General features: G+C 45.5%; 1 protein-coding gene across 1 annotated transcript; it reads left to right on the plus strand.

The window, feature by feature from the left end:
• The first annotated feature begins 9,230 nt into the window (after nt 1-9,230).
• Nucleotides 9,231-47,586, plus strand: Snx19 (sorting nexin 19). Its single transcript, XM_051156109.1, has 11 exons — nt 9,231-11,433; nt 13,942-14,080; nt 14,999-15,099; nt 15,191-15,310; nt 17,543-17,673; nt 19,154-19,250; nt 19,672-19,852; nt 22,010-22,139; nt 45,359-45,543; nt 46,367-46,454; nt 47,394-47,586. The coding sequence occupies exons 1-11, from the start codon at nt 9,736-9,738 to the stop codon at nt 47,524-47,526; spliced, it is 3,003 nt and encodes a 1,000-aa protein (XP_051012066.1). The 5' UTR covers nt 9,231-9,735; the 3' UTR covers nt 47,527-47,586.
• The last annotated feature ends 24,503 nt before the right edge of the window (nt 47,587-72,089 follow it).

Below are 72,089 nucleotides of genomic sequence, written 5' to 3' on the forward strand. Positions count from 1 at the left end.
TGGAACAAGAAGTTGCCACTTGGTGTAGCCAGGTGGGACTTGCAGTGGAGGGAAGAGGACACCAATCCCCCCACAAAACATTCAACCTAAAATTTGTCTTACCTACAAGATGTGTAGGGATAAATATGGAGCAGAGAAGGAGGGAATGGCAATCCAATAACTGGCCCAGCTTCAGACCCATGCCATGTGAGAAAGCCAACTCCTGACATTGTTAATGATACTCTGCTAGGCTCCCAGACAGGCCTAGCATAACTGTCTTCTGAAAGGCTTCATCCAGCAGCTGATGAAACAGATGCAGAGTCCCATAGCCAAGCAATAGGCTGAGCTTGGGGAGTTTTGTGAAAGAGGGGGAGGAAAGATTTAGGGAGCCAGGGAGGTCGAGGACACCACAAGAAGACCTACAGAATAAACTAACGTGGCCCATGGAAGCTCGCACAGACTTAACCGCCAACCAAAGAGCATGCACAGGCTGGACCTAGGTGCCCTACACATCTGTAGCAGACATGAAGCTTGATCATCATCATGTGGGTTCCCTAACAATGGGAGTAGGGCCTATCTCTGACTGTGTTGCCTGCCCCTGGATCCCTTTCCCTAGCTGGGCTGCCTTGTCTGGCCTCAGTGGGAGAGGATACATTTAGGCCTGCTGTGACTTGAGATACCAGTGTGGGTTGGTGCCACTTGGGGTCCCTCATTCTCTGAGAAGAAGGAGAAGGGGAGTGGGGGGAGGCTTGAGGGTAGGACTGGGAAGAGAGGAGGAAGGGGCCGAGATTAGGCTGTAAAGTGATTAAATAAAATGTAAAATATATCCAAACTTAGAGAGAGAGAGAGAGAGAGAGAGAGAGAGAGAGAGAGAGAGAGAGAGAGAGAGAGAGAGAGGAAGGTTGCTTTTAGCATCTCTTACTCAGATGCTGTTGGGGAAGAGTCTCCTAGGCAGGATCTCTGCTTTTGCTTGAAATCATGAACATAGACACTGACTATTTCTTAAATGCTTTTATTGTATCAGCTGAGATGATATGATTCTCTACCTTACTGTAGCTCAGCAGTTCTCAACCTTCCTAATGCTGCAACCTTTTAATACAGTTCCTCATGTTGTAGTGACCCCCCCCCAACCATAAAACTATTTCCATTGCTACTTCCTAATTGCAACTTTGCTACCCTCATGTATCGTAACGTAAATACATGACATACAAGGTATCTGATATAAGACCCCAAAGGGGTCGAGACCCACAGGTTGAGAACCACTGCTTGTAGCAGTTGATGGGTGTGTGATCTTTACACTAGAACACCAGCTGGAAATTCACCCAGGTCAGTGCAGAAACGATGCAGTGTCTGTAGATTTTCTTTGCTGTCCAGTTTTGATATCAAGTTTCAAACATGTTCCCAAGTTAAAAAAAAAAAAAATATGTGCCTTTTGTCCTCTGACCGTTATATTCAGTCCTACAAATTCAGAGTGACCCATTTTATGTGAAATTAGCCAAAAAGGGTGACTGGTAAGTTGACTTGGTATTTCGTTGGCAGTAATCTTTCAAGATGTTATTTAATCTCATGGTAGATGTACATCTATCTAATCACTCCAATGCTTATCGGGATTATTTTGAAGTTTTATTTTTCTAATATTTTCTGCCTTAAAACTGCTAGCATGAAGTTGTATCATTAATATCTCATATGTCTGCAATTATATATCCTTTCTGGACTTAATGTTGTTTTTTATTTTTCTTTGTCATCCAAAATCCATTCCCCTTAATTTTACAACCACCACCCTTTGGATTTGCTGATCTACCTTAGATTGTTAATGTTTCTTAAAGCTATAGCTCTATAGTTTTGTCACAATTTTAGAAAATTTCTCTGCCAAATGCTTCTTAAATCTTCCCTTCTCTTCCATTTTCTCTAGTAACAGGCACCGGAATCCTGGGTGTATTAGAATTTTTACTCCGTCCTCCATCTCTCTTAATGTCTCTTTTAATCATCCATCCATCCTCCAGCTGTGCGTGCTGCAGTCTAAGCAATGTATTTCAACAAATGAGCTAGGCCGAGAATTCTCTCTGCAGCTATACACAATTAACTACTTTCAACCAATTTATTTAACATGCTTATTAAGGACTTTATTTTATCTCCGTAGTCACACAATGGTGGGAGTCCCATTCAGGTGTTTTTTGAATCTATGCAGCCATCCTGACACTGTGCTGTTGTTAGGACCTATTTGTTGTTATTGTTAGGGCCCATTTGTACGTTCTATCTTTGGAGTTCTTCCATAGACCTTATGTTCCTATCTAAGGATTTCTGTGTCTGCAGCTCTTCTGATCTTAGCTCATGGAAACTTTTCTTTCCAAATACCTAATGGTCTTGAATAGAGAGTTATTCCATCTCAAGGCTATTCTTATTTTTATAGTCTCCAAATGAGAATATTTTCTTCCAGAAAAGGTGTGTGCCTCTCACTCACAATATTCCACCAGCCCAAGTTTCTACAAGCTTCCCTCAAGGATTGTGGCTCAAACTAGAAGTCAGAGACTCGGTAACACTTTCTTACAGCTACAACAAAGACCAATTGAAATGGGGTCCTGCTACGGCCCGCTGTCCCTGTGGCCGCCCTTCCCTTCTGTTCAGTGGTCACTACTCCCAGTTCTACCCTGATCTCAACAATTTTCCCTCTGCTTCGTTTCAAGATTGGATTAGGTATTGCCCCTCAGACTCCTGGCTGACTGCGCAGCCTCTTATGAACCCACTAATCCACCATGGTGTTTTCCCTTTAGTACCGAGCTTGTTCTGTAAGGAGAGCCTCTACCAGAGCACCTAGCAGTCTGTGTAGGCAGCCATGGAAGTTAGTTCAAGAACTACATCTATATTAAATTAAAAGAAACATTAAGTAGCTGTCAGAGCTATCAGCCTCCGTTCAGTAGCCTGATAATAGAAGCACAATCGCTCCCATAACCTACAGGTAGGTAGGAAGGAGCTGTTATGGGCCAAATCACATCCTCTCAAAACTCACATGGTAAAGCCCCAATGGAGGAGACATAGACATGTTTTTTTGTTTAGATCACAAGTGGGGGATGAGAAAAAGACTTGTTAGAGAGCAGGTGATGTTCATCCTCTTAGAAGTCGAACCACCATGTTGGGGAAATTGGTTATTAAGCAGCTAAAAAATATCCTTGAACAAATGCTGAGATGAGGTATAAATGTGAGCCAAAAACAAGAGGCGGAGCCTTTGGAGACTTGGCATAGTTTTAGCTGTTCATCGGTCCATTTTCAGATGCTCCTAGAGAGAACCACTCTAGGGAAGGCTTCAGGGCCCTGTGCTCCTGCTGAGATCCCAGGTTCTGGTTACTCCAGGTTCCAGCAGAAAAAATGCTGCTGATTACACCAGGAGAATCGTTCCTTGGAACTGACATCCTTACGGTTTCATTATTGTATTCTTTAATCTTCTTTTCCTATTGTTTAGGTTATTTAGGTTATAAGTGAGATACTCCCAGTTAATAAGTTCATAATAAAATATATTTGTTAAGAAAATTGAGCCTACAAGTGGCACCCAACATGGGTGCCTTGGCCTTTGGCTTTTTGGGCTTTGACCTAGCAAGCCTTTGGTCTTGGGTTTTTTGGCATTTTTCTCCTGGGCGGTCAGCTGAGCTAGTGAGCCTATTGGGCCTTTTCCATCAGGAGAGCTGAGAAGGAAGGATAGCTGGGTGCTTTCTCTGTGTCTCTGAGCTAGCAGGTTTTTACTACCAAATTTGGCTCCTGTATCTGGATTGGCAAAGTAAATGATCTGAGATTTTTAAACAAAACCTCAATGCTCAGTATACCTCCAAATGAGGCTGTGTTTGGAGACTGGCAATTACAGTCAAACAGAGTCATAATAGTGGGACTCTACATGCTAATGTCTTTCTGGGCAAAGGGACAGATGGCAGGAATGTCCAAGCACAAAAGAGAGTCCCTGTGAATACACAGTGGTGACTGCCTTCGAGGAGAGACCCATTGTCCCCTGCCCCCCGAGAAGAACCAATCATGTCAGCACCATGACTTTGAACTCCCAATGTCTAGCATTTTCACAAACAAAGTCTGCTGTTTAAAAGACTTTGTCTGTAACAGTTTCTAATGAGTCCTAGGAAACTGATTAAGAGTGAAGAGAACTAAGGGTCCTTCTTATTCTTACAATGACTTGTTCCTCTTACCTTCCTGGGGAACCTTATCCATCTTTCAAAACCAGCTCACAACTCATATCGTCCATGTAAATTCCCTAATCTACCTCATTCCCATATTTTGACATATTTACCTTATAGGGATTTTACATTGTGTCAGTGTCTGTCTCTTACATTAAACATGAATTTCTGAAGAGAAGTTACCCAAAGTCCATCTTTTTAATTCCCAGTCATTACGCCCATCCTCACAAGATGTGTGGATTTCTCAGGCTACCACAACTCGTTGCTGCCCTCTGGTGGGTATTTACACTCTAACACATCCTTGAAGGCAGAACCAGGTGGGCACCCAGGCTCTCAAGGCCTGGCCTCTTTTAGGCATCCAGGCTCTCAGGGCCCCTTTCATGCAATTGACTTTGCTGCTTCCTTCTCCGCTAACACTAAGTCTCCTCTGCTTTCTACACCCTCTACAGCTTTCTGGTCATTAGCATTTATCAGTAACTTTTGTATCAACATTCACAGTCTGCTCTATCTTAAAATCATTCACTTCTCAGCCCAATTAGATCACAGTCCTTATAAAGCCAGACTTACCTAAGCACTATGCTGCACATCTGTAATTCCTGTGTTGGAAAGGTAGAGGCACCAGAATCATCAGTTTGTAGGATATAAAGTGGGTCTGAGACCCTACCTTTTCAAAGAGATTAAAAATCCCTAATCACGTATTCATATCTTCAGAAACCTATCGTTTGACTGCCCTCAATCTGGACCATCAAAACCACTGTCAGCTCTGTTGTGAGCTAAGTAATATCTTCCCTGATGACTTACAAGTCCCGAGACTGTGTTGCTTTACTTGAGACTTTGTAGATGTGGTTAAGGGTCTTGGCATGGGAAGATAGGCGAGGACCTGATGCGATTACAAAGGCCCTTAGAAGGAGGCAGGAGGAACAGAAGTAGGAAAGAAATGTGACCGCAGAAACAGAGGAGCAGGGACAGCAGGAATGTGAGGCCAGGAGCCAGAGAGCGCAGGTGTCCCCACCTCCCCCCACCCTCCCAGAAGCTAGAAAGGACTGGAAAGCACACCCATGGGGCCTCCAGGATGAGAACAGTTCTGCCAAGCCATTTGAGACTGATAACTTTCCAAACTGGAAGAGAATGAACTGTGTGTGATGCTGGAACTGACCAGGCTTATGGCAACCTGACAGATGAGTAATGGGAAACCCCCAGTCAACTGATGTCCAGTCTATCCCAAGTCTTTTCCTGGTTCTCTCTCTCTCTCACACACACACACACACACACACTTCTCCTGCTACACTCAAGCCTGTTCTCGCCTCTCATTGTCCTTCTTCTGGCTTTACTTTATTCCCCCAAGCACCCTGACACTGTGGCTTTTAATTTTAGCACCTCACTTCTCAGCATGTTAAGGTTCTAATCATTTGCCATTTCTCTGTATCTAGCCCCCCCCCCAATCTCACAGTGGCAACATACTTTTCTCCTACACTGAGGGAATGAACCATCTGAGTCCAAACACCTGAGATCATGCCTGGTGGTCTCAGCTAGCCCCTCCAGCCTTCTGTTTCCATTGTGTGGATTTCATTGCTTCCTGGTTTCCAGCAATAATTCTGCATCCTCATCCCTTCTTGACTCACCTGTACCATCATCAGAATTCTCCCCCAGGAAGCCCCCTTACCTTCTGATTTTATTTTTGTTCTGTTTGTTTGTTTGTTTGTTTGTTTGTTTAAAGTACCAGAGATTGAAGACAAAGCCTTGAAGAAGCTCAACACCATTCAACCACTGAGCTATAGCTCAGGTTTGGGTCAAAAATTTAAGTTTGAGTAAAGTCATTCAGGCTGCCATTGAGCTCACTCTGTAGTCCAGGCTGGTCTTCCAACCCTCCTGCCCCAGGCTCCCACCTTCGGAGAAGTGTGAGGAATGGTATGGACCTGGTCCAGCCTGGCCTCTTGTCGCCGTGCCTTTTGTTCTCACAGCACCTAAAAGACCTTCCATTCCTATCCCCTATTTTTTTCTAGTTTATACTTTCTTTTTTTTATTTAATTTTTATTTATGTGCATTGGTGTGAGGGTGTCAGATCTTGGAGTTCAGACAGTTGTGAGCTGCCATGTGGGTGCTGGGAATTGAACCCTGGTCCTTTGGAAGAGCAGACAGTGCTCTTAACCACTGAGCCAATTCTCCAGCCCGTATATTTTCTTAAAATACACTTACTCCTTTTCTGTTCACAAATTTAGGAGTAAGCATCTATGAACCAGCTTATTCCCTCAGTCACTACCCACCCTTCGTGTTTGCATTGCATTGTACTGTCTTCTACTGCAACTCTCATGTCACATCGCATTAAACATGACATCCTGTTCAAACGCGTTTCTCTTTTTGTGTGTCTCTCCTTTGATTGGGCTGAAAATACCTTCTGGTGCAGTGATGGAGTTTGTCTTCTTATCCCTAACACTCTAGCACTATGCCTTTAACGTTCTAAGAAATGATGAGCAGAAAGGAAAGAAGAGCCTCTTGAGAGGTGAGGGACCAGTCAGCACCCCCACCCCCTCACACCCTCTACCACACCACACCTGCCCCAGCACATGCACACACTATTCTGTATCAGGCATGACTCTCCACTCCTCCCAATGTTTAATCTGTTTGGAGACTAAGATCTGTCCCAAATCCCCAGGCAGAAGCTCACAGCCATCCAAATGACAAGAGCATTGGCATGTCCATCAAACCTGCTTCAGTATCAGGAAGACACTTTTGGCTGCCTCGGTGCTCCAGACCATCTGGTCAGGTGGCATCATGCCCACTTACAAGGTCAGCTCCTTACTGCCCTGCGCCTTGCGTACTGCGAGGCACAGGAACTTTTCTCTGGGCTGTCAAGAGAAGTCTTAAGCGGCATCATTAGTCCCTCCATCATTTAATTTTCTGCTGTAATTCTCACATAGGTGGCAGGAATAGTTATTTCTCCAGGGGCATTACTGTAGGCTTACTTTTAGAATCTATATTTATTTGGGGTTTCTTAAATCTCTTTCTCCCTTTTCCACCCCAATCCCTTCCAACACCCCAACACCAGGTAGGAGAGAAAGAAGGTTAGTGGGGAGAAGGGGTGTAGTTTTCTTCAGCTACTTCCTGCTGTTTGGGATCATTGGGTTCCGTGGGGGTAAATCCAATCCTCAGTCCAGGATAGCTCCAACTTCTTGTCAAACTGTATCGATAGCAACCAGAAGCATCAGGGGAGAGGGCACCGGCAGCCTTCTCCTTCCTCGGAGGCCCCAGTCTCTCTTTGGGTCTGGCATTTATTCCCACTGGCAAAGACCATTCCCCCACACAAGGCAGTTCCCAGATGACAAAGATTATGAGCCCTCTCAGGAGGCAGTTATCAACTGTGGACAAACTGGAGCAGCCCCCATGCCCCATACCTGGGATCAAAACAAAAACATGTTCACATGCCATAAACCAAAACCTCCCCAACACATCACTGCCAGGTCATTGTTCCCAAGAACAGCAAGAGGGTTTGGGACGGATACCCATGCCATACCCATGCAGTCCTCACGTTCCCTTCCACTGGGGGAGGGTGGCAGTGAAGTGCCGTTCACCGCGCAAGCATGGACTAGTGTTCATTAATTCCAGGCTCACCTGCTTCGTGGACACTTTGATCCTAAATTATATTGTCAGCCTTAATGGTGATTAGTCCTCCACCACCTCCACTTGTAAATGACAGTTTCTTTTGTATTCAAATGAAGCTATTGCCTCAACACCAGAGGCAGAGATGAGAAAGGCAGCTATAATCTCTCTGGTGGTGCAGGTCTTTTTTGTTTGGAATTTGCCTTAAAAGACTCCTTCAAGCCTCTTGGGAGTAAATGGCTACAGAATGATAAAGAACTAGGCAAATGGCATTCATCTGTGCACAAATGGAAAGGAGAGCCACACTGCAGACACAGTTCCTAAGGGCCAAGGTGCAGTCCTAACCAGGCGTCACACAAAATAGATATACGCCCTTCCACACCCAGCCGCTTTCGCTTTCAGACACTGACTCTCTTAGTAGGGTCACTCTCTGTGTGGACAACTGGCAGGTGTATTCAAAGCCGAACACAGGCACAGGCAGGTTCCAACCCGAATGTGTTAGAGGATAATCTGAAGACTGCGACTCTACCTCTGCCTTGCTTGCCTATGCATTTGGGAAGAAGAGGAAACAGATAGGAAGAAAACTCCCCCTTCAAGATTCAGCACAAAGACTTATTTTCTTAACTCCCTAACTACCGTGATTCACTGAAATCATTCATTGCTGAACTCACTTATATTTTTGCATTTCGGCAAATTAGCTTCAAGGGCCTATGAGGACCCACTCCCCAATCCAGTGACTTAAGAAATGTTTACTAACCCCTATCCAGATCTAGCCAATGGTCAGAACATTCTCCACAGTTGAGTGGAGAGTGGGATATGACTTTCTCACTTACTCTGGTGCCTCACATTTGACCATGTCCCCTGGAGGTGGAGACCTGGTGGCACTCAGAGGAAGGACAGCAGGTTACCAAGAAGAGACTTGATACCCTATGAGCATATACAGGGGGAGGTAATCCCCCTCAGGAACAGTCATAGGGGAGGGGAATAATGGGAAAATGGGAGGGAGGGCAGAATGGAGGGATGGGATAACCATTGAGATGTAACAAGAATAAATTAATAATTAAAAAAACAGAAAAAAAAGAAAAAGAAAAAAGAAATGTTTACTAGAAACCTACCCCACTTCACAACTGACTTAATACTTACCTTTTACAAGCCCAGAGGACAAATGAGGTGAACTATAAATTGAGGATGGGGGATTGGGGGGGGGGCGGGGCGGAGGAAGCAGGGAGAATGTTAAAAATCCATCAAGCTCCTAAAATATGCCTCCCGGGGAATTAAAACAAACTGCATCACTGAAAGTTTACCTAAGCGGCTAGAGGTGTTTACGAACAACAGCTTATAGACCTACAGACCTCCCGTGCTTTTTGGCTCTGAGTGAGCACAGGCTCCAGTGCGCGCTCCGGCCGTCACTACTGATACTCACCACCAGGGGGCGCCAGTGGCACTGACCCACAGGGTTGCTCTCCCAGCGTACCCCGCTCCCGCAGGCTGCGACCCGGAAGCTGTCGCCGGCTGGCAGCCGGCTGGCGGCTCTGACCGCTTTGGGGCTGCGGGGCGCAGTCTCCTGGGCTGCCGGAGCTTGCTGTGGCTGCTAGCCGTGGAGGACGGAAGGAACCTCCAATGACACGGCCGCAGTCTGGGCACGCGGGCCCCGGCGACGTGTGACTCGATCTGTCTGCCGGCAGCCGCTTCGGCGCGCTCGTAAGTGTCCCGTGGGCTGCGCGGGGCTGCGAAGAGACTCCCCGCCTGGGCCATGATGAAGGCCGTCAAGTTTTCCTCCTCTCGTTCGGAAGAGGCAAGCTGGTGGGCTCTGTTGACGGAAGCGAGCGGGAGAAGCCGGGTTTTCTCTGTCGCTTTGCAGTGCCTGTAATATCGAGGGTCCAGAGCTCACTCAATAGCACCCGGCTCGGACAGTTCATGCTCTCTTTCCTGACACCAAAGTAAAATAGGAGGCTGTCATCCCTGGAAACCACCTATCCTTTCAGCCATGAAGACAGAAACACTGCCCCCTACCCGGGAGAATACCCCTGAGTTCAGCGGTGTCTACAGTAACCTATGGACTAGCCGGAAGCTGATGGTTATGGGTGTCCTGCTGGGCTGGTTACTGGTCGTCCACCTTCTGGTCAACATGTGGCTTCTGATCCTTCTGTGTGCATCGTTGATGGTGCTGGGAGGATGGCTGGGCTCCAGTGCCACTGTAGGGCTTTCAGGTCAATTGCACCTGGAACGATTCATCAAGGTCACCACCTGTCCTCCGTGTCCCGAGGCAGAAAGGCAGCTGGAACAGGAGATTAACCGCACCATCCAGATGATTATCCGAGATTTTGTGTTATCCTGGTATCGTTCAGTGAGCCAGGAGCCAGCAGCATTCGAGGCGGAGATGGAGGCAGCCATGAAAGGCTTGATCCAGGAGCTTCGACGGCGGATGAGCCTCGTGGACAACCATGCTCTTACCCAGAGGGTTCTGACTCTCTGTGGATGTCACCTGCAGAGCTATATTCGGGCAAAGGAGGCTTCTGCGAGGGGCCAGAGCTGTCCAGTTCAGCCCTCCCAGCTCTGGGATGCTTACTGCCAGGTTACCACTCCCCACCCTGCCACGAACAGTCCCACCACTGAGGTCACTTATGCACGTGGCATTGTGAATTTGTTACTGCAAGAGTTAGTGCCCAAGCCCCACATGGAGACCAGGACTGGACGCCATGTAGTAGTTGAGCTCATCACGTGCAATGTCATCTTACCACTCATCAGCAAGCTCTCGGATCCTGACTGGATCCACCTTATCCTTGTGAGTATCTTTTCCAAGTACAGACACGATGCAGCGCAAGGGACTAAACCCCCCTTCTCAGCCAGTGCCCTAGAGCAGCCTTCAGTGCCCACATCTCTGCCATTGACTGTCGAAGTCGAGAGTCCACCAATAGGAAAAGCGCCTTCTCCAGTAGCAGCCCCAGCACACGGAACCGGGACCGGCAGTGAGCTAGCCCCCTCCCCAGAGGTTGAAGAAGGCCACGAAGCTGTAGAGGGAGATTTGGCTGGGGTGCTTGAAGAAAGAAAAGTAGAACATAATTCATCCCGTTTTCTACAGCCAGATATCCGTGGCCCCTTGTTCTTATGTGAAGACTCGGAACTCGAATCACCACTGTCGGAATTGGGCAAAGAAACCATCATGCTAATGACCCCGGGCAACTTCCTGTCTGACAGGATTCAAGATGCTCTGTGTGCCCTAGAGGATCCCCAGGCTCTGGAGCCTAAGGATGGTGAGGGATCTGAAAGCATGGAAAGTGCGGAAGCTGAGGAGGCTCCAGGGACAGAAACAGAGATAGGCTTGCCGGTCTCCGTGCTTAACTGCCCAGAGATCCAGATTGACACTGCCGACACGGAGGCAGAACAAGGAGATGTCACCTCTCTCACGGCTTTGCTGGAGGAACCAGAAAAGACCTGCCCCCTACGACCTTCACGCTTAGAAAAGGACCTCACCAGTGGCGTGAGCTCCCTTGATTCTACTCTGCCACCAGTGCCACTTCCCTCCTCTCCAACTGGTCCTCTCAGCTCGGCCACCTTTAGCTTCGAGCCCCTGAGCAGTCCAGATGGCCCCGTTGTCATCCAGAACCTGCGAATCACCGGCACTATCACTGCCCGAGAGCACAGCGGTACCGGATTCCACCCATACACGCTGTACACTGTGAAGGTAACAGGATTCCTGCTGCAGCCCTGCACTCTGCGCGTGGGTTTGGGAGGCAGAGTGAGGAAACAGACTGTTGCGTGGGCAGATAAGAGTATCCTGTGTTTAAACAAATGTGGGAGTGGCAACGCAGCTAATTTGGGCCCCAGGATGGGCTCTTAGCCCATAACCACACAAACAGTCCTAGAAGCTCAGGGTTAGAAAATTGAGGGTCAACTTTTTCTTTGGTTCTCAAACCTAGCCCCACCTCAGAATCACAAGAGCTGGTTTTTAAAGACACTGCTTCTGATAGGCAGATTCTGGGTAAGAATTTCTAAGAATGCATCCCAAGATTCTACATAAAAAAAAATTTTTTTTAAAGATTCTTATTTTACGTTTGTACTTTGCCTGTATGTGTGTAAGTGCGTTGTGTGCCTGATGCTTGTGGAGGCCGAAAGAGGGTTCCAGACCTCCTGAAATTGGAGTTAAAAACAGATGTGAGCTGCCATGTAGGTGCTGGGAACCAAACCCTGGTTCTCTGCAAGAGTCTCAAGTGCTCTTAACTGCTGGGGCATCTCTCCCCCACCACCACCACTACCACGTTTGTTTTTTAAATGGAACTTTCTAGTTAGCTCCTCAGTCTACCCCCTGGCCTCAGGGGAAATCTGCTGCTCTCACCAACTTCATATCATCTCTGCACAGTCAGTCCCAAGTCTGTGCATAAACACCTCAGGGAATCAGGAGCTTGTCATCTTCTGATGTAAACACAACTAGTCTACCTTCCTATGACAAAAAAAAAAAAAAATATATATATATATATATATATATATATATATATGTGTGTGTGTGTGTGTATATATATATATATATATATATATATATATATATATATATATGAAAGATATTGTTTTTAAAGAAAGAAATTAGGAGGAAGAAGTTTAGAATAGTTCCTTGGCAGGACCCTCTGTACTGAACTTTACCTGCCTTCTGGATTCTCCGTGTTTATCAGTCCAAGAAACATCGCCAGTACAAGGCTGAACACGCTCCTCCTCCTCCTCCTGGCGAAATCCAAGCCAATCAAGGGGCCCAATGCAGCTGCAAGGTGACCTGGCATTTTTAAAAGTCACATGACATTTTGAAGTTGAGAGCCTGAGAGCTCTGCCATGATGGTTCCTGCCTCTTTCCTTCTTTGCTCACATTAGTTCACAGTGAATTCTCTCCTCCTCGCTAGCGCTGGAAAGGTTCACACACCAGCTCAATTACTTGCATAATTAGAAGCACCTGTGCACTCAAACACGCCTACACTCAGGCACATGACCTTTGTAAAGCAGGCGTCTTTTGAACACACAGACATTTGAATCATGAATAACAGTAGCGTAAGTTGACAGCTTGCCCTCTCAATGCTTGAATTCTAAGTGTCCCTCTGGCAGTCCCTGAGCTACGTTCTGGCTATTCCATTGTCTTCTTGAGGCATATTAGTGGACTGATAGCATAGAACAGTCTTCTTACCAGAAAAAATCAAGTTGTGCCTAAAGGGGCAGGGCAGGAAGAACATGCTACAGAAAGCACCATAGCTCTCAGATGCTCCAAGCTGGAACTCTCTGCCCTCAGGTCCACCTGTCTCTCCTCAGTACTTGTCTGAGAGACTGTTTTGCTCACTCAACTCAGCTCACAGTGAATATCTCTTCTTCTCTAGCTCTAGAAATGTTCACACACTAAGTTCTTTCAACAAGAAGATTTGTTCAGTCATTCACCATTTCAACCAAAGATTAACTGATTTCTGCTCAGAGCAAGCCCATGCACAGTTGGTCACAGCATCTCTGCATCTTCTTTGTCAGAATGTCTTCCCCTGTGTGGTCACAGCTTCCAGGCTGATCTGGGTGCTTCCTTTGCTAGGAGTGTGCAGTGTGGCTCATCTCTCCCACACAGTGGCCCCTGAGCCACATGAAGGCAGCAGATTGACCTCATAGAACAGATGTCTAATGGTACCACCTAATATATACTTAACACAAAGAATTTCAGATCACTTCCTAGAATAACAATTAAAAAGGTAATTCTGCCCAAAGCAACGGAAAAAGAAAGAAAAATTTCAGGCAAAGACATGATTTATGCTTATCTGCTGCTCAGGATTTTTCTTCACAAAACTAGTATAATCATTAGTGGCTGGATGTAATGGCAAAGTGAATTAGCTCTGGTCACTTTTATAGGTGTCCTGTCTAATGTTTTATAATGTCTTTAGGGTTATAAAAGTTACGTAGCTACTTTGGGAGTGGGAACTTGCTGGTAGAAGTAATGATAAAAGAATTTCTGACTGAACAACGGGTATCAGGAAATGCAGCCACCTTGGAGTTTGGGGTGTCAGTTACAACTCAGGGTGACCATTGGATACAGAAAGTTCTGCAGCATAACTGGAGCTCCCCCCGCTGCCCCCCCCCCATTAGCCGTACTGTACCGTGGCCATTGAAGAAGTCACTGAAGCCAGGGTAGATACCCTAAACCTCACTGATTCCATCAATAACTCTGTTCCTTCCACAGTATGAGACAGCCCTTAATGGCGAGAACAGCAGCGGCCTACAGCAGCTGGCCTACCACACCGTGAACCGCCGCTACCGGGAGTTCTTGAACCTGCAGACCCGCCTGGAGGAGAAACCAGATCTACGAAAGTTTATCAAAAGTCAGAAGCTCCCCAAGCTCCCAATGCCAGCTCATATTATCCTATGTAGCCACACTGATCTGTATGCCCTGTAGCCTGTGGGTTTGTTGGGGGAGAAGGCAGCACTGACAGTGTCCCACCCACAAGTTTGCTTGACATGCTGTGGTGTCTACAGCGGGACGACTGTGATGGAAACCCCTCTGAGGTTATCCTTGGTGACATCATCTGGTCTAGTGTCCCCACATAGTTTACACTTCAGAAGAAGCAGTCATGTCTCTACCTGTCCCCAGAGGATCACGTGAGGTGCTAAATTAGTTTCCAGGTCTGTGGATTATCCATTTTAAATAACCCAAAAACTGTCGTCTTGAACAACCAAGGCTTTTGAGTGCTGTTTGACACATCCAAGGCACAGGAAGAGTTTAACATGTAGTACAATTTAAACACAGATAAGCTAGGAGCAGGCCATGTTGTTTTGGTTGGTGTTTTTAGATGCTAATGATCATCTAAATAAATGACAAGGTGGATATAAATGGTGCCTTTTCTTACTTAGTTACATAGCTAATATCAGGACAAGCCTCGTTCTATTCTACACACTTCACAGGGCGAGGGCTATGTTAGCTCATGTCACGGCCCAGGAGTGTAATAGTATCATCCTTTACATAAAAGCAAGGGTTACAGATCATGCAGGTCGCCTACGGTCATTGTTGTAGCAGGGTTGGAGCCCAACTTTAGCCATGGGCTGTGACGTAACTGCTACATTATACCTTCTCTTTTCCTCAGTGAGAGGAGATCATTGCATCACAGCCCTGGGGACAGTTGGAAGTCCTGAAATTAACAAGGCCTAAAAACAAAACCTAGTGAAATATATTCAGTTTGTTTTAAATGAAACACCTCCATGTGAGTGTTAAATGGGTGGTTTTGTTTTGCTTTGTTTTGAAGATGTAAAGGGTCCAAAAAAGCTCTTTCCGGATCTTCCATTTGGGAACATGGATAGCGACAGAGTAGAAGCCAGGAAGAGCCTCCTGGAGTCGTTCCTGAAGGTCAGCACCTCCCTTCCGGCTTTGCTCACATTCTCACCCCACACTGACATCCGCGGCCTGGGATTTCTTATGAAATGTTTTCCTTTTGCAGCAACTCTGTGCCATTCCTGAGATTGCCAACAGCGAGGAGGTGCAGGAGTTTCTTGCTCTGAACACGGATGCTCGGATTGCCTTTGTCAAGAAACCGTTCATGGTCTCTAGAATAGACAAGGTAACAACAGAGCCACTGTGCTCAGCTTTGCTTCCTGTCCGCAAGTGTGAGGTGTTCATTATGTTGGAGACTGTACTGGGAAAATAAGAAGGGCGTAGTTAGAGGAACCAGAGGGAGTCAATAGAACACGGACCAAAATTTTCAAGACCTGTTGCTAAATATTGGCTGGACCATCAACTTGCTGACTCTCAGTGAGCAGCTGTCAGAAGACAGTGCCCTCGTGTTCTGTTTATTCATACCTCCAGGAGTGACTGTTGTGATGCAAGCACGTCAGGATAGAAGTGACCCTCCGTAGGTGGCAGAGGGCCCTCTTCTGGAGAGATAAGTTATTCACATTCCTGGGAACTCAGCAAAGAGCTCTAAGACAGGACATTAACCTGGACTTAATTGGTGTCATGATCCTCTGTTGGAGAACAGAACATAAAGGGAACGGTTGGTTCTTCAAGACGGTGCCTTGGCACCTGTATAGGGCGTAGGAGAAGAGTGCTTATGGAACACCGTACATTGGTATTCAGTTGGTATCATCAGCAATTTTACAAGGTCATCAAGCATGACTCATTGTTAGAAAGTGGGCCTCCTCATCTTGGCTGGGAGAAAAAAATAAGATGGAATTGCATATGATAGATATTAGGGAGCATCCTTTGTTATGGGGAGAAATCCAAACTAGAAAGAGATCAATGAGGTTAAAGCCCCCAAAGTTCTGAGCAGGTATGTGCATTGTTTCTTTTCTCTTTTCCTTATGAGGAGCTTGCTTTGGTATTGCTTATTTCTTTGCTTTTGGCTTTTTGAGACAGGATCTCATCATAGCCTAGTCTGGTCTGGAACTACCATTATAGTCCAGCTTGTCTCAGACTCATCCTGGTCCTCAGCCTCTCAAATACTTGGCTTACAGGCAGATGCCATCACATTCAGCCAGGCTGATGATTTTGAGCAAGGTACTATTCTAATTTCCAGTAAGGCCAAAGTGGAGGGCACAGATGGAGGCCCTCCCATCAATTACAATCCTTGAGGCTGGAAAAAAGTGTTGTGTTGTATGTGTGTGCGTATGCACACTAGTGTATTCACACATGCATGTGTGTGGAGGACATGGGAGGTCTTCCTCCATTGCTCCTATTGTTTGAGATGAGATTTTTCACTGACCATGAAGCTCTCTGGTATTGGCCAGACCAGCAGGCCCCAATGCCTTGGGATCTTCCCCCAGCCCAGCAACACTGGAGTTTCAGGTGATGTGTACCACCACACCCAGTTTTTATATAAGTGCGAGGAATCGTGAGGAAGGACTCAGCCCACTGAACCATCACCCCGGCTTACAATGTTTATGTTTCTTTCTCAGTGCATTGTTTATATTCACGCTGTCCTGGCCTCTGTTTTCTTCCTGGTTTGTTTTCCCCAGTGTTCCCTGTGGTCTTGCTGTTTGTCCGTAGGTCTTGCTGTATTAGCTGTGCTCCTGTGAGGGATTACCAGAAGAATGAGTTTCAGAAGGCCTGCTGCTAGTTTGAACCAGCAGCATTTGTTAACGTACATTTATCTCCATTTCCTTGATTTTTTTCCCTACTTTGGTTTTGAACATTTTATAGCAAGTATAATTGCCTGCCACTTTATCATTCTGAAAAGGTATAGATGATTCTTATTTTTCACAGATTATTTTTTTCTTTATAGCAATTCCAGAAAAGCTTAACTGTAGGCCTGAGTGATTATTATTCTTTCTGTAGCTAAAGAAGAGAATTGTTTGATCTGACTAAAAACTTAGTTTGTCACTCTGTGAACCCTTGCGATATGTTTATATTATTTAAGCTGATACACTTTTTTCCCCTCTTATCATCTCCATCTTTCTCTCCTTGCATACCTTTCTTATTTCCACTAATTCACACTTTGGTGACAGTATCATCAATTTGGAAACTAGGAATCACCTTTTTATATAAAAAGGAAAAAACCAATTAATTAAAGTCTTCGCTAGCTGAAGAACTCCCTTCAGTTTTTGTTTCTCTCCCTTTTCCGTTTGGTTTCTTGTCCCATGGTACTGTGTGTCTTACTCTACAGAGAAGCTTGTTCTAGACAGAGAGACAAAGAGTTGTTGCTGGCTGGTGCCTGGCTTTCTGGAAGGTTCTGTGGAAGGCTGGCTCTTTTCATCCTGTGGGATAAAGCACAGGCAGATGAGTGCTCTGGTCTCCATCCATCCCTGCAAGCAGGGATGCGCATAACCACACTGACCTCATCCTTCCACCCCTGCAGATGGTGGTGAGTGCTATCGTAGACACCCTGAAGACAGCGTTCCCTCGCTCTGAACCCCAGAGCCCCACAGAGGAGCTGAGTGAAGCGGAGAATGAAAGCAAGCCCCAGACAGAAGGCAAGAAGGCTAGCAAGTGAGAAACCCTTGAATGGCCCAGGGCCCCTGTCCTCAGCTTGGTCCCCAGTCCTCCTCCAAAGCCCCCTTCCACTCTCAAGCCCTGGAAGACAGGAGGTGCTGGCTGTCCACCAGCTTCTTAGCAAAGCCAGAGGCCGGGCCCCACAGTGCTGAGAGCTGTGAAGGCAGCACGGTTGAACATCTGCTCCCGCCCTGGGAACCCTGGGCCGAGCTCACTGGGAATTCTGACTAGAAGGGAAAACTGTGGAGGCTGGATACTCTTCTCTTTGTAGAAACTGAGATGCTTCTTTCCTACTAAGAATTAAGGCTTATAATTGATTTGTTTGCCATCATTTCTGGAAATTTTGGCTCAGAGAGCACTTATCCAGGCAATACACAGGAAAGGGCTAGAATGGAAACCTGCAGGGTGTAGTTTAGTAACTAGTTGATTGCTGCTCTCTGCCACATTAATGTCTCCACTGGTCCCTGGAAGCACTCCACACCAGCATGTGGAAGGCAAGGACAACACATGCACCCTTGCCGAAAATTTTGTGTGAATATGCTACATTGGAGAGGGAGGGAAGGAGAGAGAGAGAGAAAGATACAGAGAGAGAGAGAGAGAGAGAGACAGAGAGAGACAGAGAGAGACAGAGACAGAGACAGAGAGACAGAGAGACAGAGACAGAGAGACAGAGACAGAGATAGAGACAGAGAGAATTTAAATGAATATGTACCTGACTGGTTATATTCATGTTCTACAGTACTTAGCCTTTAAAACAAAAAGATGTGTGCGTGTGTGTGTGTACGTTCATACCCACAGAGATCAGAAAAGAACATCAGATCCCCCAGAGCTGGAGTTACAGGCAGTTATGAGCCACCTGATCTAGTTGCTGGGAACTGCACTTAGGTCCTCTGAAAGAGCAGTAAGTGCTCTTAATCTTTGAGCCACCCCTGTAGTTTCCTTACTTAGTCCTTCAGCTGTGCTCATATGCGAAACAATAACCATGATGTCTGTGTGTAAGTGTCCCCTTTTTTTTTTTAAGCTATTATATATAATTAATTCTCCAGGCTTATTTGGAATACAAGAGAAGCAAGTGATTGTCACGAAAAGATACCAAGACAGTAACAAAAACCCTTAGTCTATGGCATTAATCTTCAACAAATTTTTCACGCATGCCTAGTACGTGCTGGCCTGTCATCTAGCTTCTGGGAATGTAGCTGTGACAGACTAAGCATATTTTACTTGACAAAAGCCTTTTCATAAGAACGATATTGACACAGTAAAATATAGCACCATCTTTGAAGACTTGCCAAGCGTACATTGTTTGGGAAATTTCAGCATCCCATCTTCCAGGTAGTTCTGAGCACACTAAGCCCCACCCCCACCACAGACTAAGCATGGATGTTTCTGTTTTAATATGTTGTCATTCCTTGCCAGCCTCTTTTGTAGGGACCTAGGTCGCAAATTGCATGACATTTTGCCTTTGTTTCTGTGTCAGGTCCAGACTGAGGTTTTCATCCAGTAAAATTGCTCCTGCACTGAGTATAGCGGAGGCTCAGGACAGGGTTCTCTACCGTCTTCAGGAAGGCAATGCGGTAAGAGTCCAAACCCAGAGCGCCGCCACAATCACAGCCGGAGGTTTGGAGGAAGCAGTGCCCTGGTCAAGGACTTGGCTGGTATCTGGGTCTTCAGTTTTTATGCTAAAAGTGTTTCCTCCAAGTGCTTTAGAATTCAATCAGTTCTGAATTGGCGAGTTGGCTTCTTAAGGTAATGGGTTTGAAATAATGATGCCAGCCTGAGAAGGAAAACGAGTTTCTAAATGAGAGCAGAAGACCCAGCAGTGTACAAAAGCAATTGTCCCAACCCAGGCTAGTTTTACTTGCAACATGGGTAAGGAGTGGAAACTTTCTGGAAGAGGCCATGGGGTTAGTGAGCTGTGCTCAGGGTGCTTTCGCAGGAGAGATGGGAAACCTAGATATGCTACGTTTACTCTGACTCCACTGACTGTTTCTTCAGGAGTCAGAGATCCTGTCCATGTCTGGGATGGAATCTTTCATTGAAAGGCAGACAAAGTTACTGGAAATGCAGCCAGCGGAAGTCCCAGATAAAGAGCCCCACCAAGTCCTCCAAGAATGTGTGGACAGTGGTTTGCTGGATAAAGCTATGGTAGCCCCAGAGCTCACCAAGAGTGACCCAGGTGAGTGGCAAGACCTTTGTTTCCACAGCAAGAGCCAAGGACATGTCCACTGGGACTCACGGTAGGTGGGCTGAGTGGCTCTGATTTCTCTTGTGCTCTGCTGAGAGAGCCATGTGTTGTACTCCAGAGCTGGGGATACTGGGGTCCAGAAAAGAGAATGGTTTTCTGGTCCAGTGAAGCAGCATAATATCAGTGTGTTATTTTGGGCACGGGCGCTACTGTATGTTTCTGTACAATGACCCCCCCCATCAGTGTCTGTGGCACCTCTTTCCTGATGTTTCTCTCTCTCCCTCCCCCACACCCTCCTCATCCCCTCTCTTTCTTTCTGTCTCCCTCAGTTCCTTTTTAGGGTTCCTTAACGTCATTCTGGAAATGTAGTCTGGGTTGTATCTTTTTCAGCAACTCCCCCTGGGTAACCACATCCGGACTGTGGGCTTCTGCCTTTGCCCTTGCGCCAAGGATGCCTAAATATCGAATGGCATCCATCCCCACATAGTAGACCACAGGGCAGCCAAAGCGCAGCATCAGCACCTAGAATTTACCTTCTCCCAGGTCTGGGCCTGCTTTATTTCCTGCCATTGAAGATGAAGTGTTCTAGTTTCCAGGGTGAGGGGTCTGAGCCCCACTTACAAGAATTTTCCTCTCAGGAGAATTCAGATGTTTCCTACAGAGGAAAAACTCAGAACCAAGCTATTACTATGTTCAATGACAGAACCTAAAAAGAAGAAAGTTTTATTGATTAACCAAAACAAAGACCCCTGCTAAACTAGATGATCACAAAATCTTGAGATCAGAAGAGGAAGAAAAAAACTAATTTCACTTTTACTCCCAGATGCTCCAGAACAAATCACATGGCCTCTGCTACATGGAACGCAGTTTAATCATGTGGCAAAATGGGGCTTCCCACTGTGCTAGTTAGCTGTGGTTGTCAACAGGACACAGCCTACAGGCATCTGAGAGGGAAACTTGAATTGACTGAGGGATTGCCTAAGTCAGCTCAGTCAGTGCATGAGACATTGTCTAATGTCTCTCTGTTATCTTATTGTTTTCCTCAAAAGGACCTTTTGGCTCCGTTGCTTTAACTGCTATGACTACATGTTACCACAAGGTGTCAGCTGCAGACAAATGCTAATCCTGAGGAAATGCTGTTTCCTGAGTTAGGAATAGCAGACCTTTGAGCAAAGAACTAGAAAGCAACTCATCATTTCCACACCCCCATAAGATAGAGAACAGACAAAGAGAGTATGTACCGGGAAGACTTTAAAATGAATTGAGATACAGGTCTAACAGGCCTGCCCAATCCAACATGATTTGCATTCTAAAACACCCTGGGAAGAGGACAGCGGGTGGAGGCCGGGCCAGAACATCTCCCTGAGCCTAGACTCCCGAGCATTGGTGATAACAGTGATTATGTCAATCATGACAGAAATACCGCTAGCACTGTGCTACATCAGCGTACCCCTGGGAGTACGCTGCACAGATTGAGAGAATAGATGCTTCTGTCAGTGAATAGGTGCTCAGGGTACTTGAGCCCAGCATGAACATGAACTCATCTGTGGCCCCTCAAGTCTTCCACATGGGAAAGAAACCGGAAAAGGCCATGGCATTTTAGCCAAGGTGTGGTCCTTTCCCTAGAACCTCATGTTATCTCAGAGTCAGACTAAAGACTCCTGCGCCCCACCCCACAGCTCTGTGTAATGGAGATGCTTTTGCAGGAGAACGAAGCCCAACTGCTTCCCCTGATTGGCCCACTCTTTTCCATCACCCACTGTGGGGGCGAGTGGAAGGGACAGTGCGTTGCCAGTTCCAGTTAGTCACCAGCTGTGAGCCCCTGTGCGGAGGAGACTGGAATCAGCATCCTGGAGAAATTCAGGGGAAACTGATGCCAGATAGGTAAAATAGTTACAAACAAAACTCATTAATAAGATAACATACACACACAAAAAAGTCATGACAGAACACCAGAAAACAAAAAAGTTGAAAAACATACCGAGCATGTCACTGAATGATCTAGATAAAAGCATTTCTTGATTTATACTGTGCAGAGGGATCTCAACACTCTAGGATAGTGACCAGAAGCTAGAAGGCCCGGCTGCCACCAACGCTCTGAAAGAAGAGAGGTCTCCCCCTGAATTACATGTGATGCTCTGTCCCCAGGAACAGAAACAGAGTTAGCCGACACGGCCTTCGACCTCATCCTCCTGCTGCTGATGGAGCAGTGGCAGTGGCTGTGCACTGAGAACATGCAGAAGTTGCTCCGCCTTGCTTTTGGAACTCTAGTTCAGAGGTAAGATTGCTGAGCTCTCTCTCACTTTAGAGCCTTATTTGCTAAGAAACTGGACAAAAAACTTACTTCTATACTAGGAAGGTTTAATATAACACTTAAGGAACCTACAGCCTCAGCTTTCTAGGAGAATGGGGAAGAAGACCCTATCTGAAACCTTTTGCTAACCACCGTGTCTAAAGTTTGACAAGATTCTCTAAGATTTCTGATGTATAAAGCACACTGAATTGCCGACATTGCTTGTGTTCCTAAAGCACGTCACCTCAGCCTGCCTACTCTAGGACCTCAACTTAACACATTAGATTCCTCACACATGGCACCACAGTGTGTCAATTTAAACACATTAGTTATGATCTCAATCACCAGTATGCATTGGTGTCACATTAAGACAAGAAATCCAAGTACCTCCCCTTGGGACCATTTGACCACAACTGAGCCCAGACTTCAAGTCTCCAATTCTTTCCCATGTCTTCCATCTCTCTATAGCTTATGTTTTCTGGCCTGTCAGTAATACGTCTGTTGTATAGGTCTGAATCTATGTCCCCGTGCCTGTCTGAATGCTGTCCTGTCTGTGTATGTCCCCAACCAAAGACTTCTGCTCTGACTTTGCCGTACAGCACAGGCAGCATCATACAGGGAAGGAATGGTGCTTTACAGAGACCTTCAGCAGAGTTCCACAGAGGCTAAGTCACTGACTCCAGCTGACCCCAGATAACAAACTAACAAAAGTTATCAAACAAGACACATATGCTGCTTCCAGCGTTTTTGGTGGATATTTATTTTATTCTGTTGCTTTCAAGCTATTTTCTGTTTTCAGCATATATTACCATAACACACATATACGCATGTGTTACTCATGGGTCAGGGCATGAGCGAGTGCGCAAGACTAAAGCTATGTATTATCTCAGGTTGTAAACCCTGACTACATGAGGAACACAAGCCAAACAAGTTTGGTTGTTACGTTGTTCTCTTAAATACAAGTTAAACAGACAGGTGGAGGACATACAGCTTTAAGTCCTACATGACCTCAAGGTGTATTATTATTAACTCAGCTACAAGGTCCAGCAACAGTTCCAGTCTCTTAGAGTGTAAGAGAGTCTCCTAAGAACGTGGGGACAGTTGCCCAACCTTCCCTCCCTAGCCCTGTGTCTTTCTCTCATCTTGTGTGGTGGGCATTCTTCTTAATAGGAGGTAGTGTTCACAGGATGGTGAAGCAGGGAGAGATGCTGACTTCCAGCTTAGCTTTACAGACAGCTTGAAAGATTTATGACCAGATCAAAATTTCTACAACTGATTTCTTACCCATCCTATGACTTTCCCCATTCTCTCATGCTTGGCATAATACTAAACATTCACAGATTCCTTTCACTTTTTATGGCATCCTCTCTCACTTTTCCCTGACTTAAGGGACCCTCTTCTCCAGTCATCCTTTTTGACAGTGATACTGAGGACAATATATAGTATAAACTATCCATTTCCCCACCTAGTGATTCTCAGTAGGGTTCTTTTGTCCCCAGAAGACATTTAGCCACACTGGAGGAGTGTTTGGTTGTCACAACAGGGAAAAAAGGTGGAAGTGCCCCCTGGGATCTAGTGGGTAGAGACCATGAGCGCTGCCTGCCTCCTCTGTGACACAGAGCACCCCTGCGGCAATCCCACCCCAGCCCCACCCTCCTGCACACACAGTGATGACTTATTCTTCCCAAAGTGCCTCCACTGCTAAGATTGAGAAATTGCTCCTTCACTGTTAGTTCAAGGGCTACAAGGACCTACATAGGTATGTGGGCCTGGTAGAACTTCTTCAGATATTTGGCAGAAGAATAAACATTCTCCTTCCTGATGTTTTGGCAGTTGTAGCTCTAGTCCTGTGTGCTGTGCTCTGTTAGCTGTGAGTGTGCTAACTGGGCCTTTATCTCTCTTCACCCTTCATTAAACTTCCCTTTGTTGATCCAAATGCTTCTGAGAGTGGAAAGACTCTCAAGACTGTAACCTGAAATCTGGTAGTATGTGGGTAAATGAAATATAATAGAGTGTGAGCACCAGTGACCCCGCTCCTCAGAAGCCATTTACAGGGTGAGTTGGCTTCCGAACTCAAGAAATCATTCAGTGTGAGCAAAACAGCATAGAAGCATCAGGAGAAACTGGACAGAAGATTGAAATCCGTAAGTTAGAGGTTGGAAGACATTGCCCCAAAGTGTGAATAGCTCAGAATAGTAAAGGACTTGGGCCAGTCCAGACACAGAACAGAAACCAGGAAGCCCACCGAAGAGCTGGTATCTCACAGGGAAGTTGGGGCCACAGGAAGCACACCCCAGGGATATGTAAACAGGCAAAGGCCAGCCTCTCTTCAGGACTTCCACCAAGTGCAGCACCTCAGCCAGAGTGAACGGGATGGGAAAAGTAATGATTGGGCCAGTCTGGGCTATGTGTTGGCTCCATGGCAGCAATCTGTCTAAGCTGTCTCATAACATTCATTCAGCTTTACCCTGAGACACTTGTCTTACTATCCACCTGGGGATTTATTTCAGTTTCTATCTTGAGTCATTCTTTTTTAAGTATTACTAAAGGTTGCTTAGTAGTCTATAAAACAGACAGGGGTCCCTACTTTTTCATAGTTTAAAATGTAATGGGGTAAGCACTGAAATTCAGGCCTTGTCCTAATTGAAAAATGAATCAGTGGTGGAGCTAGAATTGAGCCCAGCTGCTCCAAAGCCTGGTCTGTACTACCACAGACTGCTTCTCGTGTTTTATTCTCTGAGCTTGGTCTCCTCATCTGGAAAATGGAATAAATAATGCTATTTTTCTTCATGTATATTACAAGGTATCTAATAAATGTTAGGTCTTGATGTTTGTACTTCAGACTAGGAAACAATAAAAAAAAATCTTATGTTTCTAATAAGTCCGGCTAATGGCTCTGTATCAGCTCCACTGTGTGTTTAAGATCTCCACGTGCCAGTGTCCTGTTGTCAGCTAGTCATCCCTTTTCTGCCCGACTGAGCACCGTAGATTGGAGATTCCAAAGAATGGTCTCCATTATACCAGTAGGTTTTGTTAAAACAGTATCCAGGAAAGTTGCAGACTTACATCAGGAGCAGAGCACCTGTTCCGTGTCCAAGACAGACAGATGCATACAGTACTCAGTATCAGTCATGTTTTCCACATTTACTTGCGCTTTAGTGACATGGGTAGGGAGGATTCTGGAACCTCTTCCTAACAGAAGAGATTGGGAGTCAAGCTCTACCCCTCCGTCTGGACACTACTGTTAGCCCAGTTCGCCAGGCAGACCGCTGTCTGGGGAGTAATAAGCAGCAGAACCCATGTATGTGCAACTCTGGCTGGAACCGAACCAGAGAAGCTGCTCCTCTGTGTGCCCCTGACACCGGGGTTTTTCACATTTCATTGTCTGGGATGTTGTTGTTTGCTTATGTTTTGTTTTATGAAGTAGAAATGCTGCTTGGAAAATCAAGAACATTGCTGTGTGTTTGATGACTGTAAAGGCATGTTGTGGCTACCTTGGAAAAAATCTGTAACTCTGATCAGTACTACTCTATGCGTTCCCAGGGTTTGTTGTTGTTGCTCGTCCTTCTGCCTCAAAGGTCTTATTTACATCTACCCACTTTCTTCCTGGGTTTAGCCCTGCAGTGCTTCGCACTCTACCCACCCTACCACAGGCTGCAGTGCTTGGCACCCTACCCACCCTTCCACAGGCTGCAGTGCTTGGCACCCTACCCACCCTACCTACCCTTCCACAGGCTGCAGTGCTTGGCACCCTACCCACTCTACCCACCCTTCCACAGGCTGCAGTGCTTGGCACCCTACCCACCCTACCCACCCTTCCACAGGCTGCAGTGCTTGGCACCCTACCTACCCTACCCACCCTTCCACAGGCTGCAGTGCTTGACACCCTACCTATCCTACCCACCCTTCCACAGGCTGCAGTGCTTGGCACCCTACCCGCCCTTCCACAGGCTACAGTGCTTGGCACCCTACACACCCTTCCACAGGCTGCAGTGCTTGGCACCCTACACACCCTTCCACAGGCGGGAATCGAATGAGGGCCATCTCCTTCCTGTTGAAGACCTCTCTTTTCCCTACAAATCATTTTCCTGTCTTTTAATAGTGTTTTTTATTTGGTTCTCAGAATACATTCTAGCTTTATAATGTTTCAGATGCTTTCTTAATGGACGAAGAAGAGAGGGGCGTCATGGTCTTGGATGGAGGGACCATTTGATTTCTGTGGCCCATAGTCTTCCATCAACAAGTCCCCACATGTGCAGTCACATGAAGTAAATAGGGCTCACTTCAGGATACAAGGTATCTCAGTGATAACCTTTCCGGCTTGCATGTACTTGCTGTGCAGCAAATGTTTACTGAGAGATTAACTCAACAGACATTATGTGTTACACTTAGAGCACATTTTATAGTTTTAATCCCTTTAAAGAGCCCTGTGAAAGAGGCACTATGGTCCCCACTTCTAGCATGAGGAACCTATGGTATACAAGGAATTTGGGTTATTAAATCACAACCATAAAGTTCATAAATAACACGTGCAGAATCTAAAACAAATTCTTCCACTTGTCATCTACAGAGATTCTTTCAGGACCTTTGCCCTGTGGGTTCAAGGGAGAAGAACCAATCCAAGAATCACTGCTCAGAGCGGGAAATATTCCCTAAGGGGAGATTGTCAGTTATTCTATAGACTCCAAACTGCATGGCTGTATCTAAAGGGAGCTAAGAGGATGCTGCTGACCTTTGGCATTAGCCTCCATGGCTGTCCCTGGCACAAACCCCCTGGCAGTCTTAATTTTTCAAAAGGGACACACACCCCCAGCACACCCACCCCGACCCTACTACAGGGGATGATGTATAAAGTCCTAGTGTCCCTGTGACTGTCACCCACGTTTAAGCCTCAGATAGCTGAGTCATCCTTTGCAGGGCCTTTGGGTTTCTGTTCTTTATGTCCTTTAGGAAGCATGGTAGTTGCCACTGGCTGGAGATGGAGGGAGTGGCTGCTTTATTTTTCCTGAACACTGCAGTCTTGGCATCTAGGATGGGACAGCCACCTGGCTATGGATGCCGTGCTCCCTTAATATGTCCTCACTTTCCACCCTCCAGCATCATGACCTCCAAGCAGACATATTTACTTCTGCTGCTTCCAGCTTCCTTTACACTCCCTGCTCCCTTAAAAGACCTATATACAGAACTGCCTCGGACTCCAGGGACGCCCGCCAAATTGTAAGCACACTCTCTCTGGCCTGCAAAGGCGGGGCAGGGGGAGACAGAGTAAATTCAACCTCATGACCCCTCCTTCTAAGCCAACATTGGAGGAGTTCTGATCTGTGCCAGGCTTATAAATCTCTCTTGATTGTTGATGGTTAGGAGAGAGTGGGGGAGGGAAGCTCAAGAGAAGTTAGATGCCCAAAAAAGGCATCGTTAAGTCAAAGACAAGTCTTGCACGCATGCGTGGCTGACCTCATGTCAGCTTCTGTGCTGGGAACATCCAATTATGTAACAAGGAGGCCTCCTTATTTGGAGGAAAGGGGAGTGAGGATAGCAGTCTAAGCCAGAGAACGAATGAATCCAGATTGTGCAAACTTCTCGTGTCTGAAAACAGAAGAAATTTAACAATACCCAGTATGCATCAGACCTGGATATAAGAAACTGGAAAAGTACTCACAGCTAGTCTGGGTTGGAGGGAAGGAGAGATGTACTGTGCCCCATTGATAATAGAAGGCTTGGGGCAGGAAGACCCAGCCAAGGTAAGGGATAAAATTATTTTGGAGCCCTGATGTAGAGAGTAAAGGAATGAGAAGAAGGTGGACCAGCTCCCTGCCCAGATGCCCAGAGCCATGCCATGATAAAAATAGGAGCCAGGCCAGCATCAGAGTACGTGGATGCCATGTCCATGGCTCTGCCCTCCCCATGGCCCTGAAGATGGCATCAGACCCTATGTCAAAAGGGCAGCAGACACATTCCTAGCATCTTTGTGTAGATTTTTTAAAGTGTGAGTGAGAGAGCAAATGAGTGTGTGTTTGTGTATTGGGGACGTACGGAGGTGGAATTACCTCACATAGTGAGGGGAAAGTTTCTGTGGCCTGAGAGTAGAGGGGAGTAAAATAATACATAAAGTCAGTAAGTATAGCAAAGAGAAGAAGAAAGTATGCAGGTTGAAGAAATCCAATAAGCAGTAAACCTAGGAGAAAATTAAATATTAAATGACAATTTCTAGAGCTTGTGCTAGGCCATGGAGTCCTCTTAGGAAAAGTATTACTCAACAAACCACCTTCCAAGAAAGTCCAGAAGGTGGCGGCAGAGAGGGACCATTGGAGAGTGTGGGCTACCCAATGGGATACCCATGTCTCCTGAGGACAATTGGTAGTGGCTGATGTGAACACTCCTTCTGCCACTCTTAAGTCATTCCAGAGTCATAGGTGTTATCTGGGTAGAACTCCACTCAAGGTGTCTTTCTCAGCAGGTGTGTGTATGTAACAGCCTAAGGGGCCTTTGTGACATTAGTTATTTCTTTTTTAAAAAAAATTTCATTCATTCATTTTACATCTCAATAGTTATCCCATCCCTTGTATCCTCCCATCCTCCCTCCCTCCCATTTCCCCCTTACTCCCCTATGACTGTGACTGAGGGGGACCTCCTCCCCCTGTATATGCTCATAGGGTATCAAGTTTCTTCTTGGTAGCCTGCTATCCTTCCTCTGAGTGCCACCAGGCCTACCCATCCAGGGGACATGGTCAAATATGGGGCACCACTCTCAGCCCCCACTCTCCCCTCAACTGTGGAGAATGTCCTGTCCATTGGCTAGATCTGGGTCGGGGTTCGATGTTTACTGCACGTATATTCCTTGGCTGGTGTCGTAGTTTGAGCAGGTCCCCTGGGCCCAGATCTGCCCATCATAATGTTCTTCTTGTAGGTTTCTAGGACCCTCTGAATCCTCCTATTTCCCCATTCTCCCTTGCTTCTCTCACCTAAAGTCCCAACAGGATGTCCTCCACTCCATCCCACTTTCCTGATAAGTGAAGACTTTCATGGGACATGCCCCTTGGCATGTATAAGTGAGTATATACCATTTGACTCTTTCTGCTTCTGGGTTAACTCACTCATGATCATTTCTAGTTCAATCCATTTGTTCACAAATTTTGGGAATTCCTTGTTTTTAATAGCTGAGTAGTATTCCATAGTGTAAATGTACCACAGTTTCTTTATCCAATCTTCTACTGAGGGACACTTGGGCTGTTTCCATGTTCTGGCTATTATGAATAAGGCTGCTATGAACATGGTTGAGCATATGTCCCTGTTGTGTGCTGGAGCTTCTTCTGGGTATATTCCAAGGAATGGAATAGCTGGGTCTTGAGGAAGCCCTGTTTCCATTTTTCTGAAATAGAACCAGATAGATTTCCAAAGGTCTAATATCCAAACTATATAAAGAACTCAAGAAATTAAACATCACCAAACCAAATAACCCATTTGAGAAATGGGGCTCAGAACTAAACAGAGACTTCACAACAGAGGAATATCAAATGGCTGAGAAACAAAGAAATGTTCAACATCATTAGTCATCAGAGAAATGCAAATCAAAACGACTCTGAGATTCCATCTTACACCCATCATAATGGCTAAGATCAAAAAATCAAGTGACACCACATGCTGGCGAGGATGTGGAGAAAGAGGAACACTCCTTCATTGCTGGTGGGAATGTAAACTAAGACATTAGTTATTTCTTAAGGGGAACTCAAGACCTGCCACCAACAGGACACAGGCAGTTAGAACAGGAAAGGAACTGCCATTACTTACATACTCTCTATACAGGTAAGCCTACTTACTGTATGTGCCAATGCGCAGCTCTGTCAGATAGGCGTGCATGTTCACATCTCACAAGGGAAAAGCTGACATTCAGACAGAATATGCCAGATCACAGCCACCCTGCTTCCCTGCCCAAACACTGCTCCCACTCCCACCGCCTTCCTCCCTTTTGTACAAGCTTCCCCACAGAACACTACGCACCAAGGTCTGCCCCACTAAGTCCCAGGGTTTTAGTCCTGCCCCGTCTTTAGTTGTTCCCAGACTGGTCTCTGGGTCAGATGCGTCTGAAGGTACCACATCCATTCGTTTGCACCACAGGCTCTGACTTTATTCTTAAGCCAGAGGTTAGTCCTTCCTAGTGTTTCTCTTCCACGCCCTGTCCACAGCTAGAGAAAGACTAGCAAAACAACTGAGAGTCACGGGAGACAGCAGGGCTGTGTCCCTTTACTCTGACCTCACTCCTTCCAGCACAGCCCCAGGGCCACGCTCTGCCTCACACCCGATGGCTTCCTCTCACAGCTCCTCTAGAAAAAGCACGTGCTTTTGTGCTTGTGCAAGAGCAGCAGATCCTTCGCCTCAAGTAAGTCTTCAGTCTCTTGTGTCAGGTTATTGCTGGCCGAAAAGGGTCATTATTCACTTGGGCTGTTTTTTAAAGTGCTGAAATTAGAGGGTCTGTGCACTGACGGCTTTGCTCATATGGTATTGTGTCCTCTTGGGGTGAAGTAATGCTTCGCGACATGTCTCTTCCACTAGGCATGTTAAAGGGAGGCCCTTTGTGGCTCGGCCAGGGGCCACTCTAGCATACTCGTGGTCTGCCTTGCATTTGGAGGGTGTCACTTGCTCTAAATTCATATTATGTTAAAGACACCATGCCCTGTGCTGTTATGTGAGAACCTCCATTTAACATGCCTTTAACATTGTAATAGATGTGCTGTAACTGATTACCTTCTGCCTGTGAATTGTGTGTTCGCTGTTCTGTGTAGTTTATGTTCTTAAATCCTCATATATTCTAATAGAAGTACAGCACTAGTCTTTATAAAATGAAGGGGGGAAGCAGAATACTGAGACATTTAAACCCAAAGAAACTGTCATTTCCCAAGCTACATTATTGTAGCTGTTGTCTACCTGCAACTATAAACAAGAATCTGAGAGTCTGAGGTTTTGACAACAGCTTTAGACTGTGTAAGGTTCTTGAGGGCAAAGACTCTTTCTTAGTCACAATTGTGTCTCAAATGCCTCCTCCGACACAGAGAAGACCCTGGCTGAGACTATGTCAAGTAAGAGCTATGCAATCCACTCGTCCCAGTCTCTCTCATCACTAGTGAGAACTCCAAGCATCGCCAGTAGTGTTAGGGGCAAGGGCACCCTAAGAAACAAAGTCCCCCAGCCTTTCCCCACAGGCTGTCCCCAGCTGATAAACTGGGCAGCTCCAATACCCAGAGCCATGGTTGTGCCTACTCACAGGCTATCTACCACAGCAGTACCATTTTGTTTTCCAATCAGCACCTTGGCCCCACTGTGAGGACCTGCTGAGCTTATGCTCCTGGAAGCATGCTGTCTGTGCCCGTCCCCTACCCCCTTTCCACATAGAAAGATATGTGGGCATTGAAACCAGACAGATCCAAACTTAAATCCTGCCATGTGCCTCACTATCTGTGTGACTTAGAAAGCAAGTATTTAACTTTACTTTGTCTAAGTTGCTCATTGAATGGAGGTTGTTTAGGGGAAAGCTAATGTGGAATAACTTTTAGAGAGGCTTTGTAGAGGAAGGTATGTGTTTGGGGCTAGATTTATACAGCAGTTATCATTTAAGCTAAGTAGTATTTAAAATGTGTAGCAGTGAGCATAAACTGAGTATATTATGTATACTTTTAAATTCTTAACATTAATTTCGAATGTTTTTAACCTGGCTATGCATGGACTAGTGCTTGTCTGTGGCTTGAAAAATTAGCACTGGAATTCTCCCTGTAGGCACCAGGTGGCGCTGCGGGTTAAAAAATGCCCATTCACCTTTGAGGAAGACTTGTTTTGCAATAGCAGTTCTCCTGCCCTGGTGGTGATGATGCCCAAGCCTTGCTCCATACTTCAGAAGCCACTCCATGGTGCCGGTGACATAGACAGGCTGAGTTTCTCTCATCTCTCACACCCCCTGATCTGATGGGTCCTCAGCATGCTGTTGGTCCCTCGTCAGTCCTGTCAGAAATGGCCTTTTCAGTGAGTTCCATCCTTGAAGAGTTCAGTGCTGGGACTGATGCGTTCAGAACAGAATGAACTAGAAGTCTGTGGTAATAAGGAGCTAGCACTGGAAGGATTTTGCCAGTGCTCTATGAGATAGCCCATATTCAGGCCCTTTGGATCCCAAAGCCTCAGATACCCACAATGATACATCTGGCTAGAGACCATCAGGGCCAGACTGCCCGGATACTAGGAGCCTTAGCAACTTAAGACAAAACCATGGACATTTCCTGTTTCTCCCAGCATTGAGTTCCTGTGCCTTACTGCTCTTAGCTTGCCTTAGAGAAGCATTCAATGCTAATACTCAGTTTTGGTTCCTCCCTCCCCCAGGTGCTAGGGATTAGGCCTGAGACAGCTGTGCCCCCTCCCTCCCTGCCCCCCCCCACACACACATGCTAGTCAAATGCTTGGCCACTGAACTACACCTGCAGCTCCAATCTGATCTTTCCTGGGTCCTTAAAATTCCGTCAAGTGCCCTGTAGAGGAAGAGAGCTTGACACTGGAGCGGGGAGGAGCAGTGTGCACTGTAAGGGCTATGCTTTAGTCTCACTCCAAGGGAGTGCCAGCAGTAGTGGGTTGTAGTTCCCATGGAGAATTAAGGCTTCCTGGGAGGGAGACTCACCAAGGAGGGGCAGCACCAAGATCAGCCCCTGACAGCACCTTCTTCTCTCCCTGTGCCTTCTTTTCTCGCCTAGCTTTTGCATTACTTCCTCCTGCTCCCTAACTGCAGATGGTTCTCGCAGAGTTCCCACTATGCAGAGACCCTGGAGCTGCCATAGTGCTGTCCTTGGACCCTGAGTATCTCTCCTGTGTGTCAGGACAGCCTTCGACTTGAGGTTTTGAAAACTGACTTGAGGTTTTGAAAAATCATCCTAAAGACAGGAAGGCCAATGCCAGTAGTTAGCTCCCACAGCAGGTGACTCCCCATCCAGACCACAGGTCCTTCCCTCTGGCTTCCCGCCGCTGGGTCACTCTCCTCTTTCTTTCTCTTGGACATCCGCTTCTTCTGTTGGTCCTCTGTCCTCAGCACTGGCCTTTTCCAGCCTTCTGTAGCCCGACTTGAAGCCCTGCTCTGTCTGCTTGTTTAACAGGATCTCAGGTAATTCTCTTCCCTATTGTGCCTGAGCACACTCTCACACTGGCAGTCCCAATGTAGGGACTTTGGGAATGGGCCCTTCCTGAATAAAGAACCCATAGTGGCCTGCCTCTTCTCCCTCTGCATCCTTTCTCCTTCCCTGCCATGTTGACTCTGCCCTCAGCCAAGAGGGAAGCACTCCCAGTGAGTTAAAGTCACCAAAACAAAATGGGCCCTGGTTGTCAAGACAACCACTAAATTACTGCCTCTCTTGCTTTGTGTTTTGCCTTTCTTCCTGGTGCTCCAGAGCTAAGAACTAAATGCCCTTCACTGCCCTTTCCCTGGGGCTGACTCAATAATCTTCTGAATGGGTGGCCCTTTTAATTACCTTCCCCTCTTCAGCCGAGGCAGGCTCGGGATAACTACCTGGAGACTGTGAATGAGCCAGACCTGCAGTTCACATGGGTCTAGGGAGAGGGAAAGGGGCATTGTGGGGCCTCTGGTGCTATAATGAAAGTATCCTGCTTAGTACACAGAGGTTACGCTTTGGCAGGATTGTGACATAACTGTTGTGTTAGCCCTAACTCCACTGGCTTCTCTCCAGTCCAGTTAGTTCTCTGGACCAGTGGCTTACAGTTTCTGACTTTGTTTCCATGAGCCTGCTGGGAAGGAGGGAAACTAAGGCATGAAGTGGAAAGCTCACTGTCTTCTGCTGCCCTGCTCTCTGGATCTGGTAGGGAGAGGTCACACGCGCACACACGGTCTCCTCAAACACACCTTCATTTTCCATCTTTCTCACTTGATCTTGATAACTTTGTGAAGCAGACAACATAGGCATCCTCCTCTTTTAAAAAGAAGGATGCCTAAACTGAGTTCATTCAGCTTTTAATGCTCAGTTCACCTTTTAATTAACTCTAACTGGTCAAGCCAGTCAGAGGTGTTTGAGGTTATGCTGTGTGTTACTAACCAATGGTGGCAGGGGAGGGCTTGACTGTCTTCAGGGGCACACTAGATTTGTGTAATAAGCTTTCAAATTAAAGTCTTAACAGAGTCACAGTGTCCAAATCGCGAACAAATGTGTGGAGATCACCCATGGCACTAAGTCTTCTTTCTCCCAGAACTCATAATCTACAAGTGTTTCCATTCCATGCTGTATTTGTTAGGAGGGGAGCCAACTTTTGATATTTGTCTGTGTCCCCACCCACCCGCATCCTGCTACATTCTTCTCTTCTTTCTAATTTAAAAACAAAACAAAACAAAACAAAAAACCCAACGGGTTGGAAGCAGCTTGGTGGTGTTCCATCCATCAGAGACACTTCCCAAAACACAGGGTGGCTTAGTCATCATAGACCGTTCTCTCTTGTGTTTGACTTTCAACCCTTTCTGCACTGGGCCCTATTTCCAAAAACATTCACAGAAGCCTAGGCACTTGTCTCCCTTTCCTGAGATTCACAGTGTGCAGAAAGAAGCCGTGGCTGGCCACTACCCCTTGCCCTTCAGCCCTGTCCCTTCCAACGGGATGCGTCAGTGCGTGTGACTTGCCATTGCATGCATTATTCATGATAAGGTCTTCATTCCACATTAGCTGACTTGTTACCAACTCACTCCTGACAGCATCACCATGCAGCTGGTTATCGTCCCACATTTTAATTTGATTGTTAGCTTTCAAAAAAGTCGTTATTAGGAAAGGAAATCTAAGGTTTATGGACTGATGTTTATGCAAATACAAACATGAAATGCAAATACAAAGTGTTTTTATATTGTACTTAGTCTGCTGCAGTGTTTGCTTTGTTTTGGTTGGTTGGTGGTCTGTTGTTTGGGGGTTTTGTTTGCTTGTTTTTTGTTTTGTTTTTCATACCAAGGGCTCATTATGTAGCCCATACTAGCTTCAACCTCTTGATCCTTGTAGTTCAACCTTGTAGTTGCAATCTTCTGGGTTGCGAGTGAATGTCACCATGCCCTTGGCTTGTTTATTTGTTTTGAGACAGTCTCACCTTTGTAGCCCAGGTTGGCCTCAGTGGTGCACCTCTTGCCTCAGCCTGAAGTGCTGGCGTTACAGGTTCATCCTGCCATATTTCATCTTGTCCATAGTGTTTTAAATCTCTTCATGGTCTCCTTTGCCATAAGAATGGATAATTAAAAGCTTGCCACTTGTTTTCTTCTTTAAATATATTGAGGTGTATGCTTTGTACAGAATTTGTTTTGACCTGTGGCCATAATCTTATAACTAGAAATTTTCACATTACAACATGTATGAACTGCTACTTACTGCTCAGCTACTCTGTTTCAAGGGTAGTAATTAAAAATACATTAAAAAGACCCCAAGTTCCCACAGTGGGAAGTTGAATATACAATAAGAGGTGCAAACTTATAAATGAGGAGTAGAGTAAAACTAAGGCTTTTATAATGGAATTCTGTGTGACTCAGAGAAAGCCTAAGCAGTCATTTGTGAGAAGCGCAGAGAAGGCCTCCAGACCAGGTGAAAGTGGAAACAGAACTTCAAGAATGAGGAGAGTTGACATCAGATGTGAAGGTGCAGAGCATCAAAGCAGAACAGAAAGAGTGTGGCCCATCTTTGGTTCTCAAGGGAGCTAAATGGTTTGGAGTGTACCACATGCAAGATGGATGAAAGCTCACTCCCACGGAGTCTCAGGAAGAACATAGCATCTGTGTACCACTTGATGAGATACAGTTAACAAGCATTCATCATGGTGACATGACCATGTTGGCAATTTGGAAAAATCACTTTAATGATGCTGTAGACGATGAATGGAAAGGGGCAAAGTTGGAGCCAGGGAGACAAACTAGGAAGAGTTAAACTGAAAGGGATGAAAGTTGAGAAGCTCAGCTTTGGCCACTGCGATAGGTTTGTGACATGTTGAAGTGGTAGGGTGTGCTGTTGGATTGGGGTCAAGGACAAGAAGAAGTCAAGAATGACTTTCCCAGAGATTCTGCCTTGTGGGTTGAGACTATAACAAATAGAATGACAAAATCATTCTGAACAATGTATCCGATGGTGTCTGAAAGACTGGCACTGTCTAACTCAGCAGCTCTGACTTGAATGCAAGAGAACACACTTGAAGAAGCACAGGCTCTGTCTCTAATAATTACTAGACTGTAAATAGAAAATGTAAGGCCTAGATAATATATTTGCCTGTAAGTCCGCCTTTAGTTTTTGTTTTTTTGAATTGCTTGTTTATTTGTTTGTTTGAGGTAGGGTTTCATGTTTCCCAGGCTGCCCTCAGTGCGTAGCTGAGAATAACCTGGAAGGTCTGATCCTGTTCCCTCCACCTCTTGAATGGTGGGGTTACAAGTATGTATCACCACACCCAGTTTATGTTCGGTGCCATAGTCTGTGGTAACTCATGTTGGATTCTGACCAGAGATTTCAGAAAGTATAGAAAGAAAGTCTATATTTACTCTGTAGGAGACTGTCACTCAAGGACAAGGAAGAAGTTGAAGGTGATAGATAAAGTAAAAACTGGAAAAGAGTTGCTTCATTTGGAAAATCAGAAATGGATGAGAGACACTAAGATTCATAAAAAAAAAAAAAAAAAAAAAAAACAGAGTGAGATTTTTCAAAGCCTACTGCTTTATGAGCTACATAGCCAATGGAATTGAAATATTGGCACCAGAAGCATTCTTGAAAGTTCTAGGACAGAACTGAGTTAGATAGTAGACAGTTTACTGTGTGTGTCACTATTAGGCTAAATGCTCCAGGAAATAGCCTAATGAGTAAGTCAGATGTTTGCTCTCTGAGTCACACATCATACTCTTTTGGCACTTATATGAGACTATGTCAGTACACAGGTTCCTTAAGTATGTGAACAAATTAAACACGCAAGTCCAATGAGGGAAAATAGAAGAATCAGCATCTAGCGAGATCAAGATAGATATTGAGATCAGATAGAGAGGGGATATAGACTGAATAATTCAGATCAAGTAGTAATGTACCTGATAAAAACAGTGACTGGCTAGCACACTAATGTGCAGAAGGAGCTAAGGCTGTAACTAAATATTAGGAAAGAATGCTCCTTAAAAGAGCCAGCAATTGATTTCAAAGCCACACTGATCATTTGGAATAGATGCTTCCATTGAGAAAGCATATATTCACTCACAACAAACAAGTGGGTCTATATTCTAGGCTGTGTAATTACTGTTTTGGTTTCTTTGAAAGGAAAATGAACAATAAGAATGAATGAACATGATGAAGATAGAATTGAAGATTATAGTAAAAATGGAAATAATAATGATACAGTATTTAAAGTCTTTTGTGTGTTTTGTTTTTGTACTAGGAGTTGAACCCAGGCCATGCATATGATATACAAGCTTCTACCCCTGAGCTGTGTTTCCAGGCCATAGACACAGCTCAGCTAACCTGCACCTTGTAACCCCCTCCACTCCTCCTTTTCAGCAGTTGCTTCCTCCATGTACCACCACAACTTGCTTTACCAGTTTCAAATCCAGGTACCTACCATAGATGAACCCAGTCTATGAGACTAGATGAATTTATATTTGCCACTAGAGATTCAGGGTCCATAAAAAATGATCATTTGTGATCATTTGGAGCTTTATTGCACATGGACAAATGGCCTTACCTTTAAAAAAAAAAAAAGTGGATAAAGGTTATGGGCCCTGACATCTATCTTTGGAAGTTTCTGAAACACATTATGGAATAGATGTTATCTGAACACTCAGGAAAGGAAACAGTGAGTCCAAGATAATGGGATGGACTCCGTAGGGAACATTCCCTGGCTGGTTATGGTAGCTTCTTTGACAGGATTATGAAAGGAAAAGGTGATGGTTACCTATGTTTGTATTTCAGCAGTTGTTTGTTTGCTACAATATGCCTATAGATTAAGATGAACATACTTAACCAGGATCAATTAGCACTTTAAAGTTGTTTGTGGCTAGTTCAAGTGGGTTTTGCACACACACACACACACACACACACACACACACACACACACACAGAGAGAGAGAGAGAGAGAGAGAGAGAGAGAGAGAGAGACAGAGACAGAGACAGAGACAGAGACAGAGAGACAGAGAGGAGAGAGAGACAGAGACAGAGAGACAAAGACAGAGAGACAAAGACAGAGGGAGACACAGAGACGGGGAGAGGTGCGGGGAGGAGGGAGGCACTGGGTGGAGCATTGTTCCTCCCTTTCTTCTCTTCAGTGTTTCTTTCATCAGTAACTTTGGAAGCAACTCAACCCTAGAGGAATGACAAAATGTGAATTCAAAAAGATATGAAAGCTTGGTATTATTATCTAAGATGACAAAATAGAATTTGGATGAGATACATATAAGCTAATATTTAGGTGTTTTGTTGGTGGTGGTGACATTGTTGTTGAGTTTTCTTCTTTTTGGTTCTTTGAAACAGGGTCTCTCTGTATAGTTCAGATTGACCTGGGGCTTCCAATCCTATCTGGTTCTAGCATTATAGGCGTGTACTACCATTCCTGAATACTACATGTCTGTATTACACAATTACAGCTTAAGGCTGTGGATGTTTTTAAAGGTACATATGTCCACTTATAGTTTCAACTGACTGAAAACACAGTGTCAATTGGTGCTTTTTGGGTATGCCCAGAAGTCTTGGACTGTCACAGCTGACATAGAGCATCTAAATCAAAGGCAGCTCTGCTCCCAGCATACTCTGCTCAGGTCACTTCTCAGGCACGTTTGGTTCTGGGCACTCTAAGAAATGAATCATGACGCAGCACAAATCCAGAAGATGAGTCAGGATGAGAAGTCCATTTTCTCCATCATTCAAAACATCATCAAGTGGCTTATGGGTACCTAACTTTGAGGCTAGAAGAGTCAAGTACATATAGCTTATAATAGAAATGTAAGAGATGAATGATTACTGAATTAAAACTGTAATGTACATTCTTTAGAGATAGATTTACTTGTTAATCCAGAGGGTAGAACTAAAACAAGTGACTAGAATTTACAAGGAGACAATATTTAAAGAGTACTTTTAATATACTAAAATTATACCTTTAATTAAGCTTCCCTAAGGTCACATTGCTAATGAATGGCAGAAGTAAAATAAATACCTATTTCTAGACTCAAAAGACAAGCCTTGTTTATTCCTTAAACTTACAGAGTGTCCCTGCTTTGGAAGGCGGTTGAATAGGATAGGATAAGTTCCCTTCCAGTTCTTCTGTAACCCGCCTCTTGCAAAGGCATCTCATTGTTCTCGGCATGCCCATGTGTAGACTTGGCGAGAGTGAGAAAGGTCACCTCTATGGCTCAACATAAGATTTCTGGGAGTTCCTCACTTAAGATCCTTGCATTCTCAATGCATATTAAGTTAGCATCTCTGACTTAAGGATTCCCAATAAAAAGCAAAAACAATGGCTGCTTGGGTCTGGAGAAATAGCTCCAAGGCTAAGAGCACTTGCTGCTCTTCCAGAAGTCCTGGGTTTGATTCGCAGCACCTACGTGATGATAATGCCAGTCCTAGTGGATATGACATTCTCTCCTGGCCTCTGCAGATACCAGCCATGAATGTGGTGCACAGATATACATGGAGGAAATACACCTATATGCATAAAGTAAATCTAATAATGTACATATTGCCTATAATTCTCAAAGAATTGTTAAAAATATTTTTTATAAAATCATTGCCTATTTGCACTAGATATAAAAGTAAGAAACCAGATTCTTCAGTTGTAGCCAGGCATGTTGCACATGCCTTTAATCCCAGACTCTTCACTTGTAGTGTTTAGGAGGATTAAGTCTTGTTTTGAAGGACGTGCCTTTGAGATGTGGACCCATGAAGCATGGATCTAAACACAAAAGCAAAGTCACAGAAGGCTTGTACATACTTTGTAAGCTAATTTAGATTCCACAATAGGCACATGGCAGAAGAAGCTGGGGATTCTCGCCCTCGGAGCTCATTTCCTCCTCATTCTTCTCCCATAGAGGACAGGAAAGGATGGTGACCTAAATACACAGTCAGGGGGCAGCACTGTTGAACTTTCTCAGACACAGCTGAGGAACTTGGGCCTGGCTGCTTATCAGACTGAGAAGAGTAAAACTGCCAGCTGAAGGCAGGGCTTGTGAGTAAACACAAGAAGGGGCCATGGCAGGAAAGGGGGCTGAGGAAGGAGTCAGAGGGAAAGAAGCTGCTTTATCAAGTGTGACATCGGCCAAAGCAACCTACTTAATGGGAAAGGCCAGGTCCCCGCTGTGCTTCCCCAGGGCCTGCCTTCTCTCCCACTCTAGAGACTGGTGCTCCTGAGCAGTGAGCCAGTGCTCAGTGTGCTAAGTATGTAACTTGCAGGGTAGCATGAGGTGGCCAGTGTCTCTAGGAAATGAAAAATAGCTTGGGTGTCTCAAAATTCCCAGTCCATTATACTGTATTATCCTATTAAAATGTCTGAAAACTTCTGTCCGTGGTAAGAGTCAAATTTTATATTGAAACTTTTTACTGAGTGCACATATGTACAGCATGCATACAGGTATACGTGCATATTTAATATATATATATATATATATTCATAGGCACATGCATGCTTAAGAAACAAAAGTATTTTATGTGTATAATGCACTTATATATTTTCTATTCAGTTTCTCTTTAGACTTCTTAAATCGTTGATACAAATGATAACACATATTCTCTAATGATGTCCAGCCATAATTTAGAGTATATTGTGTTTAACTGCCAAGCCTTTAGAAATCACTGTGAAAGTAACAGGATGCATTGGATCTAAAAGACCCTAAGTCTAGGGTAGTAATTCTCAGCCAAAGCCACTTTATTCTCCAGGGACGTGTGGCAATGTCTGGAGATACTTTTAGTTGTCATAGATACCATCTAGTTAAGGTAGAAGGACTGAGATATTAGTTTAACAGTTCCTAATGTGCAGAACAGCCCCTCACTGTGAAGAATTAGCAGTCAAGCCGTCAGGAAGTAGTATGGCTGAAAACCTCACTCCAAGGGTCATAAGATGAGTCGCTTTCAAATGGTAGACAGATGTCCACATCCAGAAAGGCAGGTCATCAAAGGCCAGCTTTAACCTGACCGTCTTTTTGTTGTTCTTTTCCTCTCTTTTCTTTGAACTGTATTTATTTGGTATCTTACAATGAGGTTGAAACATCATCTTCTTGGGCTGAGGTACAGCCCGGTAGATAATTAAGAGAGCTGTTATTTTCTGTCATTTAGAATACCCTGGGAATCTTTGTTAGGATATTACTATTACACATATTTTCTAGTTCATGATGACTCCACAGTCATTTCTCATCTGTGTAAGCCACATCAATCCAGGACCTTTCTCACTAAGCCTGCAGCTCTCTTAGGCAAGAAAAGAGAGGGAACTCAACTCCTTCCGTTAAACATGGTCTCCGGTGTCTTCTCCCCTCCCTTGTGAGACTTGATTCTGCTGTTTGGATGGGAAGTGACCTTCTACTAACCTTGATGTGCCATTCTAAGCCCTGGTATTAAACCGTCTCTGCTTTAGGCCCTACTCCATTTCTCTATTTGTAACTATTTCAGACCAGGTTCTCCTGAACATGGAGTCACGTGCATTCCTCTGTAAGTGCAAGCCCTAATTTTCACATACTCCTTTATTCCTGGCATAGCAGGAGCCCCTCCAGTGTCCCAGCTGTCCCAGTGCAGCCTATTGTTTGTCCTTTTTTGTTCCTGTTGCTTTATTTTGTTTTGAATTTTGGTCATGTTATTTGTTGTTCTGGAGTCTCCTAATAAGGCTTCCATTCAGAGATGGCTTAACAGATTATGCTTGTGAGTGGGGGTTGGGTGTTGAAGGGATCAAGGTAGAGTGACAGAAAAAGACCTCTCTAAATCAAATATCAGACCTGGAATAGTGATGAGAAATAAAACCAGTGCTGCTGGAGACTATTCTCTGCCGTTTATTTTAGTGTGTTTACTTCATACGTCTTGGGTTACGTAAACAATAGTATTTGTGTTAGTAAATGATGCAGCAGAAGTGACTTCTGATAACTAGTGAAGAGATGTGTGTGTTTATAGCCACCTTGAAACTTTAGATTGAGGTTAGCCCAAGGGTGAGTGAGTGGGCTATGGTGGCACACTCCCATAATCCCAGCATCAGAGGGTAAAGGTAGGAAGATGACAAGTTCATGGTCAGTCTGGTTACATGAGTCTAGAAAACCCTATACAGTACATCAGTCCCATCCCTTTACTTTAAGGGAGCTGTAAAAATACAGATCTCCTTTTAACCTTTCCATTCCTGTGTTAAGAATAGAATAAGACAAGGCTGGAAAGATGGCTCACCAGTCAAGAGAACTTAATGCTCTCCCAGAGGATCATGGTAGGTGGCTCCCAACCTCCTGTAACGCTAACTCCAGTACTCATTGTTCATGATGAGCTGCCACCCTAGCCTCCAGCTCAGGAATTGTTGACGGGGACCAGAAAGTGAGTCAGGGCTGGGGAAAACAGCACTGCAGGGAAAACCACCTGGACAAGAGGGAAATTCTGGAAAGAGCAAGTGTTTAAGTCACATGAAAGCCATGTGGCTTGTAAGATCCACTCTTGAACCTCCGCCACCTCCCCTCTGTAGACCTGATTTCTTTTCTGTTTCTGCCAGTATGCCCCAGTCTTGTTTCAGACACTCCTAGGGTTGGCTTCAGAGCCTTCAGCAGATCAGCTCTGTACCTCAACTTTGCCCTGCTGCCCACTGACTGTGTTCCTCTAGCTTGGAGTTTCCAGTTCTCACCGACAGGACAGTTCTGCTGCTTTGTCTCCCCATATTTAAATCACCAACTCAGCCACATCACCAGGAGCTGAATTGTGCCTTTTTGGACTTTGATTCTTCTCCCCTACGTTCATCACATTTGAAGAGTTGTAGTCAGACTTGTATACATTCGAGCTTTGCAACATACTAAAGTTGTTTGTAACCCATATCTCTGCATGAGAAGCTGACTTCCTGTGCAAGAAAACAAAGAGGACACCCTTGGCATAATGAAATTGGAGGTACTATTCTTATTGAATAAATTAGTATAGACTCAAAAGTAGCCAACTCTTGTCCTCTGACCCATGCTCAGAAGATGGCTGAGGTACCCAGGTGCACTCTTGTGTAAGGAAAGATTACATGGATCGGAGGTTGCTTGGAAGAGTTTGAATCCTTGCATCACTAGCCCCAGAAGACAGAAATAGAGGCAAACTGGCTTATTTCATGCTGATGTGAATGAGAAGCTGGGCTAAATTTCATCCTGGTTAATGCATCTTTTGCAAAGAGTCTCCAGTCTCCTCAGAGATCCTTGTTCGCAAGACTTTGCCCATTCCCTCCAGACTTAGATGAGAGCTAGCACACGTGGTTCACCTTAGTAAGAAGTGCAAAGTGTACGTGGCTTTCCGTGAAGAGGGAGTCCTGGAGCCACTTTATCCCCTGCAGAGAACCTGATCAGGTCATTGCAGCCACCTCCCCTGGGTGCTGCTCTGCTATAAACAGGAACAGGAATTCTTCGTGCCACTGGATCCCTCTTGCCAGGCGGCTTAAGCTTGCTGAATGAACAGCCCTGTGAAAAAGAGCTGTGGCCCTAATAATAACAGATGCGATCCTGTTGGCTATTCTGGGCAAGAGCGGCTTTGTGCCGCTCTTGATCTCTATCGATGCCTGCCATTCTTGCCCTGCTGTTACCTTTGGACTTCCTATTCTTAGAATCGGTTGTGAGCCCTGGGCTTGGGGGATCGCAGCCCCCAGGACTGGAATCCCCAGCTTGAGTGGAATGCAGACAGTCTGACAGAATGGAGGTTAAATAAAGTTTGCCCTGTCGGCCCCTCTTCTCTTGGATGGACGACAAGTAATTTGGATATAAGGACAGTGGCATGAACTGCCATGCCATGTGATCCCAAACAATCCTCTGGACGTAAGTAGAAGTGGTCTTCTTGGATGGTCCATCTATGACCAGCATAGCCATGCCAGTCTCCAAGGAGATATGTACTAAAGAGGCCTCAACAGTGACTGTGACACTAAAAACATACAGAAACAAAAAGAATAATGTTAGCACACCTGGATTTTCAGCGGCTCTCCAGAATTTGCTTATCTGCTTCTTAACTTTTGTTCGAAAGTAAAACAAAGGGGAAAGTCTTTATAACCACGAAAACAGATGTCGGTCAACAAACATATCTTGAGCTACAAGGTACTTTGGAGAATTCTCAAGAAGTCCAAGACATAGAACTCTTGTGGTACTGACAGTCTAGTTAAAAAGTAAAGCTATAAATCATGGGAAAGGAAGTCATATTCCAGAGTGAAATATTAGCCACACACCTTTGCCACAGCATCAGGTGCCAAGGGGGGGGGCATCAGAGGAGAGCTCTTCTGTCTGGGCCTCTCGAGGGGCATTTCCTGCAGCAGTTTAAGTGAGGCTTTACAGATGCAGAGAAGAGAGACTTGAAGCAATGTGTGGGTACAGGACATCCTGAAGACAGGTCAGAGGCCATGCAGGTCCCCCTGACCATGCCAGATTGGCAAAGAGGGAGAGTAAGAGATTGTGTGAAAGTCACAAAAGCCTTAATTCCTGGGTAATGTGTACAGGTTACCGAGGCCACAGTGGTTCTCACTAGAGGATAGATGGAGGAGTCAGGTGCATCCTTGCTCCAAAATAGGGGCCCCGTTGCCCTTTTCTGCAGTGCTTGTCTTCAAATGGTGTGCGTGCTCCCAGTTGCTGAGGTGGCTAGGTTTCTATCACGGTGGTCCGTGCTGACTGGCTGCTTACCTGCGTTACGCTCTGTCCGTCCATTAGGATGACTATAAGAAAATGTAGAGACGCTTAGAAACATCCACTTTCCACCCTTCTCAGGGCTGAGAAGTCAGAGTCCAGGTGCTGACAGACTCAGTAGTATGCCTGCCTTTTGATTCAGGGGCTCTGTGTCCTGCCTATGTTCTTACATGGTAAAAGGTGGACCATCTGTTTGGAGGTTTGGGTCTCTTTGGAAAGGGCAGCAGTCACCTTCACAAGGGCTGTGGCCCATGACCTAGTTACCTCAGAGCCCATGTTTGTGAATACTGTCCCTTACTTCATATTTGAGTCTGAAAGGAAAGGTAGACATCTGGCCCACTGCCTTGAAAACGCCTGGCTTTTCTGAACTTTCTTCTTTCTTCTACCACAGGTGGCTAGAAGTACAGGTGGCTAATCTAACATGTCCCCAGCGGTGGGCACAGTACCTCCGGCTTCTTCGGGAATCTATCTGGCCTGGTGGAGTGCTGCCCAAGTTTCCACGGCCTGGGAGGACTCAGGCCCAGAAAGCAGCTACTGAGAAGCAGGCTTTGCAGAGCTTGATGGGTATCCTGCCAGGTAATGGACCAGTGAGACAGTAATACTGGCAATGTATATATTTTTCTCCTACCCTGCTCTGTCACCTCCACCTGACATCTTTCCTCATCTCTGGAAAGGCCCTTAATATCCCATTGAGCCATGTCTCCAGCTGATGGAAAGACGGTCACTGCTGTGGCTCTCTTACTTCTCACTCACGTGATGGCAAGGGAGCAGAAGGACCATCTGGACCACAGACACCAGGGGACAGCTCTGCAGCCATGGGGATCTAAAACTGGGGTCGTTCCGAGAAAGCTGCTACTACAACAGCAGATCTCAGCACCATTCCCACACGTGAAAATGCCGGGTTCTCTACAAACTCGTGGTGTTTGAGAAATAGAGAGCATCGTGTCTCCTGCAGAGCTCATACCTGATGAGTTGTGTCCTTAGCAATAGAAAAAACACAGCCCGAGAAGGGTTTTTTTTTTCTTGTGTTGTTTTTCAAGGGCAGGGAAGGCAGGGTATTGCCTGAGGCTGTGGTAACCAAGGAAGAGTAATGAACTCAGCTGTGGACAACCAGCGTGAGTTACCTTTTCCAACCTAAACCGTGACTTCAACTCCCGCCAGCCCCCGCACCTTTGTGGCAAGTTGCAAAGCCTTCTTGAGGATCCTTCTTAGTTACATACTTAAAAACTATATTTTCGTGATGTTTCTCTGCTCTGTGGGGGTTTTTATTTGGCTGTGTAGCATAGGGCTCTTCCAGAAGTAGCCAACCTGTGCGATGGCAGAAGTTCCGGGAGATGCTCCTCTGTGATTCGGAGGCTGAAATGGTAACACAACTGTCCTATTTGTTTTCTTCCTTCAGATTTTTTAGTAGAAATCCTGGGGGTGAACAAGTGCTGGCTGAGCTGGAGTCTAGTGCTGGAATCGTTCCAACATCCCCTCATCAACAGGTAGGCTGGAGCGTGCAGTTAATAAGCACAGAGCCCACTGCATTTGACTTGTGCTGACCAAGGGTCCAGGATCCAGATTCTGCTCACATTCTGTAGAAGCCATGCTGCCACCTTCTGAGCAGGTGGCTTCATGGTGCTAAGCTGCTGGAGGACCAGCCACTGTTTGCATCTTGGAGAATTCAGTTCAGACCCTAGCATGAGCCACTAAGAATGCCCTGTTCAGCTCCATGCAAGAATAGTTCTTGTGACTAAATGTCATAAAACGCCACACTTTTGACACAATTACATTAGCACTTCAGCACTATACTGAAGAAGTGTGCTCAATGGTTTTCCCCAGCATCTGCAAGTCCCTGTGGCAGGAACATACCCTGGCCTTTGTAGGTCAGGCTATGTGATGACTTTCAACACAGCTTCTCAGCATCACAGCAAAGCTGAGATTAGTATTGAGATCAGAAATTGTCATTGTATAACAGGATATAGAAGAGATAATACGAGTGGAATCCTATAAAGGGACTAGAAGGTCGAACATTTCAGAAGAGCTAGGTTCCATCTCTAAGGCAGGAGGTCTTCAGGAAAGTATCAAGTGTCCTTGCGCCTGTCCCCGCAGCCCCAGGCCTACACCAGTAGGTCTAATCTCTCAACCCTCAGTCCTAAGGATCCAGTTCATGGAGAGCAGTCCCAGGCCTTCACAAGCCACAGGCAACTGTGATCTGACATCACAGCAATCCTTCTCAATTCCTTACAGTCATGCTGATGTGCTGGCCTAACTGTAGAGAATGCCATTTTACCCAGTCTGCCCTCAAGTGCTGGCCTTGTCTTTGTTAAGCTGTAGCTTTCAGTAGTGCAATAGGCATTGACTCCTGGCCGCTGCCTTACACACTCTGCAGCTCTGTAAGGCAGGTCCTCTTCTCAGTTGGTTGTTCTGTGCATTTGTTTCAGACATTTGGTTTACTGCCTTGGAGACATCATCCTGGAGTTCTTGGACCTCAGTGCTTCTGTTGAGGAGTCTACCCCAACCACCTCAGCCTCAGATTCCCCAGGCAACCTCAAGAAGATGACTGTTCCCACTTAGCTAGAAGTTATTCACAGTCTCCAAAGGCCTGAAGAAGAGAACTGTTCACCCTCTCAGAGACCGCCCTCTCCCTCTGGAGCTAGGCTAGCTCAGCTGGCCTCCATCTCAGTGGCTCACTTCTCCTACCAGGTCTCCCTTGGTAACGTGTGACAGGGCCATATAGCCGACTGTATGTGTATCTGTTTCCATAGTCTTGTAGCATGTGGATTGCTGCTGGAGAGGAGGTCTTGTTTCTTTGGGAACAGAAGTTGGAAAGCAGAGGCTTCTCCTTTGCTTTCTCCCCACCATGGTTTGCCAACAGCAAGGCCCTGCACATGTGTGCACATAATCCACCAATGCATAAGCATTGGGTAGTACAGGAGAAAAACTATAGCCAGATTTCCTGGGAGGAGAAACCGTCCCCTGAGCTCCCTTTTCCTACCTGGAAACTAAACATTCATTCAGGATCACTCCCTTACCCTGCCTAGTTTCCCAACGATTCCAGAAGAGGGGAGGAAAGTATGTCTCAAGGGACTTCTTGCTCTTTGGCTATTATCTGGCATGGGGGACTTCTAGAGGATGTCAGGCACATCCTCTTGGGTGGCTATACTTTCCCATGCAGAAAGCTTCAAAGCATGCTGTCAAACTGTGGCAAATCCTCCCCACACCCTTTCCTGTAAGGATTACACAGTAATTTCCTCAACTTTCCTCCCAGCACCTACCCGAGAGCAAAGGAATTTGGATTTGTAACTTTCCCTCTGTCTCAGCAAAAGTGCATGGCAGGTTCCATAGTTAACTTCCATATTTCCAAAGAAAAGGGAGAGTACTGTTCCATGCCTGAGGGGTACATGGAGTAGAAGGCAGGGATAAATGGTGTCCTTTTGTAAGATTTTGGCAAGAATCCTTTACTCTGAACACATACTCTAGCAAACTTGCAGGATACAGATGTACTTTCTGTTCCTTAAAGATTGAATTAGCCCTTAGGAGTCCAGCACTAAAAGCAGAATTCTCTACATCCATTGGGAAGATGAAGCAACTCAGAGCAACTGTTAGAAGAAAAGGGAGTTGGGAGGGAAAGTCACAAGGGAAGGGTTGCTGCCCAGTAAATGCATACTAGTAGCTAGTTGCCCTTCAAGTGGTACCAGTGGGAAACTGTAGCCAACCCTCAGCTCATTAGCATCTGAGAGGCTCTAGCCCTTTCACTAAACCACAGGGAGTCATGAAGAAAGCCTGGTGGGAAGGGGGGCAGGCCTCAAGAGCCAGCATCAAGGTTTTCACAGGCTCTTGAAGTATGTGATGAGAACACAATTAAAGTTGTTCATAGAAAAAAAGTTGTGAAACTGTGTTGCTCTCCTGTCCTGAGAGGCTTGTACCTGTACATTACCCTCTGATATGACTGGGAGGGTTGGCATGCTCTTCTTGCCTAAAAGCAAAAAGGTGAATGAGGTGAAGTTTCTTCGCCTTTTCTGGCCTTGAAGCTTGACTTGATGACCCCAAAGTTCTTGAAGTATCCCCTTCCCTTGGCCCTCAGAGGCAGAGGCAATATGTTGTCCTCTGAGTACCTGCTAGGGGTATGGCTCCAGGGAACACCTTAGAGCTGGAGCTGCAGCTCCCGGGGCAGGGACACTTTATTCTGTATTGGTAGAGTGAGCAACCCTGATTTCTAGAATTCTTCTCTCCCTTGCACCCACCCCTCCACATGCCCATAGCCACCAATGTCGATTTGAATCTCCTACCAGTCCTGGTGCACGTGCACATGTGCACAAAACACTGTTATAACCCACCACACCCTGAGTTCACATGGCAATGAAGCCTAGGGATCTGGTCATGCTTGCAACCCAGAGAGCGTCTCTATATTTCATTTTATAAAGGAGATCCCATTTTCATTCCACTTACCCCCAAAAGAAAGCTATCCTCAAGAGGGAAATGATAAATATAACCAGGGAAATAATCAAAACCCATCTGGCTTTGAGGAAGACCTGCCAAGTTTGGGAAGCAGGTTTAGACAAGAGCACCAGCGTATGCGAGAGCCATGGGTGTCAGGATGATGCTCCAGACTGGTAGTGGGAAAGAAGGAAGACTGAGCTCAGACAGACCCACTTCATTTCCTTCCTGTTTGTGTTTTTGGCATTTGAATGGCTCAGTTTGTTCATTTAATTCAGAATATTAATATGTGAAATAAGACCAACACCCATTCTGTCTTGATTGTACATCTAGTAAAAAAAAAAAAAAAATGAGGAATGGACAGACACTGAGCTCTTTCTGCCATTTTCTAAATGTGATCCTTGCCATTATTTATTCAAGTTCAAGAAAGCTGTATTTAGTTATACAATATTATATAAATATAATATATAATAGCCCACAGTTTTTATTTTCAAGCTTCTGGATTAGGTTTTGTAGAACCTAGAAGAAAAACACACTCCTAAATTTGAGCATAGGAACATGTACAAATTTAATATTAACAGAAGTTACCCTGACTTCCATGGTGAAGTTTCCAGCATACAACATGATCCTTTGTTGTAAGGAAGCCATGGAGTTTTGCCTATAAACACTGGTGGACACCATGTCTCTAGAGCATTTCCATCATGCAGTAACTATGACTTTATACTCGGTGAACAGCTAACTCTCCTGTCCCGTGGAGGGTGGTAGATTTGATGGTTGCCATCCCACTTTCTGCATCTCTATACTACAAGTGAGTGGAGTTGTGTAGTGTGTGCCCTATTAAATGGCTTCTCTCACTTAACATTGTGGCTTCTGGTTCACCTATGTTGTAGCATGTGAAAAGTTCAGTTTTTTGCTCAACAATGTTCTATTTTATGGATATGGCACCTTTTCTTCATCTGTTCATTCACCCATGGACATTTAGCCTGCTGTCATTTCTTAGCTATATAGTCATCGTATTTTGGTTTTTGAAGCACCTTCACACTGTGCTATTTTGCAGCTACATTTCTGCCAACAGTGTATAGGGGTGTGTGCACTCATACCTATGGCAGTGCCTTCCTCACACATGTAGGGTGCAGCCCCACCGTGGTTTTCATTTGTATAACCCAGATCTTCTTGTGTCCTCCATTGCTTTACTCAGCTCATAGCACCTAACAGTCATTAGGTCCTAGAGAAGATGACATTGTGAACATAGCCCCTGGCTGTATGAGTTAGGGTGTTCTGGACAAGAACGAAGGTGCTAGAAACATGTGTTTTCTTCCATAGAGTCAGCTCATAATTAATTGAGTCCAAGGGGCTCATTGGTTCAACAATCCAGCATTCAACATGATCCTTTGTTGTAAGGAAGCCATGGAGTTTTGCCTATAAACACTGGTGGACACCATGTCTCTAGAGCATTTCCATCATGCGGTAACTATAACTTTATAGTTATAGGTACAAGAACTGTTTTGTTCTTTGTTTTTCTGCCCTCCCATCCTGGACATTTAAAGTCTGTCCTGAGACTCCCTAATCCCTGCCTACCTGTATTTCCTGACATCCAGACCCACTGCCTGAAAGGGTAGGGCATCTCTTCCAAAGAATGAGGGATCCATTCAGGCACCCCTCCAGGAACCTTCTTACTTATTACCCCCACCCCCAGTGGTGTCCATGCACGTTATGAATGGTTGGCGTGCAGTACTATTTATTCCCAAGGACACGGCAAGTACTAAATGAAGGTCAGTCAGGTAAAAGAAGAGTTTACCAAGAAAGAAGCAACGTGTGGGCATTGATAGACGCTGCCTCCCTAGGGAGTCATTCTACCTATAAGTCTCCAGTGGAAGTCTAAAAGTTGTCATTTGTTGAGGTCATTGCTTGAAGCACTTTGCATACCATCACAGAAGTCAATACTGTGGGGTGAGTTCTGCCATGTTCCATTTTATAGAGATGGAACATAATATATCAGTTGACTCATGACACATCAGTTACTTATAAGGAAGTAACAGACCCTAGATACAAATCTCATCAGTCACTCTCCAAGCACACTTACATGACTACACAAGCAAAATCCAGCCAGGTTCTCATCTTTTGAGGACTCTCTAGCCTAATACAGTAGCCAGAAAGCTGTAATGGACCAGAGAGCAAATGTTTCAGGCATTGCAGCCGCATCCTTGGCTGTAACCACTCAGTTCTTCCATGGCAGCATGAAAACAGCCACCAACAATTCATTTGTGTTCCAGCAAAGTGTGAATTAAAAACATAGGCAGCTGGCCAGTCTTGATCCGTGAGCAGTAGTTTGCAGAGCCAGTCCAGCAGTTAGAAGACTGCTACTCAAGCTGCTATGCCTGCAGTTCACCTGGCATCTTGTTTTGTTTTCTTTTGTTTTAAGGCAAAGTTTGACTTGGTAGTCTGAGATGAGACTCAGTAAAAAAACAGATGCCATGATATGAGATGTTGACACACTTCCCACCCCTTGGCTGAGGAGGCAGGTGAAAGGCTTCTTTTGAAAACCCCAGCAGTGTCTGTCATATGCCCTTCCTACCACAGAAATATGACTTTCCCCAGATGAAGGCTAGCCTGCCCTGGATAGGAAAGGAATGGGCCCCAGGGAAGGGCTGGTCACTGGCAAAGAGGGAACTATGATGCTTTTGTAGTTGAAGGCCCAGCTGGACAAGCTCTGCCATAGCGTGGCCTCCTGTTTCCTTTCCAATGGAAATGCCAGAAATCACAGGACAGTCATTCTCACTGCCTTTGTGGAAAAGAGAATGAGACCATTGAAGGGTGAAGTTCAGCTACCAAGCCCGTATCACTACAGAAAGAGGGGGAGGGTTCTCAGGAGTGCATCCTGAGGGAGGGGCATTGTTCCAGGCATCATTCCACATCCTGAGCCTTACCTGATACTTCCCACTACACAGACAACACTACATGCCCTTTTCAACAGGCCCAGGGTTGCTTGCTAGATGGCTCAATGGTTAAGTGAGTACTATTCTTACAAAGACCCAGAGCTCAGTTCCCAGCACCCATATCAGGCAGCTCACAAACTGCCTGTAACTCTAGCACTAGGATGCTCAGCAACATCTCTTGGATTCTGCTGGCACCTGGACTCACACACGCACATGCTCCCACACAGATCTCCACCTATCTACATAATTTAAGAATCTAAACCCAAAAAGGATGTTTAAGCACCATGAAAGAAACAAGGGAACCTTGCTAGGACCCCTTCCTGTGGCAAGGTGGCAGCAGTGAGTGAGCAGAGTCTGCACAGAGCTGCCAGGGATACTAGGGACACCAAGTGACCAGGCAGATACACAGAGCTGCTCTTGCTCTAACTGAGGCCTCCCACTGCTTCCCGTTGCTTCTCCCCTGCCTCTTGTCCGAAGGTCCATGGCAACCCTGCCTCTTTGGAAGCAGAACAAGATTGTAGCAGGAGGAAGAGAATGGCTTCCGATGTCTCCTCATGTGATGCTGGATTTTTCCAAATACCACCTCCTCTGTTCTGGCCTGGACTGCAGGCATGACTGCAGAAGGCGGTGCTACAGGCTCTGAAATGTGAATGGTTGAGAGTTGGGAAGGAGAAATGAATGGATAAAAGGAAGAGCTAAATCCAGATCCAAATGTAGAATGCATTGCTGTCTTTTGAGACAAGGTCCCTATACAGCCCAGGCTAGTCTTGAACTTCCTCCTTTATCTCCAAAGTGCTCTGATTATAAGTACCACACCCAGCCAAAAACCATCTCCTAACAAAACATCTACTTAACCCAAAGCAGACCCCGTGGTTAGAAAATACAAGGTAATTTTGGTAGTAATGTGTTATAATGGTAGATGATAAGTCAATGTGAGAAGAACCCACACTTGGCCTTTTGCCAGCCCTCCCCTTACGGCACATCACTGCTGCACTCAGTTGTCCCATGGAAGAGAGAAGTGGTTATGGCTACCCCGAAACGTGAAGTCATGATGGTGAGAACCAAGAAGTCTCCGAGAACAAATATGAGAACTAATGTGGACCTGGAGAAACGGCTCAGGGGTCAAGAGTGCTCGCCGCTCTTCCAGAGCACCCCGTTCAGTTCCCAGTGCTCTGGCTGGGCCACCCTCAACCACCTGGAACTATAGACCCAAGGGATCCAATGACCTCTTCTGGACTCTGAAAGAACTCCACTCATGTACCCAAACTCCAACATACAACAGAGACATGCATATACATAATTAAAAATAAAATGTTAAAAAGAGACTTCCAACAGAAGTTGACTTGCCTGTGTGGGTGAGTGGGGGTTGCAGACCTGGACCACCAGGCCACTGACTCCTTTGCCTGAACTCCTTGCAGTAGAACATCCGGTCCTCACAGCTGTCCGAGACAGCAGCCTTGAGGCTGTGTATAACGTGCCTGCAGGTCATATCTTCCCACCAAGAGAAAACGTCCTTGCGTAGGGAGGGAAGTCTCTCCTAGAGTTCACATCCTTTATCAGTTCCTGTGAACTCCAGTTACAGCAATGTGAGAGCAGGCTAGCTCCTTTTCTTGTGTTCACGGGCTTCTGATGAAACACAACCTTCTATTAATTCAGCAAACAATTACTTCAAGTAGAGAGAAAACACCTTTCATTAAGACTTCCTGGGTCACCGGCATAAGAACTTTCTACTATGGTGATGGTTGAGGCAGGGAGTTAGGTAAGAAAGCTTTTCAGATATCTTGGAGTTAGCATTCTGCCTTAAACAAGCATGCTCTTCTCTGGTTCTTTCTGGCCTCTGATCTTGCCCCTGTTGCCTCAGGGGAGATTACCTGGTTCCCTTCCCACCTCCAGTGGGCACGTGGCTTCCCTCTACCTGTCAGGACTGTTCAAGTCCCACCTTCTCCAATAAGCACAGTGTGTGTGGTCTTTCAGCCAAAGCTGCCCCTCTCCCTTGCGGTATTTATATTGCCTCTGCTGTCAAGCCACATGTACATGATGTCTTCCATAAAGTTATTTGAGGGCAGTGAGCACAAATATCTCTTTGTTCCTATTATACCACTGTGTCGGTCTGTCTGTCTGACTATCTGTCTATAGATATACCTATAGGACATAATTGGTACAAAATAAATACTATTTTCTTTTTTTTTTTCTTAAAGATCATATGTATTACAATTATAAAATATGTGACTAATTCTGAAGAAGCAACTTTCAAGAGACCAGACATAGATGCAGAAAGAAAACTGGGTGGCAAATTTTCATGGTTAAGACCTTATTATGTCCTTGTTCACAGCAAATATAAACTAACAGAAGTCTATTTTTATATTTCCTAAGTGAGAGCCCATACAAGTTTAAGTACATAGGTCACATAAGGTTCAAAACTGTAGTCCTAGCTGGCCTCAAAGTTAGCAATGCTCTTGGTTTGGTCTCCCAGAGCTGGTCTCACAGGCATACATCCTGCCCCACCTCCACAGAGAAAACCCTAAGCTCTTCAAATGAATGGGTCCTGCCGGTAAAATGCTTTTTTAAAGTCAGCCAATCATAAAATAGCCAGCGCCCCCACTGACTTCCTCACTTGTATTAACTTCACTGAGATTAGAAAGTCCACATCTACCTAAAGAAAACAGTGTGTGCACCTTCCCACACCAGACTTTCTGTAAGAAATGCTGTCACCAAGCTGAGAAAACAAAGACAGCCTCCACTTCCGCTCACTATCTGAGTTCCTTGACGTTGTCCTTGACTTCCTTTAGCTCCGAGTGTAAAATCCTGTCTCTCGCACCTTCTCGAATGGCCTATAGAGCAATGCCCATGATACCACACAGGAGACCCGTCAAAGTTGAAGTGGTTTTTTGGTTTTTGTTTTGTTTTGTTTTGTTTTGCTTTGTTTTTTAAAGGAAACATACCACAAATTCCTTTCAGATACAGGTGTTTGCTATCTCACATACTGTGTTTGCTGCTGTAGCTGTGTATCCATACCCAGATCAAAATGAGACCACTGCCATAAGGCTGAAAACTAAGGGACCCAGGCTATCTAGCCACCTGTGTAGAGTCTGTAGGGACAAGGTCACCTGTTTCTGAGTTCGCAGAATCAGGTGGTCTGCAGCCTCTAGGCCATGGTGGGAAAGACGGAAAGAGCAGGCGGAGGAATGAAGATGAAAGCTTAGTCAGTCAGAGAATCAAGGCAGTATTGGTTTTCACAAAAGGGATCTAGACACCTCAGTGCTTGGGTTCTGTGTTGGAGCACACTTACTTGCGTAAGGCGTTTGTTGGCTGTGGAATAATGCCTGTTCCTTGTTCCAGGGCACATTTGCACAACACATGATGTGAAATAGTGTGGAGCCAAGGCTGATTCTGTATCCACCCCTGGGGCAGGTTGGTCACTCTCCAGTGTAAACCTCCTTGGGATTAACCACTTATTCCAATGGAGAATGCCGGATAATTAATAGCAGACCTGCCCCAGCCCACACTGAGTGTCTTGCATATGGGTGAGGACCCATAACGTTTCCTCGGCCTATTTGGACGAGGCAGGGCAATCTGTTGTTCTAACTTGTGAGAGGAGTGTGTGGAGCTTGCACAGATGCGCCCGCTTGCACAGATGTGCCCACGTGGGGTGCACAGGCATTTATGGGGCAGATCAGAGGGAAATGACATGCACATGTGAATGCCATGCCTGTGAGCTTTCTGTTTGCCAGCAGCAGAACTGTATCTTTCTTTTTAGCATTCTGGAGAGACTGAGGTAAGGGCTTGGGTTTCTGCAACCCCATATCCTGCACCTTGAGGAATGGAAGAATTGCCTACTGTTAGGCCACATTGACCTGAGTTCTTTATGGGCTTAGGGTTTCTGTGGATTTTTTTTCCCCAAATGATAGGAATTTTCCCAGTGTAGTTCTTTTCATGGTAGCCAGCCTTGAATCAATGATGGACTTTGCCCAATTCCCTCTCTATGTTCATCCCTGGACTACTATTCTTAAAAATCACACAGCAGCAACAACACAAAAACCTAAAAGTCTCCCTTCCTATCTCTGTCATTTCTCCTTGCTGCCCACCACCTCCAAATTGAAATTTTTTTTCTCAGCATATCTTCTTTTCATGGTTGACATGATGACCCCAATATCTTTTTGATAATTAACATGGGTGTCCACTTAAGAGTCTGTCTCTCATTTCCTCACTTGGTATTCTATTGGGAGAAGGTAGGCCCAGTGAAATCTAAGTCCCTGCTGGGGTTAAAGTTAAGTATTTTGATGAACCCTCTCCATCTTGCATGCTAGTCACAAGGCCAAGGTTTAGCTTCCCTTGACTTTTACTTCAGATTCCAAAGCTCAGGAGTTTAATGACGTGTTAAGCTCTCTGCTATGAGAAAGGAACACTGACAAAGCTGCTTGCCGTCCCTGCCTCCCACCCCACTTAGTTTGACAAGTCCATCCTCTTAGAGAAACTTTTCAAAGATACAAGGACAGTGCTGAGCAGATAGGACCCTGGTAGAACAAAGTGACATGTAAAAGCAAAACTGCCTGTACCTGGCCACCACTCTCTGGACCTCCTTTGTACCTGCTGATGGGCAATGGGAATAAACAGAACCCTTTGAGAGTTCCTCCTCTGTTACTGGTATGAAACACACACAGCTGCCTTCACCGAGATGAGCCCAGCTGGCAGAGTTCCTTTTGAGTCAGCCTTCAAGCTCTCTACATGTCTGTCTTCCCTTCTGGGCTGTAAACTCCTCAAAGGCAAACTGTCTGATTTAGTCTCTTCAGCACTGAACAATGTGCCTGGGCCCCAGTTTCTTCCTCATATATTCTGTCACTTAGTGAATTCTCAGATACCCAGACTTGTTCCTCTGGCCTCACGCAGGCTAGTAATGTTGGTGACCAACTTTGTGCGACACTGTTTGATGCATAACTGAAGCTGTCGAGAGTCCTGTGGCAACGGACGCTTTTCTTTCCTTCCGGTGGACTTAGAATGCTCTCTGCCATCTGGAAGTTTCCTTTTCAGCTTCCTGCAGATGTAAGAACCCTCACGCACCCATGGCCCCTTCAACTAACCAGAGGCAGCAAGAACAGCCTGTTCTGAGCAAGAAAAGGGGATGCCTCAGGCTTTGCCTCCCCCAGGAACTCCCTTCTATGAAATCATATCAGGGGAGGGGCGGTCATTTCACCTTTCCCGCAGAAGCAGGGGTCCCAAGACACAGCCTCGGTTGCTTCTCTCTGCACCGTTCTGAGTTCCTGGACTGTTGCCACAGTAACCAGCGAGCTCTGGTCTCTAAAGCTTTTGAGTCAGCCTGTCTGATGGGAGGTAGAAATGGACCCCAGGCTAGCAGCTCTTACCTCTGATCACCTCATAAGCACATATCTGGCTGCAGTCTCTCAGTTGCCGGGGTGCAAGGAGCTCAATATCACGGGGAGTCAGATGGGCTCAAAGAAGGTGCAGATTCTTTTCAGTGTCAGACTCACCTCAACCCCTTGATCAATGGTCTTTTGGAAAAATATTGTATTTTGTAATGAGGCTTTCCGGTGTATTTGTTACCATTTAATACCTACAAGTTGTCCTTCCTGCTCATAGGCGTGCCCACCACAGTAAGGAAGTACTGTTCCCAAACCTAAAAGGAAGCATGTCTTTGCCAAAGGCAGACATGATGAATAGCACCACGAGAGTCCTGTAGGCTATCCATATTCAACTCTCTGGCAAAAACAAAACCTCACATCAATTTGTGACCAACACAGGGCACACCATAGATCCTTAATAAATTCCCACTCACCCCAGCCCTTCCTGAAAGGGATGCAATGGCACAGGGAGAAACTTGTTTTCCTGGTATTGGCGTAGCTGACCTCTAGTCACAGGGGCTAGGGCCTGTGGACCAGTGGTCACACCGTCCTGGTCTTTGATTCCTTGCATACAAAGAGGTTGGACTGAACCCCAGACAGTCCTGGTTCCACCTGACAACTTCATTAGAGTCCGAGGCAGGCCAGTGCGTGGAACGAAGATGGTGGTCTCCAAAGGTTGAACAAGTGGCAACTACGTTCTGCTTGGCTTTTTATCAGAGGTTTCCTTCAAGTTCCCATGGGTCTCAACTTAGGGAAGGGAGAATGGAAGCATAAAGAGCATCTTTAAGGGGAACGTGCAGAGCTTGGCTCCTCTAGCCTCCTCAAAGGCAAGGTTCTTTCCTGAATTTTTCCTCTTTGAACCAGGCACCCTTCAGGTGACTCAGGATGCTGCGGAGGTCTGAAGAAGCCACACCCATAAATGTTTGTGAAATGGAAGGACCTTACCTCCAATTAACCTTTCCCAGGGGAGTGGAGGTATAGATCAGTGGGGTTCACACCTGTATGTTGCACACTTACCCATCTCATTTCATCTTTTCATCACTCTTCTGAGGAATATACTTCACATGTGTCTAGAATTAAATTACTTTGATTCACAAAGTATTTCCTATTCATTACCCAACTTAGATCTTAACAACAGTTCTCAGGTAATTTAAGACCTATCCGCGCCCTCATTTGACTAAAGAAAAATCTGAAAGGCAGTTTATCATTGGTGCAGGCTTGCTCTTGCATTGGACAGGGATTACAGACTTGAAAAGGCTATGCCAGCAGGCAACCGAGGAGCATGCCAACTCTGCCAGTGGCTACCTCTGGGTCTATGGGTAAGTGGTACAGACATTCTGCATCTTGGATGCCTTATCTGTGAAGTGGGAGCAAGCATGGTGCTCTCTCACAGAGACAGGCAGGCAGGAGATCTAAGGGAGGCAGTGCACTTAAGGACAACATCTGGCACACAGTGTGTAGCACACATCCATTATTATCATTGGCAAAATGATGCTGGAAACCTGAGCCTTCCGTCCTCCAGTGCAATGATGATGTACATCTCTGCCGCCCTACACCAGTGCTAGCGGTAACAAGTGGATGCCAATCTTAGCCTGCACGTTACAGGAAAGAGCAAGCTCCACAGGCTTTCTGCCCCATGGGTCCACTAGCAAGGTCCCTGGGCTCCATTCCGTTAAGCCACATTGCAGTTTATGTTGTTGCACAGGGGTCAACCTTCATCTGGTTTTCAGATTATGAACTAGGCACTCTCTTTGCCTAAGACTGTCAGCTGAGCACAGAGTGTCCCACTTCTGTCAGGGAAGGATCTTCCAACCTTTGTAAATCTTGTAAGTCATTGCTACAGATGGGGGCTAGCTGTTGCCCCCGTTCCTTGGCCTTTTTCGGGTCATATTTTCATTGTAGTGACCCAGAGTGGCAAGGCACTTGAATTTTTGAGGATTTGTGGTTTCCTAGGTAGGTCTCTCGTTTCCACGCCTGCAGTGTGTTCTCCGTGGGTATGTAGGCTACCTGGAGTGCTAAGGGTCTACCTTCCACTGCACCTAACAAAATGCTCAGTGAGAAGTGGACACACAGCTATTTCCTGCCTTGCAAGTTGACTGATGGGATGATAGAGACCTCTTGGAGGGGATAACAGGGTTCCTTTCTCTACGGTGCATGTTTAGAGTGATCAAAGATTCTCCCTAGATGCATTCAATACCCTCGTGCCTAGGCTCACAGGGAGGTGTCAGGACCTGGACAGGAGCAGTGGTTCATTCTCCCTGCATCACAGCGGGTCGTCTGCTGCAAAAATCCTAAAATGTGGCCCATGCCCATTGTCAGCCATGACGCCGAGCATAGAAAAGCAGGCGGGACCCAGGACTCCTGTTCCCAACAATCTCTGTACACCTTGTGGTGTGCCCCCCGCCCCCAGCGAACATGACCATGTTTTCCAGTTCAAAACAAGTGAAAGTCATTTGCTAGAGTTACCTGGCATCAAAGCCCAGTGGTGGCAAGGGCTCTAGTTAAAGGGCAGCTCAAACTCACGCGTTAAAATAAACCAAATGGTGATGTTTTCTGATCATAGTCCTTTCTTTGTTGGGTCTGTGATTCTGGAGCCCGAGAATGTCCCTCTGAGCTCCGGTTTCTCTGCTGTCACCCTAGTCTCAAGCCTGGAATGTGAGCACCGGCCGTTGAGATCTGATGTAACTATGTCACCATCTTAAAATGGAGAGACATTATCTCATAGACAGTGGCCAGCAGGCAGACACCAGAGTGCTGCTGGCGAGCAAGGCCTAGCACTCGACCACGGTGCCTTCCACATCCTCTGTTGTCGGGGGAACATGTCGTATGCTCCAGCCTATGCTCTGGTGACTTGGAGTCTTGCACATCACCACCCCTGAGAGTGGAGACATGAGGGCACAGACTGGAACCAGGGCACCCTTGGGTTTTGGTAGCCACATCTGTTGTCAGGTGATTCCCTGGTCATGTGACCCTGAATCACCTGAAGCCTTGGACAGAATGCAGACACAGACATTCACATGGTGGAAGACGTGCATTCGGGCAATGCTAAGCCTCTGTCCTTCCCCAGCCATCCCCAGGGACAGGACTGCTTGATTCAAGGGCAAGTGGGTCCACTGACCTATGAGGTAACCATCCCTGTCAGCACTTGGAGAGGATGAAGCCTCTGGGGAACCTATTAACCTCTCTTCAAATAATAGCATCGGAGTCCTGGTTACTTTGACCCTGGATGAGACTTTGGATTAAGGGGCAAGCCTTCTTATTCAGCCTTTGAAAGAGGGGACACCCTGTTTCCTTCCTTCTTAGTCAACTGCCCTGACTTTGGGTCCCATTACTCTGCTATGAGAGACACTTTGGCTCATTTGCCAACTAGGGCACACCCACTCTTCCCTTCTCCTTCACTGCCCACCCTCTCTTAACTAGATGGGCCCTTAGCTGAAGATCCAGTTTAAACTGACCCCGCTTATTCGCAGGTGCTTGAGTAGCCCAGCCTCCTCCTCATCTCTAGAGCGCCTTCCGAACTAGTGCTTTCATGCATCGCGCTCTCCCACTCCAGATAGGATCTCACAGGAGCCAGACACACGCTCCCTCTGCGTTGTAAGTCCCCAGCCTCTGGATATGCATTTGATGCTTGGTCCACACCTTTTATTGACACCCACCTCTGCCTCTTATATAGATTAGTGCATATCCCCTAGCGCATTCTCCAGTATACACTAGGGACACAGGGATTCCTAGAGCCTAGCTTGCTCACTCTACCGACTCAGAAAATCTGCATCTCACTACCTCTAATCACTTCTTAAAAATCAAAGCCTGAGACTGACTCTTGGACATGGCCGCGCCACTCAGCTTCCCTCAGTCTCCTTACCTTCCTCAAACACATCAAGCATGTCCCCAAATCAGTCCTCCACTGGAATGACCTTCCATGAATGCTCAATGGCTCCTTCCTCGCTCTGTTCTTTCTTTCTCACCACCACATTCTCAGAGACCACTGTCCTGACCAATCTGTCTGAAAGATAGCATCCCTGGTGCAGAGAAGACTAAGCTGACTAGTTCCTCTTTACAGTACTTACCGGCAATTGATTTTCATGATAATGTGCTATATCGACACATTATATTATGCTACACTTGCAAAAACTGAAATTGAAAACTAAAAGGAGTATTTTCGGAGAATAAAGTACTACATTATGATATATGTATGAATTGGGAGCTGTCTAAATAATATTTAAAATATATACAATATCCCCCATACTACCTTTTGTGATAAGAACACTTAAAATGTTTACTCTGTATCAATTTCAAATAAATAATAATGCTTCTTTTTCCAGGGACACCATGCCACAGGGTTGATCCTGTAAAGTTATGCATCCTATGAAGTGAAATTCTGTGTCCTGGGGCCAACATCTTCCGAATCCTCCTGCCCCTCAGCTCCTGTCAACCACCATCTACTCTGAGTCTATGGTGTGATTTTTAAAAGGTTTCCTTTCAAAGAACTAAAACGACAAAGGTCCTTAAAAATAGGCCAACTCCCTGATACCTCAGAGAGGGAGAAAAAAAAAAAATGGAAAGAAATGCTTGAAAAAAACTATTGTCTTCCACATCTAATAGTAGTCCCGCCCTATGGAATGGTCTGATGTAGCAATTCATCTGGCCACATTTTGAATTAATGGTGTCTTTGCATTAGAATAAGTTTTAGTATCAACAAACTTAAATTAAATAATAAAATAAAGCCGATAGAATGAAACACTGTCCCTTTTGCTTTCCCCAGATGTTTTTAGAAGCATTCTGGAAAGGAAACCTCTGCAGTGACTTGAACCAGTGTCCCTGCAATTGTTCTGTGCTGTACAAATACAGCTGGGATACTGTTTCCTCATTCTTCCTTACCTGTCTCTTAGGCAGGACCCTGCAGGACTGGGTGCATTTGGAATTCAGGGTAATAAAGCCAAGAGAAAGGGAATAAATGTCACATATGAATAAAACTAAGTAGTACTTATGGCCACAGCTCTCCATTTGGTCTCTCCAGGCACCTGTGAGATGCTGATGGGGGCAGTGTAGGTAGCAGGACCCTAGTGAGGGCCCCCAAGCCAAGCATGACTGGCTCCGCTGCACTATCAACAGCCACCCTAGAGTGTTTCTGTTGTTGGTTTTAATTCCCCAGAGGGGTCTGGGGAAGTCCTACAAAGGCAAAGCCTCCTCTTCCAGCAGGCCTTCAAGGGCAACTGCCTAGTGCTTTCCTGGGAAGATTGTGTTTGACAGCAATGAAAACCAACAGTTTAACAGCAGTAATTTCTTGGCAGGACAGATTGGTATGAGACTTGTCCCCAAACAAAATAAGCCTTTCAGGGAAGTATATTTCAAGCCTAGCTCACGTTCCCAAGACACTGAGATTCTTACATGGCTGACACAGGAGCCAAAGCTGAACCCTAGCCAGGGACAGCTAAATATTGCCAATAACAGAGGGCCCATCAGTTCAAAAGGGAAAACCGACCATGCCATGATGTCCTCCTGGGGAAAGGCCTCCTCCTCCTCACTGGTCGTGCTAGTGGACTCAATATGGGACAGAACCCCCCCCTTCTCTTCCCCCCACCTTGCTTCTATCCCTAGCCCCTTCCCATCATGCCTCTCCGCTGATGCCATTCTCACTGCTGCATTTGCCACTTGGAGGAACTTTCTGGGTATTTTGTCACCAAAGAATATGAGATCTCTGGAAACTTGTTATATCTATTCCTCTGGTCTCACCTAAGTTGTTGCAAAGCCTTAATTTCTAGGCTTTCTGCTACATCAGGCAGCAAAAGCAGACATCCCAGGGGGAGGTTCTTCACCCACCAAGTCACTCTGTGACGCATCTTCCACAAGCCCACAAGAGGGCACCCAAGATCACCCAGGATCCCCACAGCTGTGGAACTAAGACCAGGAGGTGGCGCTGTTGCCTCATCCATGGAGTAAGGCCCAGTTGTGACAACTAGCCTGAGGGCAGAGTTTTTGTGAGTAGAGAGCCACTTGAGGGTGAGGTCAGGAGTTACGCACCTGTACCAGTGTCACCAACCGCCCTGAGAAGCAACGCCAAGGCCCAAATGTTGGATGTGAACGAAGAAGAGATTCAAACAGGGTCTGAGGAGGTCCCAGCTGTTGGGCTAGTATTCTGGCTGTGCGAGGAGACTGAAATCGGGAGTCACTCCACTCTTCTTCCACACAACTTCCTGCACCTTATCTGTACCTAACATGAGTCTGTAGTGTCAGGCGGCCTGGGAATCTGGAATAGAAAGAGGCTAAGAGTCTCCTGCTCTGGTGAATTCATCCTGGGTACAATGATGAGAATGTTGGAGGCCTGGGATGAGAAGCTGCAATGTCAGGTCACCCTCAGACCCCTAAGGAGAAAGACCTTGCCCACCTGGGAGCTGCAGAGGGCAGAGGCAGACAGCAAGGACTTCCTTGGGAAGGATTTGAGAAGGGCATGAGGAGGTGGGCAGCACAGACGGTGGAGTTCTAGAGTGAAGGAGCACAGCTAAGGAATGAGTTGGAAGCCAAGAACCAGAGAGGAAGGCAGCAGCAGGTGGTGTTTGCACTTCCCTGGCAGGCTGCCTCCTCAACATGCTTTGTGTAGTTACAAAGAACAACAGTGTCCCTAGCACATGTGTTTGTTTGCAAGTGTGTAAATTTATGCTTTATGTAGATGCATGAGTAAATCAAAAGAGTATAGGAGACCTAAAGAAGACACTACAGCTGTGTCCACCTTGAGCTGTGATTGACCTTGACTTGGTGTCAACACTAAGCACCCCTCCTCCCTTCCCTTCCCTTCCTTTCCTTTCCCTTCCCTTCCCTTCCCTTCCTTTCTCCTCTCTTCTCTTTCTTCCCCTACCAAGATATAAAATACACATCATGTGATATCAATTTGTTACTTTCTAGAATTAGATATCAGTCATCAGGTGACTCGGTTGGATCAACACATGCATCCCTTATTGTGAGATAAGTAGTCGCTATCAGTAAGTCAAATAAAGGTATGAGCTGTCATTTATTCATCAAACCTAGGCTTCAGAGACTGAGATCTGCTGAGTTTCGATGGCTTCCTAGACTCATCTCTAAGAGCTGGTGTTGGCTCTCATCCAGGCTGACTCACTGGACGGCATGCTGACCCTCCACACATGGCATGCCCCACTCTGGCTCACTCAGAAGCTTACCCCCCCTGGCAGGGAAGGGAAGCGAGGTATCCCCAGAAATCAGTACATACTGTGCAAGACAGCATGCTGCATGATGCACAGGTGTAGAGACCAGAGCCCACACATGTGATGCTGCCATCAATTCACTGTGTAGCTGGTCTCACTTTCCTCTCTATGTCCCCCTGCCATGCCAGTGTGAGCACCGAATGTTATCTCCACCGACGTGGCAGACACCCTCACAGTGCCAGAACCTACAAGTCAAGATCAAGGTGCTGGATGATCGACATCTGGTGAGGCCCCCTTTCTCTGTGCACAGTGGTCTTCTCAGTCTGTCCTCACATGGCAGAAGGGACAAAACAAACTCTTTCTGGCCTCTTCTATGAAGGCACTAATCCCAACCACAAGGGCCCCACCCTCATGATCTAATCACCTCCCAAAGGCCCCGCCTACTAATACTATCACTCTGAGGGGCTTAAACTTCAGCATGTGAACTTGAGGATGCCACAGACATTGTCTGCAATGTGGGAAGGTACACAGAGGGCCTGCTTTACAAGGTAACTTACTAGGGCACTATGGCATCCATGACAATGTGGCAGGGCGGGTCATCTGGGAGTGTCTATGAGTTAGTACACCCATAGTTAAAATGGCTTCTTTCCCAAATGTTTGCTTTCCACACGAAGAGGCCTGTAATTTCATTCTTGGGAGTTTATGTGGCAAAAATCCCTTGCCAGTGTGTTGAAGTTTATGGAAAGAATGTTTTTAATCAGTGAAGTGTATCGAAGTGGTGCACAAAGTTCCAGGAAAAAACAAAGCCCACCAGTAAGGCAAAGGGAGACCCAGTAAGCACAAATAAAGGACCCTATGGTAACCTTCACTGGGAAGATTAATTCAGTAAGAAAGTGATACCGGGGACACATCATGAATGATGCCATGCAATAAATGGCATGCCAGCAGTCTATGGGATCACATGCTTTGGATTCTCTCAAAGATTCTTGTAGGGAGAAGAGCCCAGGGATCTTCTCTTGGGATTCGCCATCGACTGATAATGGGGCTAAATCCGAGAGAGTAGAGCTTTCTCAGACAGGAGTGGCTAACATTCACAGGGATTTACAACATGGCAGGCTCAGACTACAGCGCTCGAGATACTAAACTCTCCAAGAATGCTTTAACTGTGAAACTTTTCACCCATATTTATACACTTGTAGATGCTTTGAACTAAAGAAGCTCACGCATCTCAATAAGGAAGGAGCAAGGCAGGGACTCAAGCCCAGGTCAACTTTGCTATGTGTGATGCCAGCTCCACAGACAGCAACAAATCAACAAGAGAAGGAGGGCCAATCCCCAAAGTCTCATCTCCTAGTCTTCCCACCATGCCTCTCTTACTACAACTCTTACTAAAAGCTTCACAAAGTCCAACATATTTTTTTTCTTCAACGACAATACCCAAGTACCTAGTACATATAGACATTCAGTAAACAGCTAATAGATAATTCAACAAGTCAATAAGCAAATGGGCAAATACTAAAAGCACACACACGGAAGAACTATGAATAACACTGTGCACTGTGTTAAAAATCCTCTCTGGCTGCTTCTCACCAAAGCGCTTGGATGCTCTAACCACTTCAAGTGGTTCCTCCCCGCCTCCCCCTGTGAAATCCCCTTAGTCTTCCCACCCCCTGGCTAAAATGCCTTCCTTGAGTTTTAACATCACGTATTAAGAATTTTTTGTTAAAAGTTAGAGTTGGGTTAGGGACCTCTAAAAGAGAGACATACTACGTCAGTAACTTACTAGCCAGCAGTACTTTTAAATATGTTAAAATAATACCTACCCAGTGCTTTATAGATAACAGATAGGAGCTGAAGTGTAGCTAGCATGAAGTGAGTCCACGAAGCATTGCCAGCCACAGTGCCTAAGTAGTTTACACGCTGGATCACATCCCCAGTATCTCCAGCTCTCAGCTTTCCTGGGACCGAGGAGAAATGTGTTGTCCAGACCTTTGTGGTTGGATGGTAGCACATAACCAGTTCTAGCCACTCAGGCATAGGTGGATTTGCTACCCACCTAAGGTGCTAAAGAGTCACCCTTCAGAGCTCTTTTCTTTTTGGTTCAGCCAGTTGGAAACCTTGGAGACAGTGTCTGCTCTATCAGCCAAAGTCCCCGAGGGTAGTGAAGAGCAGGTCCCCAGTCTCACCCATGTCCCCAGCTCCACAAGGCAGCAAGCTCCAAGATGTGAAACAAGCTGCCCAGGTTGCATGTCTGTACATGTCAAGAGGGGCAAGTAGATCCCAGGTGTTAGATGCTAGAACGCGGAACTTGCATCTTCTTGAGTAAAAATACTATATGGGCTCCTTTGTGGAAAATAGGAGGGCTTTTAAGGGCACCGTGGAGAATGATGAGAGTTGAGAGGAGAGCAGGATATGTGGAAAGGGTTGAGCCCCCTGTGGGTTGTGTAGGTGTGCCACTGGTAGCACTGGTGACCCCGCAGCTACTGGGTGCATTGCTTGCTGGAGAAGCGCATCCCCAGTCTTGAACTTACTCTTCACAAAATCACGGTCAGAAAGCTCACACCTGACTAAGGACCTCTCGGTGGTGACAGCACCCACTCTCTTCACCTTTTCCCATGGAATATGTGCGTCTCCTCTGAGATGACAGGCAGTGGTGTGCTCTGTGGGTTGCTTGTCAGAGGTTTCCAGGCAGAGGGCCTAAAAACCCAGCTCTACCACATACATATGAGATCATTTAGCACATTTACACTTCTGTGTGGATCCAATTCTCTTTGACCTGTTCTCACAGTTGTTGGGTAGAAGTAGAGCCTTGGAAATGGATGTCTAGGAGCACAAAAATAAAGCATATAGATGTGCTTTATTTTTTCCAATTTGCCCATGCATGCTGGTGCCTGCATGTGTGTGTGTGTGTGTGTGTGTGTGTGTGTGTGTGTGTGTGTGTGTGTGTGTGTGTGTGTTGAGGCACACATGTGCAGATCTCATACAGGCCAGGTGGCACCGCATCTTATTTACCTGATACAGGTGGTCATGAGGTACACAACAGAAAGAAACAGCTGGTCTTTCAAAGGGCAGCAATGCTTTTAAATGCTGATTCATGTCTCTGGCCTCCAAGATGTGAAATGTGGTATTGGAATTAAGAGACCCCCACTTCTATTCCTACATTTAAACATTAAAAGAGGACAAGCTGGAGAGATTCCCAGCACCTACATGATGGCTCACAACCTTGCATGACTCCAACTCTGGGTGATCCAACACCCTCTTTTGACCTCTGCGGGAACCAGGCATGCATGTGGTACACAGGCATATATGCTGGCAAAACACCCATACACATAAACTCAAAATATTTTTAAGGCAACAGAACATATGTATTTCACAGACATTGAGAGTCATTCAAACAAGAGATGGGGAAGCAGAAACAGAAAAAAAAAAAAAAAAAACAAACAAAAAACCAACAACAGTCATTATAAATACTGGCGCACAACTGAACTGTTGTGGCCTGACAACTTTTGAAAATTAGCTTCGGGCAGGATAAACTTGCATCTGGTTTCTATACCAGATTAGCTAATGTGGGTGAAGCCCTTGGACACTTGTGAAGAGAGCAAAATAGTGTCATGGTTGTTGTTATTACACTCTTAGATGCTTCCCCTGAGATGCCTAGAAGGATGTAATGGATGCTTGGCCAATCGCTGCATCTCTGCTTCCAAAACCCACAAAGTGGTTCTTTAGATTGGATTGGCTGGTCTGTTGCTTCCTGAAAGAAAATAATTAGCAGGTACTTGGCTCTGAGAAAAGACAGAGACTGGGAAGAAGGAAGGATCCAGAAGACAGAAGGAACAGATAAGAAGAAACATTAATGAGTCTTTCAGTTCTTCACTCTCCTTGAAGACTCATCTAAGCTTGCATTTATTTTGAAGCCCAAATGAAGTCTAATTTGTTCCAGAGAATAGATCTTGAAATTTTTACCCTAAATAGCCCACAGTTAAACAAACCTATTGGCAGATTAGGAAGCAATGTCCCTTAAAAAGAAAAGGCCACTTACTAAGCAAAGCAGGTGTGTACAAAGCACGGCCCGTGGGACACAGGTGGCCCAGGAATGTTGTGAATAAAACCCAACGAAAAAATTTAAACTTACTTAAAACATCAAAGGGTCTTTTTTGTCATTTTTTTCCATAACCAAATTGTGTACTTCTCAAGTATGAGCTGTATAGATGACGTCATGTTGCAATGTCATGAAAAATAAACATGAGTATGCTCTTGCTATTAACTCATGTGTGGCCTCAATTTTACACTGACCCATGGCTTCCCATTTGTTCTATTTCAAGTCAAACAATTGAATTGGCACCATTCAACCATTATATGTGTTCCTGATGACCTGGAAAGTAAAACACAGGGATTACCAATAATGTATTAACTTATCATTAAAGTTATTTGGAAGACGGGCAGCCTACTTATGTGTGTTTGTGGTGTATGTGCACATGTTCAAATGTGTGCACACATTTGTGCAGCTGCACTTGTGGTTGTGCAAGAGGAGGAGTCTTCCTCACCTGTTCTCTATTCAATTTTTTTTTTTTGAACCTGAATCTCAACAATTCAGCTAGACTGGTTGGCCAGCTGTCAAGCCCCAGGGCTCCACCTGTCTCAGCCTCCTCATTGCTGGGATTATAGGCATGTTCACTGCATCTAACTTCTTACATAGGCACCAGGGGTCCAAACTGAGGTCTGCATGCTTGTGCAGCGAGCACTTTACCACTAACTGTAGGCATAAGGTTATTGTGTAATTCAATTGCTGGTTTCTGTACCTCCCCTATATGTGCTTGTAATCCTCCTTCTGAGAATTTCCTGTCTCAGTACTGTGTAAACACCTCTTCCCAGTTGTCCCCTGGTATGCCAATAAAGCAGCTTACAGCAAATCGCTGAGCAGGGGAATGAATAGGGCTGGACTTTCTGCCAGCTGGGGAATTAGGAGTTAAAAAAAGGAAGCAGGGGATTCAGCCATGGGCAGATGTCCAGGAGGAATCAGGAGAGAGAGCTCAGCAAGAAAAACTGCAAAGTGCAAGTATCTCTGGGATGTATGCTGGGAGGAAGGCAAATTAAGAGGGTTAAGAATAGAGTAATAACTGCTCAGTTCTTATGCTGTGAAGCTTGTTAAAATAATATAAAATAATATAGTTGAGTCTCAATTATTTGTGTGATAGCCAAACTGAGAAACAAACCCAATTTTATAACAATAATTTTAACAACTAACTCTTCTCACCAACCCAATGTGATTTGTTTAGGAAGGGTGCTTCCACACCTCAGGTATCAACTGCTGGGCTTTATCACTGGATCTCAGCCTCATACTGTACCAGCTGCTGTGCTGTGCAAGGCCTAAATCTTCCTTTCTATTGTTCTGTCAACTAATTTTTACAATAAAAGTAAAAATAGGCTCTTAGCCATTATGATTTTCTAAATCCCAAGATGGCGTACAACATGTCAAAGGAGAACAGAACCCCTGAAAGACTTATAGGTGAAAGATTAGCTGATGAAAAGTGGCTACATTTTGAGGAGGCGAGAACAAAAGCATTCTCCTTAATTTATAGGGAACTGGTGCAAGTTTACAGAGTCTGTAATTTAAAGAGGCATCACAGGCAAAGTCACGTCACCAAATTCATTGTGTATGAAGGCTTGTTGTGGAGACAAAATAGTGTCTCTAAGAGAAGTGTCTGTTTTTCTCAAAAGTTTTTGGTTTTTGTTTTGGCTGGTTGTTTGCTTTTAATGTTACAGTTCACATGGATTCTATTGCAAAATCTAGTTGCAAGGTAATATATTTAACAGGAAAAATAGAAAAAGGAAAAAGGAAGAAGCAAAGCCACTAGCAATGGTAAGTTTGTTAAACAGGGTATAGAAGGTACGGCAGATACAATACATACATCCCGAAATGGCCATAGTTTCACTAGACAACAGTAGTGGGAACTGAAATGATTATAAAAAATCTATCAAAAGAAGTTTGGAAAGTTGGGAAGCCTATTTTAAATTTTATGCATTGGGTGATAGATGAGAGCATTGATGCTACAAATATGGCCCAGCCTGACACATTTTAATTAGACATATTAATGATAAATATACTGTCACTAAAGAAATAGCTTCTTTGAGACAATGAAGAATGCAGCTAAATAAAAAGATAAATACGAACTATTAAAAGGCACATTAGGGTGATTTTCTTTGCCCATTGTCAACATACCTGCTATTTAGTGCTACTGGTCATATCCTGTTAATTATTGGTGGATTGGTTACTTTGGCCTGATGTGGAAAAACACTGACCACAATCAATTTGAAGGGGGAACGGGTTTATTTAACTTACACTTCTGTGTCACAGTCTGTTACAGGATCTTTGATCCCATTGTGATCCCTGAGATTATGAACTGTAAAAATCAGTCTTTGATCTCATTGTGATCCCTGAGATTGAACTGTAAATCCCTGTTTCTTGTGGTTGAGCCTTAACACACCTTTAATCCAAGAACTTTCTGTTTATTGTAAACAGGTGATTAGATGTGGTTAGGACAGCCTTACATACCCCTTTAATCCAAGAGCTTTCCATACACAGGATTTAATAAAGTTAATCCTAGGTCAAGAGGCAGGGCAAGAAACCAGCTGATAGGGATTAAAGGGTAGGAGGGACTTTGAGTTGAGAGGTATTTAAGGCAGCAGCCTGTAGAAGTAGAAGGGGCCTCTGGTACTTCTTTGGGCTTGGGATTTTAGCTTTAGCTCTTGAGCTCCTCAGCTCCTTGGCCTTTGGCTTTTGGGGCTTTGAGCTAGCAAATCTTTGGCCTTGGGTTGTTTTTTTTGTTTTTTTGTTTTGTTTTGTTTTGTTTTGTTTTTTTTCTTCCCGGGATGTCAGCTGAGCTAGTGAGTCTTTTTTGGGCCTTCTCCATTGGAACGTGAGCTCAGTAGGAAGTTCAGCTAGGTGCTTTTTATGCCTCTCTGAGATAGCAGGTTTTTCTCCATAGCATCTGCCTCCTGAGTCTTTACTGACAAAATAGAATGTTCAGGAATTTTTCAATTAAAACAACAACAGTCCGTCATTGAGGGAAGTCAGGGAAGGAACTCAGGCAGGAACTGAATCAGAGGCCACGGAGACATGCTGCTTACTGGCTTGCTTTTGCTCAACCTGCTTTCTTATACAACCCAGGACAATGTGACCAAACTGGACCAGGCCCCACTACATCAGTTATTAGTTAAGAAAATGCCCCACATATATGCCCATAGGCCAA

The sequence above is a fragment of the Acomys russatus genome, chromosome 14, assembly GCF_903995435.1.
Source record: "Acomys russatus chromosome 14, mAcoRus1.1, whole genome shotgun sequence".
Lineage (NCBI taxonomy): Eukaryota > Metazoa > Chordata > Mammalia > Rodentia > Muridae > Acomys > Acomys russatus.

What these genes read in the sequence shown, in the direction of transcription:
- Snx19 (XM_051156109.1), top strand. Translation starts at nt 9,736, where the DNA reads ATGAAGACAGAAACACTGCCCCCTACCCGGGAGAATACCCCTGAGTTC. An exon ending in GCTCACCAAGAGTGACCCAG is followed by an intron (nt 19,853 to 22,009) that starts GTGAGTGGCAAG and finishes CTCTGTCCCCAG; the next exon opens with GAACAGAAACAGAGTTAGCC. An exon ending in TTTGGAACTCTAGTTCAGAG is followed by an intron (nt 22,140 to 45,358) that starts GTAAGATTGCTG and finishes CTTCTACCACAG; the next exon opens with GTGGCTAGAAGTACAGGTGG.